The following is a 70,947-nucleotide window of genomic DNA, read 5'->3' as shown; positions in this document are numbered from 1 at the left end:
AGATGTCTGGACTCCAAGTGCCAGTTCCTTCCCAGTGTTCAGCCACTATGTTGATCCTCCACAGGGGCCTGTCACATGCTGCTCTGGCGAGGCGTCCTTCTGGGTCAATTGCCTACCTGGCAGCACTCTTTGGATCTGCCTTATTCAGGCCGGTTGGAGTCCCCCACAGAGGTGCTCCACAGGGCAGGCCTAAGTCACCTAAGGGGATGCCTCGACAGTCCACCAATCACCTTGCTTCCCGGTCAGGGAACCAAGAAATGTAGCAGGACTAGCAGCAGACAAAACTCCTCAGACACTGGGTTAAAGAAGGAAGGAGCTTTATTCAGCTGGGAGCTTTGGCAGACTTGCATCTGAAAAGCCAAGTTCCCTGAGTGAGCAATTCCTGTCCCTTTTAAGGGCTTACAACTCTAAGGGGGTCTGTGTGAGAGGGTCGCGATAGATTGAGCAAGCAATCCCCCCAGACTGGACCAGGGAATCTCTCGGTTTTCTAGAGTATCCTATCTCCATTTACAAAGCTGAACAGTATTAAAGACCCTGCTGCCTTTGTTAGGCAGATTTGGAGGGGAGGCCCAACAGCAAGGGTAGAGAGGAAAAAGAGAGGGGAGCTTGTGGAATAGGAAGCCCCCCAGGGTCCATGCATGGCTCCCAGTTGTTGAGGATGCTGTGGATGGGGAAGTGCTGATGGTGTTCTGAGGCAGCCTAGCACCTCCATTGGGCCCAGAAGGTCTTGACTTTGGACCCTTACCCATGTTCCAGAAGTGTTTAAAAGCTGTTTTGTTGTTGTTGTTGTTGTTGTTATTTCCCTAAATAATTGTTATTTGGTAGTTATTAATCTTTCTTTGGGAGAGAGACAGGGCTTTAAAACTGAAGAACATAATGTTCATGAAAATATCAAAAATGGAAAAATGTTACTTTGTAAACAATTTGCTATACAAACCAAATGGCAGTTGTTGAGAATCTCAATAAAACGTTAAATGCATTTGCTGCTTTTAGAAGAAATAAAGAAAAAAATGCATTTGCTGGCAGTGGTACCATTTGCCTAAGGCTGGGTCGCTGTGTCATCATACTGTGGTGGGGAGTATACTGTGGTGTATTTGTGTGAAACTTCTCATCTCAGGCTGGATCATAATCTTAGCTGCAGTTTTCCTTCCAAATAGGTTACAAAGTAGTAAAACATGGGCTTGGAAGTGACAAACCTAAGTGAATCATTCAGCTTTAAAAAAAAAAATCCAATAAAACTAACTTTTAATAATCCTGAGGTTGGTTTTTGAAACAATAGATACAATTATTTACTCTAAGCATCTGGTTATGATTTTGAATCAGTAATACATACTGTCTCCACCTTTTTTTTTAAGTGGAAACAGAGGTTTCATCCAGAAAACCCCAAACCCCAAAACAGTGAATTATTATTATTTTTGTTTTTTTAGACAGGTGTCACTCTGTCGCCCAGGCTGGAGTGGAGTGGTGGATCTCAGCTCACTGCAGCCTCAACCTCCCACCTCATGAGTAGCTTGGACCACAGGCACCACTGCGCCTGGCTAATTTATTGTATTTTTTGTACAGATGGGGTTTTGCCATGTCACCCAGGGTGGTCTCAAACTTCTAGGCTCAAGCAGTTCACCCACTTTAGCCTTCCACAGTGCTGTAACTCAGGCATGAGCCACTGTGTCTAGCCTGCAGTAACGTTTTAAAACATAAGTTCAAGCATCTCTTCTTTACTCCTTTAATTGGAGGTATGTCTTCTCTCATTGTCCTCATCTTTGGTGTTTCCCCAGAGTTCACTGCTGACTGGATGTACAACATATATTTCAAAGTCAAGGGTGGGTGCCGTGGCTCATGCCTATAATCCCAGTGCTTTGGGAGTCAGGTCAGGCAGATTGCTCAAGACCAGCCTGGGCAATGTGGCGAAACCCTGCTTGTATTAAAAATACAAGAAAGCCGGGCGCGGTGGCTCACGCCTGTAATCCCTGCACTTTGGGAGGCCGAGGCGGGCGGATCACGAGGTCAGGAGATCGAGACCATCCTGGCTAACAAGGTGAAACCCCGTCTCTACTAAAATACAAAAAAAAAAAAAAAATACAAGAAAATGAGTGTTTCTGGGAGCACTGCATGGAGTTGGTGTCGCTACTTTTGGCATGGTGGCCTTTTCCGACCTGGCTGGGCCAATCCTGTCACTGAACCTGCAGGAAGATGCCATGTTTCAAAAAGACATGGCACAGGTTCACAAGCAGATAACCTGGGAAAACAAACAAGAACAACTTATTCCTGGAGTAGTGTATGTGCACCACCTACCTAACCTACTGAACGAAACCCAGATCCTATTCTATTTCTCCCAGTGTGGCACTGTTACAAGGTTCAGACTATCCAGAAAGAAAAGGACTGGAAATAGCAAAGGCTATGCAAGTGTGGAGTGTGAGTCTGAAGATATTGCCAAGATAGTTGCTGAAATGATGAACAACTACCTGTTTGGTGAAAGACTCTCGGAGTGTCATTTTATGCCACCTGAGAAAGTCAGAAAGAACTCTTTAAAGACTGGGATATTCCATTTAAGCAGCCATCATATCCATCAGTGAAGCATATAATCAGAATCGGCACTTACACAAAAGCTGCAGATGGAGGGGCAATTTAAAAGAAAGAAAGATTACTCAGGAAGAACTAGCTTGAAAAGGAATTCATTATGATTTTCCTCCCTTGATTTTACAGAAAATGGAAAGTATTTCAAAAACAAATCGTCGGATGTCTACAAAAGGCCAGGTTTTATGTAAGAAGAAGAAGAAGTTTTAGGCACTCTTGACTCTCCTGAGAAGACTGCGGATACCCAGGGCCCCACACCAGTTTGCACATCAACATTTTTGGAGAGAGGAAAATCTGAAGTGGCTGTAATGAATAATGATGATGAAGATAATGAAATAGTTTTCAAAAAGCCCATATCCTGTGTAAAAGAAAAAATACAAGAGACTCAAACACCTATACATTCACAGAAAAAAAGATGAAGAAAAAGCATTCAGTGATTTTCAATGTATAATATGTAAGATTTCTTCTGAAAATATAATATTTTTATGAGGCAAATACAAAAAATTAGCTGGGTGTGGTGGCTCATGACTGTAGTCCCAAATACTTGGGAGGCTGAAGTGGGAGGATTACCTGAGCCCAAGAAGTTGAAGCTACAGTGAGCCGTGATTGCGCCACTGCACTCCAGCCAAGTAAAATTACATTTATCTTAGCCTATTCTGGCTGGCTTAAGAGGGATTTGTATTAAGAATACAATAGGCAATCTCACAGACGTCTAAATACAGAACTCAACATATGATCACACCATGGAAGGACTGGGCTGGGAGGTTATTTTTCTCTCCTGCATGCCTTTCTCTGGACCTGTGCTCCATGCTTGTGCTTTGCTCTGCCGATGGACGTTTGGCACGTGCTCCAGGCTCCTCCAGCCTCTCAGGCTTTGGCTTGCCCTGGCAGTAGCCCTGGTCCCAGTGTTACTGGACCTTTCCATACAGATGTTCCTCTGCAAAACATCTATCGAACACTCTCTGGGTCATTTCCAATGAGAGGATAGAGAATCTGATCTGCCTAGCAGTGGGGGTGGGAGTTCCATAGTTGTCCCTGGATGTGTAGTGCTGCCCTTTCCAGAGACTCGAGGAGGGGCTGGATATCCAAAAACAGGGTGTGGCGGGGGGGCATCAGTAATACAGTCTACTTCAACAAGAAAGTATGAAGTAGAGGCGGTGACTCATGCCTGTAATCCCAGCACTTTAGGAGGCCCAGGAAGGCTGATTACTTGAACTCAGGAGTTTGAGACCAGGGTGAGCAACACGGCAAAATCCCATCTCTACTAAAAATACAAAAAATTAGCTGGGTGTGGTGGCACATGCCTGTAGTCCTAGCTACTCAGGAGGCTGAGGGGGAAGCTTGCTTAAGCCCAGGAAGTCAAGGCTGCAGTGAGCTGAGATCATGATGCCACTGCACTCCGCCTGGGTGACAGAGTGAGACCCTGTCTCAAAAAAAAAAAAAAAAAAAAAAAAAGAAGTATAAAGTGGAAGCATCTGTATGCATGATTGAAGTCGTGTTTTCCATATATTTTTTCCACCTTGCCTTTTTCTCTCTGCAACACTGTATCTGAAGCTTTTCCCTATGTTATCGAGTACTCATAAGCATTATTTGAATGATTGCATCAGATCCATTATCTGGACTAATTGTCATTTATCCATCTGTGGTTGCTGGAGATACTGCGCTTTCTGCCACACTCAGTCACCCTTCTGACCTTGCTCTGTGTCCAGTTATCTACTAATACACATACTGGTCATCTAGGACTTAAAGTTAAGAATAAATAGTTATCACAGTTTCTAACACTTCACAGAGAATGTAGCTCCCTAAAAATAGAATGGCTTGGTGGTTATAATTTTAAAGTAAAATAGACAAATTGATATTGAATTTTTTTTTTCTTTTTTTGAGATGGAATCTCACTCTGTCGTTGAGGCTGGAGTGCAGTGGTGCGATCTCAGCTCACTGCAAGCTCCGCCTTCCGGGTTCACGCCATTCTCCTGCCTCAGCCTCCCAAGTAGCTGGGACTACAGGTGCCTGCCACCACACCCAGCTAACTTTTTGTATTTTTAGTAGAGTTGGGGTTTCACTGTGTTAGCCAGGAGGTCTCGATCTCCTGACCTCATGATCCACCCACCTCAGCCTCCCAAAGTGCTGGGATTACAGGCATAAGCCACCATGCCTGGCTGATATTGAAATTAACATTTTGCTTTCTTCTTTTATCTATTTTTCACTTCTCTGTCATTTTGATGGATAAAGTTTCATTTGGAAGGATTTTTATTTCAAAATAGAAATAGCATATGACATGAGAATGGGAACTCTGAAAGGTTCAACTTTCTAGTCATTAGTTTCCTAAGATTGTCACGAAAACTACATATGGTCAATCATGATTGCCCTGTATTAAAAGTGAGTTAACATTATGCACAACTTAAGCACAGTACTTTCCATCAGATATAGAAAAATAAGTGGTGTGTTTGGAGAAGTATTGGGCTAGGAGTCAGGAAGCTTGACTGTTAGTCCCAACCCTGCTTCTTCAGCTGAGCACCCATGGGCAATAATTCAGCAGCTATTTCTTAAATATCTAATGAGTTTCAGGCTTTGTAGTTGGGCTGGGAATATAGACATAGATATTGCATTCATGATTCTCCAAGTGTCCCCTCCTCACGTGGCTCACAGTGAGCTTTCTTATGCATTGTGTAAATCTGTCTCCTAACAGGCCTCAACTCTCTCCAACCTGCTTCCCAGGGCAGTTATGAGGATCAAATGAGAGAGAATATGTATGAAAGCAAATTCTAAATTATTTTAAAATGCAATAAAAATATTACCTATGCCGGGCGCAGTGGCTCAAGCCTGTAATCCCAGCACTTTGGGAGGCTGAGGCGGGTGGATCACGAGGTCAGGAGATCGAGACCATCCTGGCTAACATGGTGAAACCCCGTCTCTACTAAAAAAATACAAAAAAAAAACTAGCCGGGCGAGGTGGCGGGCGCCTTTAGTCCCAGCTACTGGGCAGGCTGAGGCAGGAGAATGGCATAAACCCAGGAGGCGGAGCTTGCAGTGAGCTGAGATCCGGTCACTGCACTCCAGCCTGGGCGACAGAGCGAGACTCCGCCTCTATATATATATATATATATATATATTACTTATGGAAAATTATTTAAAGATCCTTAGAATTTTAAATAAACAGTACATTAACCTGAGTTCTCTATGGTTTTTATTTTAAATAGATATGAAAGTTTTACAATGAATCACTGATATGGTTGAAAATCTTAGCTTGATTATTCTCCAAAAATGATACAGTGGTTTTTGTGATGAATTTTCTAAAATTGCCAGCCAAAAAAAACCAAAACCTTTTTTGAGTTGAGTGACTGGATCCGTCAAAGGAACATTGACTGTGTAATGGAGAAATGTTTTCTGTGTTCACTAACAACTTGCCTTTGCTTGATTCCAGCTGCAGCATATCATGAGTGATGAGATCTGTATACACTGATGTATACAGATCAGTGTATACAGATACACTGACCTTTACCTGGCAGAAAACAATAATGGGGCCACCGGAGGCCAGCCGAACACACAGAACTCAAGAAGCCTTCTGGAGTCAACGTATCCCGGAAAGCCGAGCAGCTAATGTCAGATGAGAAATGCTTTCAGGTGAGAGTTGCTCATGTAGTCAAAGACCTTGCTGGTGACAGTGTAAGTTGTTAGGATTCTCTGAATCAGAAGTTAAAGCCAGGATACTTTGACCCTGCGATTCTACTCCTGGAACTTTTTAGAGTTCCTAATGAGTTCAGCAGAAAAACACAAAGTGGAAGTAACCATCTTCCTGGACAGTCTACTTAGTTTCTTTCTTGCTTTAAATTAAAAAAAAAAAAAAAAAAATCTAGTTATATATGATTTTTACAATTTTGTATTCTTCTTTTTCTCTGAACATTTTTCATAGTATACTCTGTATATATAATTGTTAAAAAAAAAAGTTGGTACATGAAACCCATGGTCATGACCATTATAGAAAAGAAAATGTAGGCCTGGCACACGTGGCTCACACTTGTAATCCCAGCACTCTGGGAGGCCGAGGTGGGCAGATTGCTTGAGACCAGCTTGGGAAACATGGCAAAACTCCATCTTTGCAAAAAATACAAGAATACAAAAATTAGCCAGGGGTGGTGTCATGTGCCTGTAGTCCCAGCTACTCAGGAGACAGAAGTGGGAGGATCGCTTAAGCCTGGGGGGTCGAGGCTGCAGTGAGCCCTGATCACGCCACTGCCCTCCAGCCTGGGTGACAGAGTAAGAACCTATCTCAAAAAAAAAAAAAAAAAAAAAAAAGGGAGATAACCAAAAAAATGTCACCTTAGAATTCTTTCCTGAAATTACCGTTGATGACATTTCTAGACTTTTCTATGCTTGAGTATATATTTTCAAGGAGTTTATACTGGACAAATGGTCTTTCACTTTATTTATTTTGAGACAGGGTCATGCTCTGTTGCACAGGCTGGAATGCAGTGGCGTGATCTTGGCTCACTGCAACCTCTACCTCCTGGGTTCAAGCTATCATCATGCCTCAGCCACCCTAGTAGCTGGAATTACAGGCATGTGCCACCACACTGGCTAATTTTTGTATTTTTATGTGTGTCAGATCCCAGGGTCCAGGTCCAGCCTTTGCTGAAGTCTGAGGGGGTGGGTGGGTGAGCAGAAAGAACACTCCGGGGGGACATACACAGGTGAAAGATAGTTTTATTCAATGGCAACTCTCATTAACAGCTTCCTTACACTAGCTCTCTTATTAGCAGCTTACTCTTACATTGTTCACCTGTCTCAGCATCTTGAGCCAGCTGCCCCCACACACAGCTGCATAGCCGGCTCTCTCTTGCCTTCAGGGTCAGCAGCTTAACTCCTTCTCTCTCTGGGCACGAGCAAGCCCAGCTGTGTCCTGGCTCCCTCCCATCTGTCTGCAAAATGGACAGCTTTGGCTCTCTCTTTCTCTGGGTGCCAGTGCGCTCATCATGTCAAGCTATGTTGAGCCAAGCTGAGCCAAGCCCCAAAGAGCCATATCTCTTATGCACAACGTCAACAGGGTAGTTATGCCTTTGACAGACAATAGTGGCATAAAGCCAGGTATGAAGTTACACAAACAGGTTATATTACAAGTGGAGCTGTGTGCTTGCACACCAAACTCGAGCCATGCAGGCCTGGCTATCCACCTCGGCCTATTCCTTGACCAAAGCACATCCATGTACCTTACAATGTGGTTTTGCTGTGTTGGCCAGGCTGGTCTCCAACTCCTGGACTCAAGTGATCTGTCTGCCTCAGCCTCCAAGTGCTGGGATTACAGGCGTGAGCCACTGCATCTGACCTGAAATGGCGTATTTTTGCTCAGTTAGCAACACTTCTGGGTGTTCAATGTCTTTTCTATGGCTATTTGATATTCACTTTATAGAGAATTAAAGCCTGTATTGTTGGACATTTACGTTGTTTCCAAGTTTTCACCATTATAACTGTATTTGTGTGTATATATTATATTCTTGCCAGGCTGTAAGCTTTACTAGCAGAGAGGAATTTTTAAAGCTTTAAAAGAACACTGAGCTGGATCTAGCTTCTGGCTCTGTGTTTATTGACTAGTGGTGTGCCTTGAGAAACCAGAACTCTCTGAATTTCAGTTTTGTCTCTGTGTAAATGAAGAAGGTTGAAATAAAAAAATCTCAAATGTCCTTCCAGGCTCTGATCTTCTCCATGTGATTCTGATAGTTACCTCATCTGCAGAAAGCCCTTAGGGTAATGGCCCTGAGAATCTCAGGGTTCTAAAAGGGGAGATCCATGTGCCATCACCATTGATAGTTGATATTTGTTTTATGAAAAACATGGTTTGCTTGCCTCTATTGGTGTGTTGCTTTTAAGTATGGATTTTTTTTTAATTACCAGGGAGCCCCTGCAACATTTTTGGAAAAAACATCATTCTCCCAGAGCAGATTGTGCTTGTGACCTTGGGCCATGATGCAGCCATAGCCTGGTGTCAATGTGGGGCAGCAATGATGACACACTTCATCCTGCTATAAGGCCTTGTTGGGGACTCTTTGCCTAGTCTCCAGGCAAGGGACAGCTGCCCTTCTCTTAGCAAGGAAAGGGGGCTACTTCTTTTAGCCCAGAGCATTCTGTGGAAACTGGAGGTTCGAAGTTCTCAGATGTATCCACTTAAGTTTCCCCATACCAGATATCAGGATCCCATTCCTCTCCTCCCCTCCCCTCCTCTTTCTTTTCTTTTCTTTTCTCTTTCTTTTTCTGTCTTCCTTTCTCTCTTTTTGAGATGGGATCTTACTCTGTCGCCCAGGCTGGAGTGCAGTGAAGTGATCTCAGTTCACTGCAATCTCTGCCTCCTGGGCTCAGGCAATCCTCCCACCTCAGTCTCCTGGGTAGCTGGGACCACAGGCACGTGCTACCACATCTGGCTAATTTTTGTATTTTTTATAGAGATGGGTTTTCACCATATTGCCCAGGCTGGTCTCAAACTCCCGGGCTCAGGTGATCCTCCTGCCTCTGCCTCCCAAAGTGCTGGGATTACAGGTATGAGCCACTGCACTCAGGTCTCCTTTTCCTTAAGTAATTCTAAATAAAAAAAGACTAAATCATAAAATAAAATTTGTGTTTTTTGGGGAAATGATACAAAACTTCCATGACAGCTGACATTAAAATAGTTTATTTCTTGATTTTCTGCTGTGTGCACGTGTGTGTGTGCACACTGGTCGTTTGGTGCCCTATGTGTGTACTTTCTGTAGCTACTGGGTCAATCTGCACAATGTCTGACTCCACAATTTCCAGCAAACAAAAGCTCTACACAGCCTAATTTTCAAGCAGTCAAGACTGAAGCAGCAGTCTCCTTCCGGGTTTAATTAGAATTAAACTGCCAGGGTGTACTTGTGTGGGAAACTGATACTTTTCAGCAAGAAGTTTCCAGGTGAGGCCTGTCACTCTCCAGTGTAACTCTAGGGCCTGCTTGACAGGGGGACTGGCTTTGGCTGGAGGCTGGGTCCAGAGGGCTCTCCTGGCATGGCACATTCCCATCCGAGGGAGGGAGCTCTGTTGGGAGCATGAGATGGATGAAGAAGACCCATCCATTAGGAAAGTGGCCCTTGGTCCGTCCAGTTTTAATGGAGGAGGGTGCTTGGTGCAATAACCACTTCTCATGGGGAAACTAGTCGGAGACATGGGCATTCATTGTCTTTCCCATGTGTGCCCCACCAGGGCCCAAACTTGAGTGGTGAAAAGTTCCAAGAGACAGATCAAGAGTGGTGGGCATGCCATGACTGCCCAGGCTGTGCTCCTCCCACCACCCCCCGGTCCTGCCCTCTGAAACCCTGGGCAGGCTGGTGGAAGTCCTTTTTGTGGTCTGGGCTTCTGGTCAGGATGCCTATGGCTTCCTAACACCCATGTGGGGCAGCCTAGTGTAAAGATCCTTAAAGTGGGAGAACAGCAATTGATAAAGTGAACCCAAGATATGACTAAAACTATCTCTGATGGCAAAGCCTTTGATGCTGAAGAGTCTGGCCCATAGAACGATGGCCCTGAGCATGGCACCTCTGACCAAATACCTCACTCTGACCTACTGAGCATATGAGCCTAGCCTTGCTCACAGTCGGGGCTGGAGGAAGACCTCATGGAGTCCAGGTGATAACTGCATTTCCTGTGTGCCTGTCACAGCTGATTACACCCACACTGTCCTCTGCCCCAGTGAGCCCAACCCTGCCATGCCCTGACATTGTAGTCAGGACTCTTTGGGTATAAGTGACAGAAAATTCATTTCAGTTGGCTTAGGCAAGAAGGGAAGTTCATTGGTCAGTAAGTTAGTCACGCACAGGGCAGGGAACAGCTGGGCCTCAGGAATACCTGGACTCAGAGTCACCAGCGCTGTCAGGATTTGCAGGCTCCTTCCCTTGTCTCTGTCTCCACCTCAGTCTGCAGATCAGTTTTGTGCTCTCAGAGAAACTTTCTTCACAAGGTTGGAATGAGGCTGTTGGCAGCATGAGGCTTCCATCTTCCTGGCTTTGCCCCCAAGAAAGGATGGGGCTCCTCTGCATTCGTTCCTTTTCAGAGAATTCCAGAAGAAAGTTTCTGCTTGGTCTGGTCTGGATTGGCTGGGTAGCTGGGACACTAGAACTTCCAAGCCCTCTAGTGGTTGAAATAGGGTGGGGAGATGTATTAGTCAGTTCAGGATGCCATGCCAAAATACCACAGACTGGGTGGCTTAAACCACAAACATTTATTTCTCACAGTTCTGGAGGCTGGGAAATCCAAGACCAAAGTGCCAGCAAGGTAGGTTACATTCTGAAGCCTCTTCTCTTGTCCCATAGGTGGCTGCCATATTGTGTGGTCATGTGACTGCTTCTTTGTATTTGTGCAGACAGTGAGTGCACTCTCTAGTGTCTCATCTTAGACTAATCCTACTGAATCAGGGCCCCACCCTTAGGACCTCATTTAACTTTAATGACTTCCTGGGAGGCCTCATCTCCAAATGCAGCCACACAGAGGGTTAGGGTTTCAACATGAATTTGGAGGAGACAGAGACATTCAGTCCATGAAAACTATTCATGAAAAAAGGGGTGCAGTGGCCAGAAAAGGGGCAGACAAAACTACAACTGTCTCCCCACTTCCCCCAATACACAGTACACACACACACACACACACATGCATACACAACCCTGCTTTTGCCCCTTCCCCACAAGGCCACTCCCCACTCCATGATTATTTACCTCCTTCCTGTCCTACTCTCTGGAGCTGCCCCTTCCCCTAAGTTGTCCTGTGGCTCACTGAATGCTGCATGCAGGTAGGGGCATGTAAATGTAGCCCGGAACTGGGGGCCTCCTGGATCATGTGTGTCCTGAGCCCCAGCATGGGACTGGCAGGAAGTGGGTCTCACCCATGTCTATTCTCCTCAGGCAGAGCCTAGCCCTGGGACATGAGCTCAGTGGGTGCTGCAGCTTTGTTGGATTCACCTAGGGCACGTTTTCCCCACATCCACTTATAAGGTTCCCAGGGCCTTGACACCTCAGTCCTTGGAAGAAAAGAATGAGATTATCCAGCTCACATGAACCTGCTGGTGGCTTCCCACAATAGAAGGACATAATTTTTTAGTTCAAAAGAGTCTACCAATTGACCAGCATAGTGAATGAAGAAAGACCTACAACAAGGCACATCACTGGGAAATTCCAGAAAACCAAGGATAGAGAGAAAATCCTGAAATCTTATAGAGAGAAAAGAGGTCATATATAAAGAGCCAGCACTCCACACGACACCGACTTCTTCCCAACAACACTAGGAACTAGAAAATAATAGAGCAACATTTCCCAATGTGAGGAGAAGTTACATTTAAATTAGAGCATTATTTCCAGCCAAACTATTAATCAGGAGTTGGAGTAGAACAATGACATTTTAAAATATGTGGGGTCAGAAAGCTCGGCTTCCATTCACTCTTTCTCAGGAAGCCACTGGAAGATGTGCTGCAACAGATCTGGGGCCAAGGAACAGGAGATGCACACAGAAGAGGCAGCTGGAAATTCACACAATGGTGCAGAGACATGCCAGGATGCCAGACATGCCAGGATGCTAGCTGTGCCACAGGTTGACAGCCAGGTCCAGTTTGGAGCAGAAGGACGGAGGGCAAGGGAGAGAGAAAAGTATCCAGGAAAATAATGGGGCTGATAGAGTATCCAATGTATCTTAGTTTTTGGATAATTACCACTAGGCATTTGATAGAATGGTTGAAGCATCTGAAAAAATTGGTAGGTAATTGTTAAAAATAAATAAGTAAGCAAATGAGGGAAAAAAGTCTAAAGCAATTGTTAACTCTGGGGGAAATAAGGAAAGAAATGAAACAATTTCAGTGCAGAACTTGGGTTAGGGAACAATATTTAGATAGCTACAAGAATGTAAATGCTTTTGATTTCATAAGATTGTGATCCAGTCAAATTGGTGAAATGGAGGGAAGGAAATTGAGACCTCATAAGGAAGGTAAGCCCTATACTGTGCTATGCCAGGAATTGACAGATACTGAAGAAAACAGATCAAGAAATAGCAACATAAACATTCTTTAGAAATACGATGATAGTCCAGACATTGTGGCTCACACCTGTAATCCCAGCACTTTGGGAGGCCAAGGTGGGTGGATCACCTGAGGTCGGGAGTTCAAGATGAGCCTGACCAACATGGAGAAAACCCATCTCTATTAAAAATATAAAATTAGCCAGGCGTGGTGGTGCATGCCTGTAATCCCAGCTACTCGGGAGGCTGAGGCAGGAGAATCACTTGAACCCCAGAGGTGGACGTTGTGGTGAGCAGAGATCATGCCATCGCACTCCTGGGCAGCAAGAGCGAATCTCCATCTCAAAAAAAAAAAAAAAAAAAAGACAAATACCAGAGGAAGTAGCAAAATTGGTTTAAAGTGATGGCGTCTGGGAATTAGGACTCAAAGGCAAGAAAGGAAAGAGAAGAGTAAATGCTTTTTGATATAAGCCTTTTATTATCATTTTGTTCTTTTTTTCTTCTTTTCTTGTTTTACTGAGGATTTCTTGATCCAGATACCATTTTGTTCTTAACTCCGTGTATCTAGTACTTTGATCAGAATTAAATATAATGTTATAAGTTCTGGAGACCTGTTGTACAGCATGATGACTATAGTTAATGTATGCTTGAAAATTGCTAAGAAAGTAGATTTTTTGCGCTATTATTATTATTATTATTATTATTAGAAACGGAGTCTCGCTCTGTCACCCAGGCTATAGTGCAGTAGTACAACTTTGGCTCACTGCAACCTCTGCCTCCAGGGTTCAAGCAGTTCTCTGCCTCAGTCTCCCAAGTAGCTGGGATTACAGGCACCTACCAGAGGGCCTGACTAATTTTTGTATTTTTAGTAGAGACGGGGTTTCACCATGTTGACCAGGCTGGTCCTGAACTCCTGACATCATGATCCGCCTGCCTCAGCCTGCCAAAGTGCTGGGATTATAGGCGTGAGCCACTGCGCCCAGCTATTTTTATTTTATTTATTTATTTATTTATTTATTTATTTATTTATTTATTTTATTTTATTTTTTGAGATGGAGTCTCACTCTGTCACCCAGGCTGGAGTGCAGTGCCATGATCTCAGCTCACTGCAACATCTGCCTCCCGGGTTCAAGTGATTCTCCTGCCTCAGCCTCCTGAGTAGCTGGGACTACAGACCTGTGCCACCACGCTTGGCTAATTTTTTGTATTTTTAGTAGAGATGGGGTTTCACCATGTTAGCCGGGATGGTCTCCATCTCCTGACCTGGTGATCCACCCACGTCAGCCTCCCAAAGTGCTGGGATTACAGGAATGAGCCACTGTGCCTGGCTTGCTTTTATTATTTTTAATCAACACATAATTGTATATATTTACAGGGCACAGTATAATATTTTTATACATGTATGCAATGTGTAATGATCAAATCATAATTAGCATCTCTACCACCTCAAACGTTTATCATTTCTTTGTTCTGGTAGCATTCAAAATTCACTCTTCTAGTTATTTAAAACTATATAATAAATTGTCATTAATTATAGTCACTCTACAGTGCTAAAGACACTAGAACTATTCCTCCTATCTAGCTGTACTCTTTTTTTTTGTTTTTGTTTTTCCTCCAGACAGGGTCTCACTCTGTCTCCAAGGCTGGAATGCAGTGATGCAATCACAACTCACTGTAGCCTTAACCTCCCAGGCCCAAGCGATCCTTCCACCTCAGCTGCCCAAGTAGCTGGGACCACAGGCGTGCACCACCATGCCTGGCTAATTTTAAAATTTTTTGTAGAGATTGGATCTCCTTATGTTGCCCAGCCTGGTCTCAAACTCCTGGGCTCAAGTGAGCCTCCCAAAGTGCTAGGATTACAGACATGAGCCACTGCACTCAGCCATATACTCTTGTATCTGTTAACCTGTTAGCCAACCCTTGGTTACCCCCTCCCCCTTACCCTTCCTTACCTCTAGTAAACACTATTCTAAGCAAAGAGATCTTAAATGTTCTTACCACAAAAATAATAATAAGAGTATGTGAGTGGATTAAAATGTTAATTAACTTGATTTAATCATTTCACAATGTACGCATATATCAAAACATCACATTGAACACTGTAAATGTACACAATTTTTATTTGTCAGTTATACTTTAATAAAGGTGGGGGAGGAATTGAATATAATGTTAAAACAAAAACAATTGCAAAACCTAAAGAAAATTAATAATCTAGTTCAGACCAGCCCTTTTACAGATAAGGTCACTGAAGTCCAGAGAGGTGAACTGACTTGTCTGATCTTACACAGCAAGTCACCCGCAGAACATGACCTGAAATCCAAAGCCAAGTATTTTCTAATACCTTCAGGTCCTTCAGTCCAGCCCTCCCGGGGCTCTGCTTGGGGAATTGGTATTGGTGACAAAGGGAATAGAGAGGAACATGCATAGCGTTCTCCATTTAGATTAACATATTCACACAGTGCCAGGGCGTCGGCAAGAAACAATGCAATCTCCAAGAGTGTTCCCCTTGACCATTTTCCCCCTCCCCATCCTCTCTCATAACTAACTTCAGCTAAAAGGTCTGAGAAGGAAAGGGAATCTCAGATGACTCTCACTAGGGTGTAAATGACTCCCACCATGATTTTTATTTTATTTAGACATAACTCTAAAACAGTTTGATGGATAGGATGCCAGGCAGTAGAATGAAGACAGATAGGGAAGTTGCCTAGGGTCATGAAGAATGTGGAGGCACTGAGGTCCTGAGCAATTTTGTAAAGAACACCTTAGGAAATGTCCAGCACCATGGTTTCTTATCTTCACTCAGAACCCACAAGGCCCCACCTTCTGACAGATTTTGTTTATCAGACAAATTGCACTCAGTCATGCTTCATTCATTTTCCTTGGAGAGCTCCCAGATTACATAGAATTCAGATAATCTCCCCACTCCCCGTCACCCCTACGAAGACACTCCATGTTTCTGTTGCAATACAGTCTTGTGTGGATCAGTATTAGATTTTCATGGTGCTCTTTGTATTTTGTAACTATTGCTCAAGCTGGAGACCCAAAAAGAGCACTAGCTTTAGAGTCAAAGACCCCTGGGTTCCAGCCTCAGCTGAGAGACTGTGAGCATGTCACTAGCCCACTCTGATCCTGTATCCCAGTTGTATAACCACCTATTTCCCATCAATTGCAAGGCTGGAGAGAAAAGTGCCCACTCTGTGGCCAGTACAGAGTAGGAGCTTAGTATGCTTAAGTCCTCTTGCTTCCCCACTATCCTAATGTGTTAGGGGAAAGACAGAGATGTGGGGAATAGCACTGGGAGGCTCCAGCTGTATGCTTCATAATAGTACCAATGAAAAATCTGAAGTAGGCTTCAGTTTCCTGTCTACAAAATGAGACAGGACAGGAGTGGGTAGGAAGAGGAGGAGCTGGGCTTTGTTGGTTTAAGCTGGGCCCCTCAGATTTTGTAAAGTGGACTTCACTGTCGGGTCCAGCCCACTCCCGGGCCGGAGCTTCCAGTGCTCTGAATGTCTTTTGGCCAAGTCCAAGGCCGTCGGGGAAGGGGCCGGGAAGGCGGGGTAGTAGGTAGTGGGTTGGGGAGAAGCAATTGCCACACATAACCTGCAGGTGGCACCAGAGCAGCGCAGGAGCCAAGGGTTCCGCTCCAGCCTTCCTGGAGACCCGGGCAGGGCGAGGTAGGGCGAGGCAGAGGTGGTGCACACCGCTTGGCTGGGCAGCGGTACCAGCGCGGCTGCGGATCAATCCACACCGTTTGAAATCGACACATAGGTCTTCTGGCTAATTTCCTCTCTTTAATAGCGTGATCATATGCTTTATCATCCAAATTCAGACACTTCAGAGAGGGAAAGGGGGCACCATAATAATTGCACCGGGATAGCAGACATAACCTTAGCTGTACCTTGCAAACCAAACGAACATATGGTCACCCTACCCTCGGGTCACTTTTTCTTCCTTATTTCCATCTTTTATTTATTTTTTGTTTGTTTGTTTGTTTTTAAACCCACAGCATTCTCTTTCCCCGAGCACCATTGTCTTTGAAAATGCCCTTGCAATCAGGATATTTCCGACCATGCAACATAGGCTTTCGCATCCTGAGTCTGAAAGTTTCTCCGAACCCAACCCAAAGGCTGGTTTTAGCTTCCAGTCAGAAGACTCTGTTCCTGGCTTACCATCCCCATGACTCAGGAATTAAAGGTGTCAGACGGGGAACAGTGGGCCTTATCTCAACTTTGGTGCCTCTTTGCTAAATTTATTCCTGTTAATTTTTTTTTTTTTTTTTTTTTTTTTTCTGAGATGGAGTCTCGCTCTGTCGCCCAGGATCCAGTGCAGTGGCGCGATCTCGGCTCACTGTAACCTCCGCCTCCTGGGTTCGATTCTCCTCCCTCAGCCTCCCAAGTAGCTGGTACTATAGGCGCCCACCACCACGCGCAGCTAATTTTTGTAGTTTTAGTAGAGACAGGGTTTCACCACTTTGGCCAGGCTGGTCAGAAACTCCTGACCTCAGGTGATCCGCCCGCCTCAGCCTCCAAAAGCTCTGGGATTACAGGTGTGAGCCACTGCGCTTCGCCCTATTCCTGTTATTTTGTTCTGAGTGCTCATGTCCTTTGTCTCTTTGAATTTACATATATTGATTTATTGAATTGCAAGTAGACAAGCCCCATCAAGCAAGATTCTTATATTTCCAAGATCATCTCGTTACTCCATTCAACCCCAAATCAGCATGCCATTTATCCCCTTGTTTCTGAACCCTCTTCACTTAATAGTCTTGGAAACATCCATCCATTGCAAAACGGACTCAAACTTTTCTCACTTCCGTTTTCAGTTGATTTTTTGCTATCCAAGTAATGATTTGTCTGGGAGAGTCATTAGTAGAGAATTGTGCCCTTAAATGTATTTTTATAGTTGGATTCTGCTAGTTAATCTCTCTCTGTCATTCTCACATTGCAACAAATGACTATGGGTTTCTGTCTTAACCTAAAATCTAGGTTAGAAATTTGGTTTTATCTGAATAGGATATTAATAGATAATGTGAGAAAAAATTTTAATTTACTGAAACTTTTCTCAGCTAAGAATGACACTCATGGTCACAAATATGTATGTAAGCAAGCAGAAAATTGGGTTGTAAATATATAAAATCTTTTTTTTTTCTTTTCTTTCTTTTTTCTTTTTTCTTTTTTTTTTTAGATGGAGTCTCACTCTGTCACCCAGGCTGGAGTGCAGTGGCACGATCTTGGCTCACTGCAACCTTCACCTCCCAGGTTCAAGCAATTCTCCTGCCTCAGCCTCCCGAGTAGCTGGTGGCATCTGCCACCACACCTGGCTAATTTTTTTGTATTTTTAGTAGAGAGGGGGTTTCACCATGTTGGCCAGGCTGGTTTTGAACTCCTGACCTCAAGTTGTTCGCCCACCTTGGCCTCCCAAAGTGCTAGGATTACAGGCGTGAGCCACCACACTTGGCATAAACTCTTAAAATATTATATTTAGAGACAAGATTTTCCTTTTTTTTTTTTTTTCTTTTTTAGTAAAGTATATTTGCTACGGTTGGAATGATTGTGTCCCCTCCAAAATTCATGCTGGAACTTAAGACCCAATGTGATAATATTAAGAGGTGGAGTCTTTAGGAGATGACTAAGTCATGAAGTAGGAGCCCCCTCATGAATGGGATAGTGACCTTATAAAAGGGCTTGAGGGAGCTACCTAGCTCGGTTTTGTTCTTTTGCTTTTCTGTCCTTTCCACCATGTTAGGACACAGTGTTCCTCATCCCTGGAGGACTCAGCATTCAATGTGCCATCTTCAAAGCAGAGAGCAGCCCTCATTAGACTACAAACCTGCTGGCACCTTGATCTTGGACTTCCCAGCCACCAGAACTGTGAGAAATACATTTTTGTTTTTTACACATTACCTAGTCTCAGATATTTTGTTACAGCAGCACAAATGGACTGAGACAGTATCTTACATACAGTGAGGTGCATATACCTTAAGTTACAACTTCATACTATTTACATATGTGCACACTCATGTGACCACCATTCAGTTCAAGATACAGAATGCTTCCATCACCACAGAGGACTCCCTCCTGCCCCTTCTCAGTTGCTATTCTCCTCAAAGTTAACCACAATACTGACCTCTGTCATCATGGATTAATTTTGCCTGTTCTTGAAGTTCATATAAATGGAATCATACAGTATGTGCACGTTTGTGGCTGGCTTCTTTCATTCAACATAATCCTATGAGATTTAGCCATGTTTTGGGTACTGGTAGTTGTTTATTTTTCTGGTTGTGTAGTTTTCCATATTTTATTTATTACCCTTCTTTTTTTTTTTTTTTTTTTTTTTTTTTGAGATGGAGTCTCGCTCCGTCGCCCAGGCTGGAGTGCAGTGGCATGATCTCGGCTCACTGCAACCTCCACCTCCTGGGTTCAAGTGATTCTCCTGCCTCAGCCTCCTGAGTAGCTGGGATTACAGGCATGCGCCAGCATGCCCAGCTAATTTTTGTATTTTTAGTAGAGACAGGGTTTCACCATGTTGGCCAGGCTGGTCTCGAACTCCGGACCTCGTGATCTGCCCTTCCCAGCCTCCCAAAGTGCTGGGATTACAGGTATGAGCCACTGTACCCAGTTATTTATTATCCTTCTATTTCTATGTCTAACTCAGTGTCTTGTGGGGTCTATTGGTACTTTTTAGCTAGATTGATATTAAAAATATTCTTATCGATGGAGCTTAGAAAATTTTTAGAAGATGAAAGCCTAATAAACCCAAGTCCCCCAATCTTAAGCCATGTTTCTTTCTCATGCCTGCTTCAGTTGTTCTTCTTTATGTGGTATTTTTTTCCTCACAAAGCTGATAGAAAACCAAGGAACACAAAAGCTCTTCATCAGGTTATCAGCTTAGGGACACTTGCCATCTGAATAACAGGGTAGATATTTATAATCTGAAATGTTAAAATAACAGTAGCACACACTTACATACCACTAACTGCTGTTCAAATACTATTATAACCAATTTATTATTTTATTTATAATATAATAAATAATATATTACAAATATTATTTTCCTCAAAACAACTCTGTGAGATAGACACTATTATTGTCATCCCCACATTTTAGATGGGGAAATTGAGGGAGAGAGAGACCACGTAACTTTCTCAAGGTGGTAGAGCCAGGGCTTGAACCTGTGTTTTCTGGTTTTAGAGCCTACACACTTCACCAGCATACCATATTGTATAGCCTGATACTTCGTGGAGTTAAAATATTTTCTTCTATTAGCTTGGGAGTATTTTCTGAATAATACAAATCTTATAAATTTCCTTCAAAGAATACAAGTAAATTGAAATGGAAGATCTAATATAGAATGTCTGGCATTCGTGAATAAATTATGGGACTCTCCGATTTTAAATAATTATTTGCTTATCTTGTGACTTGTCACACAGGGCTGTAATGTGCTAGCCTCACTTTCCTTCTCTTCAATAGGAGAGGATGGACTCAGAGACAGGGACAATTTATCATAAATTCTCATCACACTTTCCCTCACCATCTGGAAGCTGGAGACAAGTCTGTGAAATCTTGGTTGAGAAATAGTTGAATGCCACTTGTAACAGAACGAGTTTAAGAAAGATGGTTTTACTTGCCAGTTCTGTTGCACAGGGTCCTGCAAGTTTTGGCAATTAACATATGTGACCAACAGTTTTCTCACAAAGATTATCAGGGTTCTAGAGGAAGTTATCTTCCATGTTTATTCTGCTGCTAAAGTGCTATATTTCCTTGGTTTTTTTGTTTGTTTGTTTGTTTGTTTGTTTTTTTGAGACGGCATCTTGCTCTGTCGCCAGGCTGGAGTGCAGTGGTGCAATCTTGGCTCACTGCAACCTCCACCTCTGGGTTCAAGTGATTCCCCTGCCTCAGCCTCCTGAGTAGCTGGGACTACAGGCATGCCACCACACCCAGCTAATATTTTGTATTTTAGTAGAGACGGGGTTTCACCACGTTGGCTAGGATGGTCTTGATCTCCTAACCTTGTGACCTGCTTCCCTCGGCCTCCCAAAGTGCTGGGATTACAAGCGTGAGCCACCACACCCGGCCAGTGCTATATTTCTTTATAAATGAACTAATTAATTATTGGTCACTTGTTTTTCATTAGACATTTCTCTGCCTCTTTATGCTGTGTTTTATGTCTCTTTATGCCCAGCCCCAGGTTTTTCCTTCTAACAGCAAGAAGATTATTGAAATTTTCTCTCTCTCTCAAACTCCCGGGCTCAAGTGATCCTCCCCCGTCCGCCTCCAGTGTAGCTGGCATTACAAGTGTGCACCACTAAGCCCTGCTGATTTTCTCTTTGACCTTCCTGCTGAGCATGTGTACACACACACACAAACATGAATATAGATACCCAGACATCCATATGTATACACACACACACAGAGACATACACATATCTACACATACTTATTAGACATACATTTACAAACAGAAACATACATGTGCACACACATATGTACATACCTTCCTTCCATCTTCTGCTCAGGACTCAGGGTTCTCAGAGAGTGGAAAGAGTATTGTACCATGAGTCAAGGATCACCTGTGCAACTTTGCTCAAGTGTCTTTCCTTTTGACATCTTGTTTCTAATAATAAACATCCTTACCCACCAATTAGGGTTATTTTGAAGATATAACAGAAAGGAAGGTTAACAGAATGATGGCAAGTTGTATAGTTAAAAAAAAAATTAATCTTGACCCAAAAGAGGTCTGGCCTTTGTCCTCGACTCCTGGGAGGTAATCTCCAACATGCAATGCCTGGCAGGAATATCTTTGCCTGGGGATCTTGGGTCATGATGGATAGTCTAGTAGTAAGATTTAGGGTGGGGACTAGCCAGGCCAGGAAAACCAGCTATGTGATTTAGAGTCCAGGCTTTAGGTCACCCCTGGAAGGATGGGAGACTCGAAACTGAGAGCAACCACGTGGACAATCAAGCATGCCTCTGTGATCCGTGATGAAGTTCCAGTGAAAACCCTGAACACTGAGGCTTGAGGGAGCCTCACTGGCTGGGAATACTCCATGCGTACTGGCACATATCAAAGTCGGGAGGGTAATGCACTTTGACTGCATGGGGAAGGGATAATGGATACTCCATGTCTGGTGCCCTCCTGGACTCAGCCGCATGCCTTTCTTCCCCTGGCTGATTTCAGTCTGTATCCTTTCCCTGTAATCAAACCATAACTGTAAGTATAACAGCTTTCTGTGAGTTCTAGCCAGTTCTTAGAGGTAAGAAACCAGAGCTCATCTACTGCCTGCTGAAAAAACTATTTTAAAATCCCTAACCCAAAGGCCAGAGCTCTCAGGAATCTGACCCAACAGATTTTGAAGTCAAAGCTGAGGGCCTTTGAAGCCAAAGCCATGCCAGACAGAGATGAGGCTCCTGGGATGGAACAGGTGCAGTCCTGCTCAAGCTGCAGTGTCCCTGGGCTACAGCTGGACAAGGGCTCTCTCTGGGTCACAGCCTCTAGGGACAGAGTTTGGAGCAGTTTGACTGTCTGATGTGTAGGACTCTGGTTATGAGCTCAGCTGGGAAACTGTGTGGTAATGGGAAGAGAATGGTTTTGCTTTTCCAAATCATCCACCCCCTAAGTGTTTTGATCCATATTGGAACTCAGTGTGCAAACAGTGCCTTTGAACAGCCCAAGCCTAAGCTCTGGGCTGTGTGTCCAGTTTCCTGGCCTCCAGCTTTGTTCACTCCTTATTCCTACCCATCACTGATGCCAGATTCATCCTCCCAAATATCCTTTCATCATGTTACCCTCCCCACTACCTCATGGCACCTTCTACACAACAGGAAATGTCTCCAACCTCAGCCTGGCATTCAAGATTCTTTCTGATGTGGCCCACCTCTCACCACCCCACCATATCTCCCTGTGGGCCCTGCCAAATTGGATCATTTTTTTTCTGTCCATGAGCTGAACTTTCCCACCTCCAAACTATTGCTTATACTGTGTCCTTCCTCTGAATGTTCTCTTCCTCCCTCTCCCAAAATGCTATAGACTGAATTGGGTTTTCCCAAAAATTCATACATTGGAGCTCTTATCCGCTATGTGATTGTATTTGGAAATAGGGCTCTTAGGAGATAATTAAAGTTAGGTGAGGGAGGAGGAGCAGATCAAGATGGCTAAAGAGCAGCCTCCACCAATGATTCTCCTTGCAGGAAAATCAAATTTAACAACTGTCTACAGCAAAAAAGCATCTTCATAAGAACCAAAAATCAGGGAAGGACTCACAGTACCTGGCTTTAACTTCATATCGCTGAAAGAGGCACTGAGGAGGTACGAAAGAGTCTTGAAACACTGATGTCACCCCTCCCCCATCCCTCAACAGTGGCTGCTGTGGTGCTGAGAGAGAATCTGTGCACTTGGGGGAGAGAGAATGCAGCAACTGTGGGACTTTGCACTGAACTCAGTGCTGCCCTGTCACAGCAGAATGCAAAGCCAGGTGGAACTCAGGTGACACCTAGCCATGGAGGGAGCATTTAGACCAGTGCTACCCGGATGAGTTCACCCATCCCAGTAGTTAGAAGGCTTGAGGCTTGTGTTTTGACAAGCCTTGGCATGGCAGGCTATCATGCTCTGGGGCCCTAAATACACTTGCAAGCCAGTCTAGACCATAAGGACTTCAACTCCTAGGCAATTCCTAATGCCATGCTGGGCTCAGAGCCAGTGGACTCGGGGCACATGACCTAGTGAAACACCAGCCAGGGGAGCCAAGGGAGTGTTTGCGCCACCCCTCCCCCAACCCCAGGCAACGCAGCTTGCAGCAGCAAAAGTGACTTCTTCCTTTTGCTTGAGGAGAGGAGGGGGAAGAGTAAAGAGGGCTTTGTCTTACATCTTGGATATCAGCTCAGCCACAGTAGGATAGAGCACTAGTCAGAGTCGAGAGGCCCCCATTCCAAGATGTAGCTCCTGAATTACATTTTTAGATTTACCCTGGGCCAGAAGGGAACCTGCTGCCTTGAATGAAAGAACCCAGTCCTGGTAGGATTCATCACCTGCTGACTCAAGAGCCCTTTTGTCCTGGATAACCTGCAGTGGTACCCAGGTTACTGCTATGGGCCTGGAGTAAGACTCTGAGACATGCTGGCTTCAGGTGGGACCCAGCACATTCCCAGCTATGGTGGCTGTGGTGAGAGACTTCTTCTGCTTGAGAAAAGCAAGGAGAAATGTAAAAGGGACTGTCTTGCAGCTTAGATACCTGCCTAGCCACAATAGGGTAGAGCATCAAATAGGCTCTTGTGGTCATTGATTCTAGGCCTTGGCTCTTAGACAGCATTTCTGGACCTGCTTTGACCTCACCCTGAAGGGTGAGTCCTGGGCCTGGAAGCATTCACCACAAGTGACTGAAGAGCCCTTGAGCCCTAAGTGAACATCGGCAGTAGCTTGGCAGTACTCCCTGTGGGCCTGTGTGGGTGGAAGGGGAAGGAAGAATGGGAAGGACTTTTTCACATGGTTTCAGTGCCAGTTCAGCCGCCACAGAATAAAGCACCAGGTACATTTCTGAGGTTTTTGACTCCAGTCCCTGGCTCCCAGACAGCATCTCTCGACCTGCCAGGGCCTGAGGGAACTCATTGCCCTGAAGAGAAAGACACAGCATGTCTGGCTTTGCCACCTGCTGACTGTAGAGCCCTAGGGCCTTGAGTGAACATAGGAGATAGCCAGGTAGTGTTTACAGCAGGCCTTCAGTGAGACCCAGTGCTTTGCTGGCTTTAGGTCTGGCCCATTGCCGTCCCAGTGGTGGTGGCCATAGGGATGTCGTGTCAGCCCACCCCCAGCTCCAAGTGGCTCAGCAGAGAGAGAGACAGAGAGAGAGAGAGAGAGACTGAGATTGTTTAGAGGATAAGAGTCTCTGCCTGGCAGTCCAGAGAATTCTTCTAGATCTTATCAAAGACCACCAAGGCAGTACTTCTATGAGTCTGCAAAAACCATAGCATTACTGGGCTTGGCATGTCCCCTAATACAGATACAGTTTAGATCACGAGGCCCACATCCTTCAAATACCTGGAGAGTCTTCCCAAGGATGTGTACAAACGAGCCCAGACTGAGAAGACTACAATAAATACCTAAATCTTCAATGCTCAGGCACTGACAAACAACTGCAAGCATCAAGACCATCCAGGAAAACATGACCTCACCAAACAAACTAGAGGGGCCAATCCTAGAGAAGCAGAGATATGTGACCATCCAGACAGATAATTTAAAATAGCAGTTGTGGGAAAACTCAGAGAAAGTAAAGATAACACAGAAAGAATTCAGAATTCTATAAGATAAATTTAACAATAAGACTGAAATAAAAAGAATCAAGCAGAAATTCTGGATGCATCAGAGTCTCTTCCTTGTGGAATTGATCAAGCAGAAGAAAAAATTAGTGAGCTTGAAGACGAGCTATTTGAAAATATACAGTTAGAGAAGACAAAAAAAAATTAAAAAGAATGAAGCATGCCCACGAAATCTAGAAAACAGCCTCAAAAGGGCAAAGCCAAGAGTTATCGGCCTTAAAGAGGAAATAGAGAAATAGACAGAGATAGAAAGTTTATTCAAAGGGATAATAACAGAGAACTCTCCAAACCTAGAGAAAGCTATAAATATTCAAGTACAAGAAGATTATAGAATACCAAGCAGATTTAACCCAAAGAAGACTACCTGAAGACATGTAATACTCAAACTCCCAAAGGTCAAGGATAAAGAAAGGATCCTAAAGCAGCAAGAGAAAAGAAACAAATAATATACAATGGGGCTCCAATACGTCTGGCAGCAGACTTTCTGTGAAAACTTTACACACCAGGAGAGAGTAGCATGACATATTTTAAGTGCTGAAGGAAAAATACTTTTACCCTAGAATAACATATGCAGTGAAAATATCTTTCGAACATGAAGGAGAAATAAAGATTTTCCCAGACAAACAAAAGCTGAAGGATTTCATCAACACCAGATCTATCCTACAGGAAATGCTAAAGGGAGGTCTTCAATCAGAAACAAAAGGACATTAATGAGCAATAAGACATCATCTGAAGTTACAAAAGTCACTGATAATAGTAAGTACACAGAAAAACACAGAGTATTATAACACTGTAATTGTGCAAACAACTCTTACGTAGAACAACTAAATGAACCAAACAAAAATAATAATAACTACAACGTTTCAAGACATAGAGAGTACAATAAGATGTAAGTAGAAACAACAAAAAGTTAAAAAGCAGAAGGACAAATTAAAATAGAGTTTTTATTAGTTTTCTTTTTATTTGTTTTATTGTTTACTTGTTTGTTCCTTTGTGCAAGCAGTGTAAAGTTGTCATCAGTTTGAATAATGGGTTATAAGATGGTATTTCCAAGCCTCATCGTAATCTCTAATTAAAAAATATGCAACAAATACACAAAACACAAAAAGTAAGAAATTAAATCATACTACCAGAGAAAATCACCTTCACAAAAAGGAAGACAGGAAGAAAGACAAGAAGAAAGAGAAGACCACAACAATTGAAAACAAATAACAAAATGGCAAAGAATAAGTCAATAATAACATTGAATGTTAATGGACTAAACTCTCCCGTCAAAACTGTTATGGAAAGAACCATTATGGAGCAGTTCTCCCTGTTCCCACCCACATCATTTTTCATCAACTCTAGATGAGCTAAGGGTTCCCAAATGCCTTAGGCTGAGCATTCCTTGGGGTGAGGATCCGATCCTTCTTGCTCAGAGCCTAAAGACAAGTAGTGATACTGTTTCTGCCTGTCCAGTGTTTCCTAATAGGCCTTCAGTCTCCAGAATGGAGAATCTGCCTTTGTGGGGGGTATTAGTAAGAAAAGCTAAGAGCCAGATCTAATCCTCTCTCACCTTGCTGCATCCAGGGAATGTGCATGTGACTTAGACTCAACCAACCGAATGTTCTTTCCTTGCACAGGAAAATTTGTATGAGAAAGGTGGGGAAACAGAGGTGGCTGTAGTACCAGAGGTCATGGGATGGGAAAGCTGAACTGTTTCTGCTCAGAGACTGTTATTGTGGTTCTTGGGGCCTTCCTCTTTGTTTCTTGGCTCCTAACTGTTCTCAAGCCTGCTTCGTCAGCTCCCTTCTACTCTGTCAGTTCCCTGACAGTCTTTCAATAAGTCCCTTTTACTTAAGTTAGCCAGATTAGTTCTTAAGCTTTTAACCAAAAATCCTTCCTGGTGGAATAGAGCCTCTCTCACCCTTGTGGTTTGGCCAATGGAGAAAGGAATCTCTTGGGGGAGCAACCTTGAACTTGGCTGTGTTTCCAGGCTTGCTTCGATGTAGCAGGCTGGTCTTAGGGTACTGGCTTGGCTACCAGGGCCCTTCTCAGTAGGATCACTATGCCAAGAGTTGGTCTTAAATGTGACTTTCTGTCTGTCTCATGTAGGAGAGTTGACACCGGCAAGGACCAGCTTCCCAGAATCAGACACAGAGGAGACGGCTTCTCTAGGACTCTCAGTGACAAGCTAGTGCCAGTTCTGCGGTCAAGGGTTGACATGGGTTAGGAACAGAGGTAAATAAACTCTTGGGCTGCTGGAAAGTTCCATCTGTGCATCTCCAGCCTCCCCTGCATCTTTTCCTTTTTGTGTAAATTTCCATTCCTGGTAAGGAGGGACACATGGAGAAACCCATTTTTTTAATACAATGTCATCCCAAAAAAATCACCTGGAGGAGTGGTGACCCGGAATTCTGCATCCAGGGGCTTAGTGCAGACTTCTCAGGCTGGCCTGGAGGTGGTGCTGTTTGCAAGTGGTCAATCTGGGATACTAAAGATGCTACCAGGGTATTGGATAAGATTCACTAGCTGAACTTCACTTTGCATCTCTGTATTTGGATTCAAGAGGTTAATTAGTGAAAAACAGGTGAATTTCACATAATCTTTGGAGTGGTGCAGAGGACTTTCTAACACAATACTCAGAGACTATAAAAAGACAAGATTAACAAATTTGCAAAAAAAAAAATTCAAATTTCTATATTTAATAAACCAGCAGAAAACAAACAGCAAACTGAGAAAAAGTAGAAACTGCTGTGACAAAGAGATAATTTTCTTAATATACAAAGAGCTCTTACAAATAAATCCAATTTAAAAATGGGAAAAGTACCCGGCACGTGGCTCATGCCTGTAATCCCAGCACTTTTGGAGGCCAGGGTGGCTGGATCACCTGAGGTCAGGAATTCAAGACCAGTCTGATCAACATAGTGAAATCCCTGTCTCCACTAAAAATACACAAAATTAGCCGGGTGTGGTGGCGCATGCCTGTAATCCCACCTACTCTGGAGGCTGAGGCAGGAGAATCACCTGAACCTGGCAGGGGAAGATGCAGTGAGCCGATATCTTGTGAGTGCACTCCAGCCTGGGCGACAGAGAAAAAAAAAAAAGCAGTCATTTCATTGCAGGTGCCTCCGGTAATTGCTCTGTTCAAACATACACAACGATTCTATCACAGACCATTAAGGGTGTCTCTCTCCATTTTTAGATTTTCCACTTGAGTTTCCAGGTAGTTTCTCACCTGTTTTCAAGCAGGGTTGGGGCAGCCATTTCTTCAGCAGCGCTAGGGGTAGGAACACAAAGATGGAGGCCAAACTGCCACTCCCGGGAACCCTCCCTTCCCCCATACTGAGATTGATAAGTAAGCAACCCAGTGATCAGTACTAAAATGGAGACGTCAGCCGGGTGCAGTGGCTCACACCTGTAATTCCAGCATTTTGGGAGGCTGAGGAGGAAGGACTGCTTGAGCCCAGGGGTTCGAGGCCAGCCTGGGCAACATATGGAGACCCTGTCTCTATGAAATGTAGATCCTGTCTCTCTGTGTGTGTATAAAAATATATATACATAAATATATATTTTTTAAAAATAAAATGGGGACGTCCAACAGGTGTACTAGGGGCGGTATCTCTGCCTGGGGAGGTGGTGATGACAAGGCAGGTTTCACCCAGGAGAAGCTGGAAGAATGGGAGTTCCGCGGCAGAGGAGGCGGGGCAGGACGTTCCTCCAAACACAGGAATACCACGTGCGAAAACAGAGGGGTGTGCGAAGACCGAGTGCCTGTGTACAGCTGCAAACTGGGGGAAAGGCGCCAGGCTTGGGCGATGAGGATTTGTTCCCCCATGGCCTCCCTTCCTGCCCAGGGTCTGCTCTCGCCGGTCGAGGGTGCCTGACAATACTCCTTGCCACAGGGTTCGCAGCTGAAAAGGTCCTTCAAGTCCGGTCATCCAACTTTCACTTTTTATAGACAAATATACAGAGGCCTTAGATAAGTGAAACGGCTTGTCTCGGGTTACAGCTCTGGCCAACACAGGGGTTCTGACGGTCAGTCCACGGATTTTCCTGCCTCTGACCCGCGGGCACTGCCCAGGCTATCAGCCCCAAACCCTGCTGCGGAGACCGCGGTCAGATTCGCCTCCGGGCGGACTACATCTCCCACAATGCCTTGGGCCCAGCCTCCCTCCCGCCTCCCGGCTGGGTGCCGTCTCCACCAATAGAAAGGCAGAATTTCCAGGGCCGTTCTCGGCAGCCAATGAGCGGGGCGATGGGCGGGCCTCTCCCGTCCATTGTTCTCGGTGCCCCACGGGCTTGAGCCGGGGTGAATCCGGAGGGGCCGGGCCGAGCCCAGGGGCGCTTTTGCGCGCGAAGCAGCCGCTAGAGCAGGACCTGGTCTCCCGAGAGGTGAGCCGGAGAGGCAGGCCTGGAGCTGCGCGGACCCCGGGCAGTAGCCCGAGGTGAGGGAATAGCGGGCCTGGAGCCAGCTGCCGGCAGCTCTGCTGGGGGAGGGGCGTCGGGGTCGCGCTCAGTGTCCTGCGGGCCCTGCAGCCCAGAGCGCCGGCTCCGCTCCGCGAACCGTCCTGGAGGCGTCTCGCTGGCGGAGAGCTCCTTGCGTCTCCTACCGGGAAGCGCAGGCTTTGGACGGGAAGGGGCATTCGACGACATCCCGCGCAGCGTACACGCTTTACAGATGGGGAAACTGAGGTTCAGGGGGGCGTGTCGTGCCCCGAGTCAGACGGCAAATTAGCTGACCGGGCACACTTTTCCCAGGCTCCCAAGTAGGAAGAGTTCTCTTATACCATATGCCAATGTTTCTTCTAGTCATTTGAGTAAATACACGTTGAGAGCGTGGGTTTTCCCACTAGCTTTTATTTTCTTTTTGTCCTTTTTTTTTTTTTTTTTGCCTTTGTCAACCTTTCTCCCCTTTTCATTGAGCGGGGGGGAGTGTTTTTTGAGTCCTTATGATGTAGTAAGGATTTTTAAAAAATTTTTTTATTTTTGAAGAGACTGGGTCTCACTCTGTTGCCCAGGTTGGTCATGAACTCCCGGCCTCAAGCCATCTTCCCTCCTCGGCCTCCCAAAGGGCTGGAATTACAGGCGTGAGCTGCAGCTCCTGGGCTAACAATAATTTTGTATTGCTTTTATAATGTTCATTTTAAGTCGTTTGCAATTCCACTGCTCTCAGTATTTTGTAGCTGCCGTCCCGTTCTTTTTTCCTGTGAGTTCATTTATCTTTTATTTTATTTATTTATTTATTTTTTGAGACGGAGTCTCGCTCTGTCGCCCAGGCTGGAGTGCAGTGGCGCCATCTCGGCTCACTGCAAGCTCCGCCTCCCGGGTTCACGCCATTCTCCTGCCTCAGCCTCCCGAGTAGCTGGGATTACGGGCATGCGTCACTATGCCCGGCGAATTTTGTGTTTTTGGTAGAGACGCGGTTTCTCCATGTTGGTAAGGCTGCTCTCGAACTCCCGACCTCAGGTAATCCGCCCACCTCAACCTCCCAAAGTGCTGGGATTACAGGCGGGAGCCACTGCGCCCAGCCGTGAGTTTATTTTTAAAGGGAATTCAGGACTTACTATGTCTATGGTTTTTCTGCCCTGCTGATTTTGTGTTTATCCATTATTTTCATATCAGAAGGATTATCTTAAATCATTAATGATTAATCTTTGTCAGTGTAATTTTTAAAATATTAAAAACATACAGCGTAATGCACAGATCTTAAATTTCATGTTTGCTGTTGTGCCGCCATTGCCAAATGAAGATATTGAAAATTTCCATCATCCCAGAAGGCTCCTTTGAGCCCTTTTTCTATCATTACCACCCAAACGTAGCCATATATTATAGCACAGTTTCTTTTTTTTTCTTTTCTTTTTATTTATTTGGTTTTTTGAGACAGAGCCTCGTTCTTTTGCCCAGGCTGGAGTGCAGTGGCACGATCTCGGCTCACTGCAACCTCCTCCTCCCAGGTTCAGGCAGTTCTCCTGCCTCAGCCTCCTGAGTAGCTGGGATTACAGGTGCCCACCACCATGCCTAGCTAATTTTTATATTTTTGGTAGAGATGGGGTTTCACTATATTGACCAGGCTGGGCTTGAACTCCTGACCTCAAGTGATCCGCCTGCCGAGGCCTCCCAAAGAGCTGGGATTACAGGCAACCGCGCCCGGCCTATAGCACAGTTTCTAATACATGCTACTATATGGATGTGTCATAGTTTATTAGCCATTCCCTGCTGCTGGATTTTTAAGGACTCAAGTTTTTGGTTATTTTTTTAAGATAAAGTACTGAGGGGCTGAGGCTGGATTGGAGAGTATGGGTATGTTTTAAACTTCATACTTACAGTATGGTAATAATGCAGTTGAGATACTGCCTTTCTTCCAATGAAGCTCAAAGTGCTTTGACATCTGATCCATTGCTAATCCTTAAGATGCCCCCATAAAAACAGAAACATGAATGTTACTATCTCTATTTATTAGGTGGTCACAGAGTTTGGTGACTAAGTTGTTTGTTAGGTCAGGGTCTCACACACACACTCCTGTGTTGCAGGAGGATGGCCCTGAGTCAGCCCTTTCCCCAGAGTGCTGGCAAGGGCAACCGCCAGGAGGAGGTGACCAGGGGACCACAGGGTGCACTCGGCCACCTCTGAGAGCTCTGTCAGCGCTGGCTGAGGCCAGAGGTACACACCAAGGAGCAGATAGATGTTAACCATGCTACCAAAGGAAATTCAGGCTTGACTGCAAGTCAAGTCAAGGTCCAAGTCAGAACTGATTTATGAGAGTCCTCAGTATTTCAGTCATGGGTTTTTCCCAGGGACTTTGCATTTCTGATACTCATTCTTTGGTGTTTTGGAAGGAACAATGCTGTATTTTTTGTGCTTGGGATACTTTTTTTGTTTTTGTTTTTGTTTTTGAGATGGAGTCTCACTCTGTTGCCCGGGCTGTAGCGCAGTGGCGAAATCTGTGCTCACTGCAACCTCCGCCTCCTGGGTTCAAGAGATTCTCCTGCCTCAGCCTTCCAAGTAGCAGGGACTACAGGCCCCTGCCACCACACCCGGCTAATTTTTGTATTTTTAATAGAAACGGAGTTTCGCCATATCTCAGGTGATCTGCCCACCTCGGCCTCCCAAAGTGCTGGGATTACAGGCGTGTGACACCCACCGCCTTCTCTTACCACAGATGTTTTCAGGAATAAGCCATTTTTTCTTTAAGAGGAACAGGAAACGTCTGTTGGTTTGCATATGTGAGGACCACTTGGTGGTCTGACCTGGGCTTTTGTGAGTTAGATTGCTTTGAGACAGTCTACCTATAGATTATGGTTCTCTTTTTTGTTTCTCAGCGGGACTACTTGTTGATATCTGAGGAGGGAAGTATCTTACCTGAGAGCCTGGCTGGAGAAGACTGGGGTTCAAGGCTTGAAGCCTAAGTGATTGCCCCAGGACCGTGGATGATGGCTGCGGAGATCCCGAGAGTGACCACTCCGCTGAGCCCCTTGGTCCAGGTGCCTCAAGTGGAAGATAGACAGAAGGAGGGGGTCACCACCATGATCCTGGAGGATGACTCCTGGGTGCAGGAAGCTGTGTTGCAGGAGGATGGCCCTGAGTCTGAGCCCTTTCCCCAGAGTGCTGGCAAGGGCAGCTCCCAGGAGGAGGTGACCAGGGGACCACAGGGTGCACTCAGCCGCCTCCGAGAGCTCTGTCGGCGCTGGCTGAGGCCAGAGGTACACACCAAGGAGCAGATGTTAACTATGCTACCAAAGGAAATTCAGGCTTGGCTGCAAGAGCATCGGCCTGAAAGCAGTGAGGAGGCAGCGGCCCTGGTGGAAGACTTGACCCAGACCCTTCGGGACAGTGGTGAGACGCGGAACCTCATAGGGAGAGGGCGGGAGCACCCTTCCAAGGTGGAGGAGTGCGTTGTGTCGGAGGAGGAGAAGGTGGTGTCCAAGACAGAGTAGGGGGCTAGCGCCATCCCTCTGCTCTGTCTGCAGGCAGTCAGCATGTTCATCAGCCTTTTAGTGTCCTCACTGTGTGCAATGTCAGCTCCAGAACTGCGGTGTGGGAGGGGCTTAGAGCTACCTTTGCATTGTAAGCACAGTTTTTACTTCTATGTTTATTTGGAGTGGTTGGGAAGGTGGTGGAAGTTACACAGGGAGGAGATGGAGACCCCTGGCACCTTCACTTGGTTGTACAAGAAACATCCAAATAGTTCTTGCAATTAGAGAAAACAATCTGATATTTTCAACTTTTTTTTTTTTTTTGAAACAGAGTCTCACTCTGTCGCCCAGGCTGGGGTGCAGTGGCACGATCTTGGCTTGCTGCATCCTCCGCCTTCTGGGTTCAAGCAGTTCTCCTGCCTCAGCCTCCTGAGTAGCTGGAATTACAGGCACGCGCCACCATGCCTGGCTAAGTTTGTACTTTTAGTAGAGACAGGGTTTCACCATGTTAGCCAGACTGGTCTCAAACTCCTAACCTCGTGATCCGCCCACTTTGGCCTCCTAAAGTGCTGGGATTACAGGTGTGAGCCACCCATGCTTAGCCTCAAAGTGATTATTTTTGTGAAACCAAGAGAAATGACAAGTAAACCAGCTAATAACTAGGGACTTTCTGTGGTATAAAGTAATCATAGGCTCTTAAAATCGTAATTTCAAGCGAGCTCTTTGCAATAGTTACTCTATTTTTTTCCGGTGTTACTAATAAGTATTGGGATCCTGTCTTGCCATTTAACTGCTCTGTCTCCCTCCTGGTTTTCTGTTGTAAACTGGACTCACTTGATGACCAAATATTTACTTCAGATGTACCTGTGCCTTTAGGGCTGTCTCAGAGGTCATAGGATATGGCTGCCTTTGTGCTAATGAGAACTACGGAAGTTCAGAGAAGGGAGCATGGAGAGGAGAGGTCAGGTCAGAGAAGGCTTCCTGGAGGAGGTGACACCTAAGCAGGAGGTTGTAGAAGGGATTAGGGTGTGGCAGCTGAGAGGAGCTGTGCTGAGCAGAGGCTTGGAAGGGCAGAGCCAAGGTAGTTTATACCTTTGGGTAACAGCAGAACTGGCTGATGGGAGTGGCAAGTGTGTTTTTAGGAAGTGGTAGGAAGTAGAGTTTGGGGGAAGGGTGAGTGAGGGCCTGGACTGAATGTCATTGGCCTTAGCAGGTTCTTGAACTAGGACCCCAGGGGGCATGGGAGGAAGTGGAGTTTGGCAACAGGATGTAGGTTTGATTAGGGTAGTGAGAGGCTAGGGGCAGGAGAGCAGCCAGGAAGCTCCCTTGTCATCGGGTGTGCAGTGATGGGGGTTGGCCCCAGATGGGGCACATGTGAGAAAGAACTGATAGTCACCATGGCTAGCACTTCCCAAGCTCTTTCTGCAAGGCAGGACATATGCTTAGCATCTAATATGGAAAACTCATGTAATCTTCACCACCCTGGAAGATAAGCAGGATTATCATCACCAGAGATCCCTTAAGATCATATGCCTTTGTACCAGGCAGAACCAAGATTTGAACTTACATGTCTGAGGACATGGCCCATGTTTTTAAGCGCTGTCACATGTATGATTCTAAGAGACACTTCCTAGTGGGTGTTGGAAGTTGGGGATGCAGATGGAATTAAGACAGTGACTAACTCCAGAGCATCTGGCCTGGAGGATTCAGAGGACTGGAAAGAGAAGAGAAGGAAACTGAAGGGGTTTGGGGCAGACTATCACAACCTCCAGGGACTGGGAGAATGAGTAGAGCTGTCCTGTGGAGAAAGGGCCTGATGCTGAAGGTCTGCAGTGACCCAACCCTGCCCTGGGCACCTTCATGTCTGTCTCACTAAGAATCCTGTGAGTGGCTGGTGTTGTCATTTCACAGACAGGAAAATGCAAGTTCAGGAAGCTCACTCACATGCCTGTTAAATGGTGGAGCCAGGATTCAAACCCAGACCTGTCTCTTTCTGCATAGAGATCTCAGTTTTACTTGAAGCAAAGTGCTTGATTTTCTTTGGCCCTGAAAAAATAACTTTGAATTTTATTCCTCCTATTAAAATAAACAAACCTGTCTTCCTACTTTACAGCTGTCTTTGCTTGCCTTCTGGTGGAGGTGACCAGTTTGAACTTTGGATCTGCAGTCAGATACTGTGGAGGAGAGAGTGGCGGAGGGCTGAGGAGAGGCCTCAGGTTGTTATTTGGTTAGGGAGGCACAGAGCAGAGGTTCAGGTCTCAGCAGGTGTCAGAGGTGATTACAGCCCTTCCCATCCAGCTTGCGGCAGGGCCTCTGCCTTTCATCTTTCAGTGGGCACCTGAGATGGGAACCAGTGGGGACCATCCCAGACGTGTGAGTTTGTCTGTCCCCTTCTTCTGCCTCTGAGATTGTCTTTGTTGGTCTTTGTTTAACAAATGCGCCTGCTTCCTCATGATTGCTCACAGGAGTCCCTGCATTTGTCTTCATCCCTTCTCAAACATTTACTCGACATAAGGCCGCGTGACCTCTATTCTGTTTGTCCTGCTTGGGACCTTTGGACACATTCACCCAGCACAGGACATTTCCAGGCCTGGTTAGTCAGTGGTGGTTTAATGTTTTTCTAACAGGAACCTCTGGGCACTCATGATTCAAGTACCTTCTAATTCTAATGAAGATCGGACCTATGTTAATAGATTAAGAGGCAGAGCTTGTGTCTCTCTGTGACTGTTTCCTGAGGACATTTTACTCTCTATACCCAGCCCTAATCCAGATGCATGGAGTTTCTCACCTGAATTCTTGGAGCAGCTGCCAAACTGAACCTGTCTTCAGCTTCTGCCACTTAATCGCAGCTCTTCCACTCCTACCAGAGTGATGGGGACTCCTGCTTAAAAACCTTCATGAGCTTCCCAGTATCTACCAAATCAAGCATGACCTCCGTGTTCTGCTTGGAATCCATGACTCTGTGGGACCTGGCCCAGACCCCCGCTGCAGTCTGCTCCCACCCCTGACCCTCCATGCTCTACCCCCACTCCATTCAGATCTTGCTCTTTCTTGAACACAGCCTGTGCTTTTTTTCTTTTTGAGACAGGGTCTTGCTCCGTCCCCCAGGCTGGAGTGCAGTGGTGCCATCTGGGCTCACCGCAACCTACGCCTCCTGGGTTCAAGTGATTCTCCTGCCTCAGCCTCCCGAGTAACTGGGATTACAGGTGCCCACTACCATGCCTGGCTAATTTTTGTGTTTTTAGTAGAGACAGGGTTTCACCACATTGGCCAGACTGGTCTCGAACTCCTGACCTCAGGTGATCTGCCCACCTTGGCTTCCCAAAGTGCTGGGATTACAGGCGTGAGCCACCGCGCCTGGCCCTTGCTCCTAGATTTTTGGCTTGGAATAGCCTTGTCCCATCTCTGTGTGATAAAATCCCAGTTATTCTTTGAGTGCCCACCCATGGAGACCCTCTTCATTAAAGCTGTTCTTAAACCCTGTCCCTTTTCCCTATCCCCAGTTCCACACACCTAGGAGCACCTCTAATCACCTCTGCTAGAAGTCATCTCCCCCAGAACATTCAGATTCTCTCTCTTGGCTTTTTATCATAGCTCACCTTGTTTTCTGTTTATATGAATATTTGTCTTATTTCTTCTAGGAACCTATAAAATCCTAGAAGACAAGGAACCTGTCTTTTTAAAATTTAATTTAATTTTATTTTTTGAGATGTCGCTCGTCACCCAGGCTGTAGTGCAGTGGCATGATCTTGGCTCACTACAAGCTCCGCCTCCCAGGTTAAGGCCATTCTCCTGCCTCAGCCTGCTGAGTAGCTGGGACTGCAGGTGCCTGCCACCATGCCCAGCTAATTTTTTGTATTTTTTTTTTTTTAGTAGAGACGGGGTTTCACCGTGTTAGCCAGGGTGGTTTCGATTTCCTGACCTCGTGATCCGCCCACCTGGGACTTCCAAAGTGCTGGGATTACAGGCGTGAGACACCGCTCCCAGCCAGAATCTGTCTTTTTCCTTTCTCTTTAATTCCCCCTCTTCCCTCTCTTCCACCCTACTTCCTCTTCCTTTCCCTCTCCCTTCAATATCATGAACCTCTGAGCCCCACCCTAGAACTCCTGAATCAGACACTTTGAGGGTGGCCGGGCCCGATGGCTCATGGCTGTAATCCCATGTCTTTGTGAGGCCAAGGCGGGTGGATCACTCAAGGCCAGGAGTTTGAGACCAGCCTGGCCAACAAAGTGAAGCACCATCTCTACTAAAAATACAAAAAAATCAGCCAGGCGGTGGTGTTTGCCTGTAATCCCAGCTACTTGGGAGGCTGAGGCAGGAGGATCGCTTGAACCTGGGAGGTGGAGGTTGTAGTGAGCTGAGATCGCGCCATTGCACTCCAGCCTGGGTGACAGCAAGATTCTGTCTCAAAAAAAAAAAAAAAAGGAAACTTTAAGGGTGATGCCCAGCACCCCTCTAAGTGATCCCGATTCAGACTCCAGTTTGAGAACCTCTGCACTAGACCTCTGGTTCTCAAACTCAGCCGCACATTAGAATTACTGGGGGACTGGAGCCTACTCTAGGGATTCTAATTTTCTGATTTAATTGGTAATGGGTATGGCCTAGGCAAGGGAGTTTTGAAAGTGCCCCATGTGGTTCTATTATGCAGCAAAGTGTAAAGACCACTGCCATAGAGCTTTGTTCCTCAGGGGGTGGTCAGTGGGCCAGCAGCATCAGCTCACCTGGGAGTTTGTTAGACATAAGGACTGTCAATCTCACCTAGCCCTGCTGAAGCAAATTTGCATTTGACATGATCTCCAGGTGATACCTATGCTCTTTAAAGTTTGAAAAGCATTAATGACCCAGGAGAGGAATAGAGGTTGTTAACTTCAAGCCTTCTCTTGTCCAACAATTGAGTGAAAGAGTCACAGCTGACCTCTCCAGCCATCCTCAGCATCATCTGGCTTTCAGCCATCAGAGGCAACAGGTGATTTGTTTTGAGCTTGCTGCCCCAGCGAAATGCTCCCTTAATGACCACAAATGAACACACACATTCATTTGTCTCAGCCAGAAAGGGAGTGGAGAGTGTTAGAGCTTATGTCTTTCTAAAGCTACAATTTTTAGTTTCAAAACAAAATTACTTTAATATATGTATGAGAGAGACAAAGTCTTACTCTGTCAACCCAGGCTGGAGTGCACTGGTGTGATCATAGCTCACTATAACCTTGAACTCTTGACCTCAAGTGATACTCCTATTTCAGCCACCCAAAGCACTGCGATTACAGGAATGAGCCACTGTGCCCAGCCCAAAAATTACTTTTAATTTACTCAAATATTTGAAAAGTATACCAGACAGAACTCTTAGGGAGAAGTAACGTTATAACTATGAAATGTTTGGCATTCATTTATTTCACCAGATAACAGTCCATTGGTGTTTTTATCAGCAGTTAGTCTTTCAAGCAGCCAGAGTTCAGGGGGAACAATGCTCCCAGTCCCTCAGGGACGTTCAGGTTTCCGCTGGGCTTGCCAGGGCAGGGCTCTAATGCAGAGAGCCCCATTGAGAATGGAGCTAGGCATACCCTATGTCGGAACCACTTCTCTCTTTTAGACCAGTGTCTGAGACACAGGGGTAGGTCACAATCAGGCAGGAAGGGGCTGGAGAAGAATTTTGAGCCAAACACAAACCAGAGCACCAAAGATTGTGACCAGTTTATTTCGTTGTTATAAATAAACTACAGCAAATTCAGGTCCATCCCCTATTGACGTGAGTCTTCCCCATGTTCATGCTGGTATGCTCTCTGGTGGGGGAGAGAAAGAGGAGGCCTGTGGCCAGGCGAGGACACGCAGGGCTCTGTGAATGGCCATGGGAATTTGTGCTTTGCATGTGAGGCCAGAGCACACGTGGCAAGTGCAAGAAATACAAGGACCATTGGATTAGATCGAGCTACGGTGGCGGCTTTTGTCCAGTGACAGATAAGGGGAGAGGTCCTGTGGCCCTTCAGGAACTGTTCCAGTGAATGATTTTTGGACAGTGGTCAAATCATTTTGAAAAAACTAAAATTGGATACCTACTTCGCAGCTTACAAAGAAATAGATCCCTCCTTTGCAAGTTACACAAAAATAGATCCCAGATGGATTATAGATCTGTACTAGAGAGGATCTGAAATGGCATGTAAGAGAATATTTTTGTAATCTTAGCATGCGGGAAGGACTTCCATGTTGGTTTGACAGGAACCTCTAGGCACTCACAATTCAAGTATGAAGTGTGAATAAGCAGTACAGAAATACAGAAATCATCAAAGCTGGATTAGAGAAGTCTTTTTTTTTTTTTTTTTTTTTTTGAGATGGAGTCTCACCCTGTTGCCCAGGCTGGAGTGCAGTGGCGCCATCTCGGCTCACTGCAAGCTCTGCCTCCCGGGTTCAAGTGATTCTCCTGCCTCAGACTCCTGAGTAGCCAGGACTACAGACGCCCACCACCTCTCCTGGCTAATTTTTGTATTTTTAGTGGAGATGGGGTTTCACCATGTTGGTCATGCTGGTCTTGATCTCTTGAACTCAGGTGATCCGCCCGCCTCTGCCTCCCAAAGTGCAGGAATTACAGGGAGTGAGCCACTGCACCCAGCCAAAACAGAAGTGTTTCATATAAAACATGATACTGCGAATCAAGTTAAAAGACAGCATACACATTAGGAGGAAATATTTGCATCCGACTCTGTAATGTAGCAGATCGTGAGTCAAAATCCTTGCTCTACAAGAGCCTCTGCAAATTAAGTCAACCGAGTAGAATAAAAGGTAAAAGATGTAAAGAAGCAATTTAGAAATAAAGAATTAAGAATTATGAAAATATGTTCTGGCCGGGCACAGTGGCTCACACCTGTTATCCCAGCACTTTGGGAGGCCAAGGTGGGCAGATCACGAGGTCAGGAGTTTGAGACTAGCCTGATGATCATGGTGAAATCCCGTCTCTACTAAAAATACAGAAATTAGCTGGGCGTGGTGGCGGGCGCCTGTAATCCCAGCTACTCAGGAGGCTGAGGCAGGAGAATCGCTTGAACCCAGGAGGCAGAGGTTGTAGTTAGCGGAGATCGTACCACTACACTTCAGCCTGGGCGACAGAGCGAGACTCCGTCTCAAAAAAAAAAAAAAAAGAAAAGAAAATATGCTGTGTCTTATGAATTATCAGGGAAAATACCTATTACAGCAAGATACTATTAGATACTATTATTGTACCTAGCAGACCATCAGATTTAAGAGTGTTTCTAGGCCAGGCATGATGGCTCACGCCTGCAATCATAGCACTTTGGGAGGCCAAGGGCGGTGGATCACCTGATGTCAGGAGTTCAAGACTAGCCTGATGATCATGGTGAAACCCCATCTCTACTAAAAATACAAAAATTAGCTGGGCATGGTGGCATGTGCCTGTAGTCCCAGTTACTCAGGAGGCTGAGGCAGAGAATCTGTTGACCTGGGAGGCGGAGGTTGCAGTGAGCAGAGGTCACACCACTGCACTCCATCCTGGGCAACACAGTGAGACTCTGCCTCAAAAAAAAAAAAAAAGTTGGGGTCTCACTCTGTTGCTCAAGCCGGTCTTAAATTCCTGGCCTCTGCCTCGGCCTCCCAAAGTGCTGGGATCACAGGCATGAGCCAACAGGTTTAACCCATATATTATATTTTATTATTTTAACCATTTTTAGAATACAGGTCAGTAGCGTTAAGTACATTCACATTGTTGTGCAATCATCACTGGTATCCATCTACAGAACTTTTTCCTCTCAAGCTGAAACTCTGTGTCCATTAAACAATATTCTCTTTTCCCCCCTCCCCCCAACCCCTGGCAATGACTAGTCCACTTTCTCTGTGACTTTGATGACTCTAGATACCTCGTATAAGAGGTGTGTTCTTTTGTGTCTGGCTTTTTTCACCTAGTATAATGTCCTCAAGGTTGAGGCCAACCCATGTTGGAGCATGGGTCAGAATTTCATTCCTTTTCAAAGCTGAATAATATTTCACTGTATGTATATACTGTATTTATTCACCTGTTGATGGACATTTGGGTTGTTTCCACCTTTTGGCTGTTGTGAATAATTCCTGAACATGATACACAAATATCTGTTCTAGTCTGGGCTTTCAGTTTTGGGGGGTTATATATCTAGAATTAAAATTCCTGGATTAGGCCAGGTATGGTAGCTCACGCCTGTAATCCCAGCACTTTGGGAGGCCAAGGTGCAGGGATCACCTGAGGTCAGGAGTTCGAGACCCGCCTAGCCAACATGGTGAAACCCTGTCTGCTAAAAACACAAAAATTAGGCGGGCTTGGTAGGAGGTGCCTGTAATCCCAGCTACTCCAGAGGCTGAGGGAGGAGAATCGCTTGAACCTGGGGAGGCGGAGGTTGCAGTGAGCCAAGATTGTGCCACTGCACTCCAGCCTGGGTGACAAAGCGAGATCTTGTCTCAAAAAAAAATAAAAAAAGAAAGCAAGACTGTTCTTACCTATATCTTTAATGCCTAACTGATTTCTGAGTTTTGGAAGGTTGAGGTAGGAGGTAAGAGGATTGCTTGAGCCTGGGAGTTCAAGGCAAGCCTGGGTGACATAGTCAGACCCCATCTCTCTTTTTTTTTTTTTTTTTTGAGACAGAGTCTCGCTCTGTCGCCCAGGCTGGAGTGCAGTAGCCAGATCTCAGCTCACTGCAAGCTCCGCCTCCCAGGTTTACGCCATTCTCCTGCCTCAGCCTCCCGAGTAGCTGGGACTACAGGCACCCGCCACCTCGCCTGGCTAGTTTTTAGTAGAGACAGAGTTTCACCGGGTTAGGCAGGATGGTCTCGATCTCCTGACCTCGTGATCCTCCCGTCTCGGCCTCCCAAAGTGCTGGGATTACAGGCTTGAGCCACCACGCCCGGCTGAGACCCCATCTCTTAAGAAAAATTTAGCCAGGTGCAGTGGCTCACACCTGTAATCCCAACACTTTGGGAGGCAGAGGTGGGCAGATCACAAGGTCAGGAGTTTGAGACCAGTCTGGCCAACATGGTGAAACCCCGTCTCTACTAAAAATACAAAAAAAAAAATTACTCAGGCTTGTGGTAGTGTCCACCTGTAATCCCAGCTACTGGGGAGGCTAAGTTAGGAGAATCGCTTGAACCCAGGAGACAGAGATCACGCCACTGCACTCCAGCCTGGGCGACAGAGCAAGACTCCATCTCAAAAAAAAAAAAAAAATTTTTTTTTAAATTAGCCAGGCATGGTGGCACACATCTATAGTCCCAACTACTTGGGGGCTGAGGTGGGAGGATCACTTGAGCCTGGGAGGTCAAGACTTAAGTAAGCCGAGATCCCACCACACTCCAGCCTGGGAAACAGTGAGATACTGTCTCAAAAAACAATAACAGGCCAGTTGTGGTGGCTTATACTGTCATCCCAGCACTTTGGGAGACTGAGGCGGGCAGATCACCTGAGGTCAGGAGTTCAAGACCAACCTGGCCAACACGATGAAACCCCATCTCTACTAAAGATACAAAAATTAGCTGGGAGTGATGGTGGGTGCCTGTAATCCCAGCTACTCAGGAGGCCGAGGCAGGAGAATCGCTTGAACCTCGGAGGCGGAGGTTGCTAAGATCGTGCCACTACACTCCAGCCTAGGTGACAGAGCGATACTCTGTCTCAAAAAACACAAAACAAAACAGAAAACAACAACAAAAAAGTGGATGTCTGGGCCATCCAGCCTCTTACTCGCAAGCCTGCTTCCTCAGAAGCCGCCTCCCTGCATCGAGTCATATCCACAGAATGTGCTCCTCTTGGTATCCTAGAGTAGCCAAAGCCATTTCTACCAGTAAAATTTTTTTAAAAAAATTCCCAGCTGCCACCATCTCCTCTCATCTCCATTCACAACATGGTAAGAATATCATTTTTGTATCTGACCAAAACCAGTTTCTGAGTTTTCATTTTCTTAATTGGCCACCAATAAACAAAGGAGGGACTCACCTGCCCTTGAACGTGCTCTGCTGTGTGCTCTGCATCTCATAGGGGCCAGCCTTTCTCAGGGAGCCTGGAGGGGGCCAGGGATCCCTTATTCTTCCCAGCTCAGTGACTTTTTCCCATTTTGGAGGCCCTTGTCAGGCAGATCACCTGAAGGGCCACTCTTTTCTGTCCTGTAGAATGGCTCCTGTGTCTCTCTTGTTCTCAGAGGGCAACTTGCGAAGAACTGCCAACCCTCCTTTGGTCTTTGCTGGATAGCAGCAGTCTTTGTAAAGATAGGACTCGTCTTTGAGCAGTCCAGTGAAGAGGTTATTGGGCCTGGATTCTACTTAGAGTGACCTCTGTAGTGAGGTTTATCATATTTATGTTATACAGCAGCATCGAAACGACATTCTAAGGACCAGGCGCAGTGGCTCATGCCTGTAATCCCAGCACTTTCGGAGGCCGAGGCAGGTTTATCACAAGGTCAGGAGATTGAGACCATCCTGGCTAACACGGTGAAACCCCGTCTCTACTAAAAATACAAAAAATCAGCTGGACTTGGTGGCGGGCGCTTGTGGTCCCAGCTGCTCGGGAGGCGGAGGCAGGAGAACGGCCTGAACCCCGAAGGCGGAGCTTGCAGTGAGCCGAGATCGTGCCGCTGTACTCTAGCCTGGGCGACAGAGTGAGACTCCATCTCAAAAAAAAAAAAAAAGTAATGACATTCTAATCAAAATTGGGGTTGGGAGGAATAAGGTGGTTTTATAGGATATGTTCTTTGATCGTCTTGTTTGTAATACCTGGGAGTTCAAAGACTTGACATTTAAAACAAGATAGCCCCACAAATTAAGTATCATACTTAAAGGCTGCCAGATTTTAAAGAAATTTTTTCGTATGTTCATCTAATAGTTTGATGCTGCTATTTGGGTTTTTTGTTTTTTGTTTTAACATTTAAGTCTTAGATCCATTTGGGATTTGTCCATTTCTAGGTCGAGCTTGAATTTTTCCATTTGAATTGAATTTTTCCAGTTTTCCCTAACTAGTTCTTCCAGCATCATTTATTGTATGTTGTATATTTTCTCCATGGATTTAAGAGGCCAACTGTATTGTATGCTAAATTTTCATAGTCATTATACAGATTCTCTTTTCTGTTCTCCTGTTCTGCCTATTCATGTGCCACTTGTATTAAATTCTGAATTTACATATCTATTGAATCGATTTCTGGAGCTTTTATTTTGTTTATTTGGTCTGATTGTTTATTAATGTTTTAATTATTGAGATTTCATAATGTTTTTGTTTTTGTTTTTGAGACGGAGTCTTGCTCTATTGCCCAGGCTGAAATGCAGTGGCACGATGTCAGCTCACTGCAACATCTGCCTCCAGGGTTCAAGCGATTCTTCTGCCTCAGCCTCCCGAGTAGGTGGGATTACAGGCGCCTACCACCACACCCAGCTAATTTTTGTATGGTGTTTCACCGTGTTGGCCAGGGTAGTCTAGAACTCCTGACCTCAGGTGATTCAGCTTCCGAAAGTGCTGGGATTACAGGCGTGAGCCACTGCACCTGGCAGAGATTTTGTAATGTTTTAACATCTGACAGAGATAATCCCTCTCCCCTCCAATTTTAGTCAATAATCTTATTTTTTTTTTTTTTTTTTGAGATAGAGTCTCGCTCTGTCACCCAGGCTGGAGTGCAGTGGCACGATCTCTGCTCACTGCAGCCTCCACCTCCTGGGTTCAACGATTCAATGATTCTCCTGCCTTAGCCTCCCAGGTTGCTAGGATTACAGGCGTGTGCCACCGTGCCCAGCTCATTTTTGTATTTTTAGTAGAGATGGGGTTTTACCATGATGTTGGCCAGGCTGGTCTCAAACTCCTGACCTTGTGATCTGCCCACCTTTGCCTCCCAAAGTGCTGAGATTACGGGTGTGAGCCACTGCTCCCGGCCTCTTTTTTTTTTTTTTTCCCAGAGACAGAGTCTCACTCTGTCACCCAGGCTGGAGTGCAGTGGCGTGATCATAGCTTACTGTAACCTCAAACTCCTGGCCTCAAGCAATCCTCCCACCTCAGGCTCCTGAGTAGCTGGGACTATAGGCATGTGCCAGCACACCTGGCTAATTTTGTTATTTTTTGTAGAGATGAAGTCTTGCTGTGTTGCTCAGGCTGGTCTTGAACTCCTGGCCTCAAGCAGTCCTCTCACCTCAGCCACCCAAAGTGCTGGGGTTGTAGGCAATAATCTTATCTTTCTTAATGTTTATTTTTGCAAAACTCTACTTCAGCTGCATGCTTTACCAATTTTAAATGTGAATTCTTTGAATTCCCAGGTTATTACAGATGAGGCAATCAACGAACATATCCTATAAACCACCTTATTTCTCCCAACCCCAGTTTTGGTTAGAATGTCATTTCTACACTGCTGTATAACATTTACAAGCTCTGTAATCACCCTAATTGCCATTGTAGTTTTAGTCTTCATTCTAAAGTTAAATTCATTAGGTGTTCACCCCCCTAACAGTCCATGAATTTGTGTATGTTCAAAGCTGTTTGCCTATAGGTTTATACTTGAAGGACAGTTTTGTTGAATATAGAGAAATCTTTTTTTTTTTTTTCCTGAGATAGAGTTGCCCAGGCTGGAGTGCAGTGGTGTGATCTCAGTTCACTACAACCTCCTGGGTTCAAGCAATTCTCCTGCCTCAGCCTCTCAAGTAGCTGGGATTACAGGCACGTGCCACCACACTCAACCTGAATATAGAGAAATCTGAAACCAGCTGATTTTCTTTCCCCTTGTAAGTGATTTGATCCTTTTGCTGTTGTCCGCCGGTCTCACTGTTAGCCACCCCGCGTTAGTTTTTGTTGGCCCATGGTATAGCTTTCACGGGTTCTTATATCCTTATAGGTTATATCTTTAAATATTAGTCCTTTTTTTTTTTTTTTTTTTTTGAGATGGAGTCTCGCTTTGTCACCCAGGCTGGAGTGCAGTGCTGCGATCTCAGCTCACTGCAACCTCCGCCTCCCGGGTTCAAGTGATTCTCCTGCCTCAGCCTCCTGGGTAGCTGGGACTACAAGTGTCTGCCACCACACCCAGCCAATTTTTGAATTTTTTTTGTAGAGACGGGATTTCACCATATTGGCCAGGCTGGTCGCAAACTCCTGACCTTGTGATCTGCCCGCCTCAGCCTCCCAAAGTCCTGGGATTACAGGCGTGAGCCACCACGCCTGGCCTTTAAGTATTAGTTCTATTGAGTTTTCTTTTTTGAGAACTCCAGTTGTTTACTGATTCTCCTTTTGCCTAACTTCTCTTTCTATCTTTTTGTTTAAGATAGGGTCTCACTGTGTCACCTAGGCTGGAGTCCAGTGGTGCAAACATGGCTCACTGCAGCCTCTGCCTCCTGGCCTCAAGCAATAGTCCTGCCTTGGCCTCTTAAGTAGCTGGGTCTACAAGTGTGTGCAGCCACACCTGGCTAATTTTTGTATTTTTTGTAGAGATGGGGTTTTGCCGTGTTTCCCAAGCTGTCCCAAACTGCTAGGCTCAAGTGATCCACCTGTCTTGGCCTCCCAAAGTGCTGGGATTACAGACCTGAGCCAACACGCCTGGCCCTCTATCATTCTTTTTAATCCTTTTAACCTATTCCTTTGTTTCCATTTCCTGTCATTGCTTTCTCATTTTGGTCCTCTTTTTCCCATTCTCTGCTTTCCAAGATGCCTATTCCCATTGTGCTCCTTTTCCTGTTGTCTTCATTTCTCTGTGTGATTTTCCCTCCTTTCCTGAGTTCTTCTAGTGTACATTTCATGTCTTTCTGTTGTCTCACCATCCCTTCTTCAAGCTCTACTCTGTGGTATTCCTTTATAAAGGCAGTTGCCTCATTTAATTATTTTTATGGATGGAAATGGTCACTTTTCTCAGTAATAGTAATTCCTCGGGCCAGGCGCAGTGGCTCAAGCCTGTAATCCCAACACTTTGGGAGGCCAAGTCAGTTGGATCACTTGAGGTCAGGAGTTTGAGACCAGCCTGGCCAACATGGCAAAATTCCATCTGTATTAAAAATACAAAAACAATGAGCCGGGGGCGGGGGGTGGTGGTGGTGTGCACCTGTAATTCTAGCTACTCAGGAGGCTGAGGCAGGAGAATCGCTTGAACCTGGGAGGCAGAGGTTGCAGTAAGCTGAGATTGTGCCACTGTACTCCAGCCTGGGCGACAGAGTGAGACTTCATCTTAAATAAATAAATAAATAAATAAATAAATAAATAAATACTGTGGATTAATGTGTGTGGGTCAAAGGCTCTTTCCTTCTCTGCTTTCCAGAAACAGCTTCCTGCATACATGGCTGCCCTGTGTGATTCCGGTTGCAGCCTCACCTCCTTTGCCTCTCTGAACCAAAGAAGGCTGCCCTACTTACCCCAGTTCCCAAACACAGGAAGTGATTTTCTGCCTGAGCTTTCTGAAATCTGCTCCCTCCCAACCCAGGGCTTTCCATGCTTATTCATTGCACTTCCTTCCTCATTGCTTCTACCCAGTCTGCTGTTTTGGGAAGCCCTGACATGTATTTTGGTGTCTGCAAATTTTATCTTCTGATCTCACTGAAAATAAAATTGGAGTTTTACTTGTTTTCCTTGTTGCTTCCGAGATCATTCGAGAGCTCACCAGTTCTGATTTTAAAACAGCAAAAACAGCCTTATTAGCTAATGTTACCTATTCAATTAGTAAAATCACCCAAAAAAAATGTTTTTGGGCATGTTAGTTTGCTAAAAATAAATCAGGGCCTTGGCCTGCAGGTTCTTCTAGAGGAGAGATGATAGCAGGGCTCTATGCTCAAAACTTGCCAAAAAACTGTCTTCGGGCCAGACATGGTGGCTCACACCTATAATCCTAGCACTCTGGGAGGCCGAGGCGGGCGAATCACCTGAGGTGGGAGTTCAAGACCTGCCTGACCAACATGGAGAAACCCTGTCTCTACTAAAAATACAAAATTAGCCAGGCGTGATGGCACATGCCTGTAATCCCAGCTACTTGGGAGGCTAAAGCAGGAGGATCACTTGAACTAGGGAAGCAGAGGTTGCAGTGAGCCGAGATCGCACCCCTGCACTCCAGCCTGGGCAACAAGAGCAAAACTGTCTCAAAAAAAAAAAACACAAACAAACAAATGAAAAAAAACAAATAAAAAAACTATCTTCCATGACCAGGCGCAATGGCTCATGCCTGTAATCCCAGCACTTTGGGAGGCTGAGGCGGGCAGATCACTTGAGGTCAGGAGTTTGAGACCAGCCTGGCCAACATGGTGAAACCCCATCTCTACTGAAAATACAAAAATTAGCCAGAAACAATGTGTTGGCATGCGCCTGGAGTCCCAGCTACACTACTAAGGAGGCTGAGGCAGGAGAATTGCTTGAACCTAGGAGGTGGAGCTTGGGCTGAGCCAGGATTGCGCCACTGCACTCCAGCCTGGGTGACCAAGTGAGACTCCATCTCAGAAAAAAAAAAAAAAACTGTCTTGCAGGAAGTTGAGGAAGCACAGAATTCCTGGTCCTGCCAAGTCAGAGTATACCTTGTGCGCCTTGCGCCTGTATCTGTCCTCTAGTGATATGAGGGGTGTGGCTAGAGGGCAATTCTATGAACCCACAGATTAGCAGCAGCATGTGTGTCAGTGTAAGCTTAGAGTGTAATTATATGCCTGTTTTCAATTTTAAACGTGATCTTATGGCCAGGCGTGGTGGCTCATGCCTGTCATCCCAGCACTTTGGGAGGCCAAAGCAGGAGGATCACTTAAGCCCAGCAGTTTGAGACTATCCTGGGCAACATGGCAAAACCCCATCTCTACAAAAATACGAAAAAATTAGCTGGGTGTGGTGGCATACACCTGTGTAATCCCAGCTACCTGCAAGGCTAAGGTGGGAGGGTCACCTGAGCTCAGGAAGTCAAAGCTACAGTGAGCTGCGATCTCGCCAGTGTCCTACCGCCTCAGTGACAGACTGAGACCTTGTCTCAAAAAAATAAAAAATAAAAATAAATGTGATCTTAAATTGACTGAAGGCAAGAGTGGAGCCCAGGTCCTGCCTGAGAGGGGCATGTCCAATTTTATCATGTTTGTATGTGAGGGTTTACATTAACTTACAGAAAATTAATTGAGCATCTAACCTTAAATAAAGTTTATTAGCTTTAATAATAGAAATGTCACTGAGAGTTCGAGTGCAATGGCTCACGCCTGTAATCCCAGCCCTTTAGGAGGCCCAGGCGGGCAGATCACCTGAGGTCAGGAGTTCGAGACCAGCCTGGCCAACATAGTGAAACCCCATCTCTACTAAAAATACAAAAATTAGCCAGGCATGGTGGCAGGTGCCTATAGTCCCAGCTACTCTGGAGGCTGAGGCAGGAGAGTCGCTTGAACCCAGGAGGCTGAGGTTGCAGTGAGCCAAGATCTCGCCATTGCAGTCCAGGCTGGGTGACCAAGTAAGACTCTGTCTCAAAAAACAGAAAAAAAGTGCAGCTTTTTTTAGGATTGAGGTCAAGAGGGAAATTTCCTCCTCAGGCTCATCAAGAGGACATTGTATGGTATAAACAATGTCATCAACAACTTCCTGGCAGCATTAATGTTCTCGACAGCCATTAATTTCTTTTCTTTCTTTTTTTTTTTTTTTTTTTTGAGATGGAGTCTTGGCTCTGTTGCCCAGGCTGGAGTGCAGTGGCGTGATCTCGGCTTACCAAAACATCTGCCTCCCAGGTTCTAGCAATTCTCCTGCCTCAGCCTCCCAAGTAGCTGGGATTAAAGGTGCCCGCCACCATGCCCAGCTAATTTTTTTGTATTTTTAGTAGAGATAGGGTTTCACCGTGTTGGTCAGGCTGGTCTCAGACTCCTGACCTCAGATAATCCACCCGCCTTGGCCTCCCAAAGTGCTGGGATCACAGGCGTGAGCCACAATGCCTGGTGACAGCCATTAATTTCTAATGACACTTCTTAGAGTGTCAGCCAGGGCTATGAAGCCAACACACTCTTCAGTAAACATGGTTCTGTTGGGGGTCAGAACAGTGTGATCCAGGCTCAGCTCTCTTCTTTGGCCTCATCCTCGGGTAGATTTTACAGTCCCTCATCTAAGGAAGGGGCTGTGTTCTAGCAGTCCTCCCTATTGATTTCTTTTACTCAAATATTTGGGCAGTGGAAGGTTTAACAAGTTCCCAGAAAATATTTTGTATTACCAATTAAAGATCTGTTCATAAGGTCCCACTGCAGACAAATTTGAGGGCTCTTTTAACAATCCAGTTAACTTGCTTCTAGTCATTGATATAGACACCTAGGGTCCTGATTGCAGGGGCTCTGTCATCTTTCCTGTGTCTTAAATACAAAGTAATGAGGTCATAAACACCAGGTACATGTTATACAAGAAATTATTATGTAAGCTCCTTTTGAAAGGAGACCAAGCTTTAGGGAAATGTCTGTGGTACCAATAAAAAACTCATTGATTCACTCATTACATTGAATCAAGCATCAGGCATTATGGTGAGTATCGGGGTAATTGGGTAGGTACCCTGTTGATGTCCTTTAAAATTCCCACCTGATCTCATTTTCAGATGAAGACATGGTACATGGAACCCAAATCTTTAAGGCTTTGAAATTCTGGGTGATTGCCACAAAGATTATGAGGCCTGACAACCAGTCAGAATGAAATAAGCCTGTTTTTTTTTTCCCCTTCAACTTTTAAGTTCAGGGGTAAGTGTGCAGGATGTGCAGGTTTGCTACAAAGGTAAATGCGTGCCATGGTGGTTTGCTGCACAGATCATTCCACCACCTAGGTATTAAGCCCAGCATCCATTAGCTATTCTTCCTGATGCTCTCCCTCCCCCTCCCCCACAGGCCCCAGTGTGTGTTATTCCCCTCCATGTGCTCGTGTGTTCTCTTCATTCAGCTCCTACTTATAAGACAGAACATGCAGTGTTTGGTTTTCTGTTCCTGTGTTAGTTTGCTGAGGATAATGGCTTCCAATCCATTCATGTCCCTGCAAAAGACATAATCTCCTTCCTTTTTATGGCTGCATAGTATTCCACAGTGTGTATGTACTACATTTTCTTCATCCAGTGTATCATTGATGGGCATTTGGGTTGATTCTATGTCTTTGCTATTGTGAATAGTGTAGCATTGAACATATGTGTGCATGTGTCTTTATAACAGAATGATTTATATTCCTTTGGGTATATTAAACCTGATTATTAAAGGCTTTGAGGATTTCCTAGCCTCTTTGTGTTCACTGGAAGTTTAATTTTTATAAATTTCCCCCTTAGTTTCCTTTTGTCATCATGACAGGGAGTTGAGTAGACATTGTGTGTTTTTCTTCATTGTTTCAGATTTTGAGATACAGAGTGAAAATGGGGAGAACTGTAATCAAGACATGTTTGAGAATGAATCACGTGAGATATTCTCTGAAATGCCTGAAGGTGAAAGTGCTCAGCACTCCGATAGGGAAAGTGACTTTGAGAGAGATGATGGCGTCCAGAGGGCCCAGGGACACACCCCAGGTGAGGACCACAGGGAGGTGCTCTCTCAGGACAGGGAAGTTGGCCAGCTCATAGGCCTGCAGGGCACCTACTTGGGGGAGAAGCCCTACGAATGTCCCCAGTGTGGAAAGACCTTCAGCCGGAAATCCCACCTCATCACACACAAGAGGACCCACACAGGAGAGAAATACTACAAATGTGATGAATGTGGAAAAAGCTTTAGTGATGGTTCAAACTTTAGTAGACACCAAACCACTCACACTGGGGAGAAGCCCTACAAATGCAGAGACTGTGGGAAGAGCTTTAGCCGGAGTGCCAACCTCATAACCCACCAGAGGATCCACACGGGGGAGAAGCCGTTCCAGTGTGCCGAGTGTGGCAAGAGCTTCAGCAGGAGTCCCAACCTCATCGCACATCAGCGCACCCACACGGGAGAGAAACCCTACTCGTGCCCTGAGTGTGGAAAGAGCTTTGGCAACCGATCCAGCCTTAACACCCATCAGGGGATCCACACTGGAGAAAAGCCTTACGAATGTAAAGAATGCGGCGAAAGCTTTAGTTACAACTCCAACCTAATCAGACACCAGAGAATCCACACAGGAGAGAAACCCTATAAATGTACTGACTGTGGGCAGAGGTTCAGCCAGAGCTCAGCCCTCATCACCCACCGGAGAACCCACACAGGAGAGAAACCCTACCAGTGCAGTGAGTGTGGGAAAAGCTTCAGCCGCAGCTCCAACCTGGCCACGCACCGGAGAACCCACATGGTGGAGAAGCCCTATAAGTGTGGGGTGTGCGGGAAGAGCTTCAGCCAGAGCTCCAGTCTGATCGCACACCAGGGTATGCACACAGGGGAGAAACCCTACGAGTGCCTGACATGTGGGGAGAGCTTCAGCTGGAGCTCCAACCTCCTCAAGCACCAGAGGATCCACACAGGAGAGAAGCCCTACAAATGCAGCGAGTGTGGGAAATGCTTCAGCCAGCGCTCCCAGCTCGTAGTGCACCAACGGACCCACACAGGCGAGAAGCCCTACAAATGCCTCATGTGCGGCAAGAGCTTCAGCCGGGGCTCCATTCTGGTCATGCACCAGAGAGCCCATTTGGGAGACAAGCCCTACAGGTGCCCTGAGTGTGGGAAAGGCTTTAGTTGGAACTCGGTCCTCATTATACATCAGCGAATCCACACTGGGGAGAAGCCCTACAAATGCCCCGAGTGTGGCAAAGGCTTCAGCAACAGCTCTAACTTTATCACACATCAGAGAACTCACATGAAAGAGAAACTTTATTGAAGTGGCAAAGAGCGAAAGTGAGGGACTGGCCTGGAGTGGGAGTTGCCACACTGCCCCAGCAGTGATTCCCTTTCAAAGAGCCGGGCTTCCTAAACATTCTGTAGGGTTTTGCCAGAATCTTCCCCTTGCTCATCCTCATTTCCAGGACACTGTCATTTTAGTGGTCTGAGTCAAGTCCCATATACATTCAAGAACAGGGCATAGGAGTGGAAAGTCTGGAAAGTCTGGAAATTTGGGTCTTTTTCCCTTACATTGGGTGACTTGATTGGCCCCCTCTCTCGTGATTCCTCTGTGCCTCAGTTTCCTCTTTGGTAAAATGAGGGGGGGAAATGTTTCTCCACGTGGAATGGAAGACAGCATGGCTCACAATGTGGGCCAAGTCCTCAGAGAAATACTGGAAATCTTTGGTGTGGTTCTGGTTGTTTTGTTGTTTTGCTGCTACATTGTTGGGCTAAGGTGCCTTCACCCCAAGCTGTTAGTGTTCCAGAGCTCCCTGCCCATGCTAGAATCTGCTCTTCTGGCTTTGGTGCCTTGGGCTTTGATTTTAGGTCAAGATGGAGGGGCTTCTCCAGTTCTGAGTCACCCACATGAAGATAAAGCCCCTTTCTATTTCCAGAAAGTGTCAGGAGCACAGAAACATGAGGAAGTACAGCCTGGAGCCAGTGTCCCAGTGTCCTTTCCATTGGTAAGAGTTGGACAGGGCCTGCAGGAAAGGGGTAAACTGAGGATATTTCAGTGTTTGCTTTTGTCTCTGCCTACTGTCCTTTGGTAGCTAGGTCAGCTACCATGGGAACACATTTGTTCTCGTGGGGTTTTGTCCTGGAGAGTGTAGTGAAGTCTGAGAGCCCCAGCTGCCATCCCATGGTGGATGGTAACTTCTGTCTCATCAAGAGTAAAACAGTCCTGCACGCAGCAGGGTGGGTTTGTGCCTTTGGCCCAACAGATACATAGCCCCATAATTTCTGAATTATTCTATGCACTTGTTTCCCTCTTCTTTTATTTTTTATTTGATATATGCAGACCTAGAATCCTGTCAGGTAGCTTTTGTATACTAAGAACATTATTTTTAAAGAAGTGCTAACTTTGAGGACATATCTGTTCCCTGGAGATATTTGGGCTTGAATCAGGAGTTTGTCCTACAGGTGTCCCCCTTGATCTTGGGATGCTACCAGGGCTTTGTTCCGGGGATCCTCGCACCTGGAGAGAGTGAAGATGGGCATGATGGCAGGTGAAGGGGTTTGCTGTGAAGTAAGAGGAGATAAGGCATTTCCAGGAAATGGGAAACTGCCTCCTCCTACACATGGGGCCTGTGCTCAGAATGGGCTTAGTTCTTATAGGATGGATGCTCAGTATTGCCTAATAAAGTAGAGTTCCATTCTTTTCCTGAGTCTGTCTTTTACTATGTTAAAAACCTGAACTAGGCTGGGCACAGTGGCTCACACCTGTAATCCCAACACTTTGGGAGGCCGAGGCAAGTGGATCACGAGGTCAGGAGATCGAGACCATCCTGACTAACATGGTGAAACCCCGTCTCTACTAAAAATACAAAAAATTAGCCGGGCGTGGTGGCGGGCACCTGTAGTCCCAGCTACTTGGGTGAGGTAGGAGAATGGCGTGAACCCGGGAGGCGGAGCTTGCAGTGAGCCGAGATCACACCACTGCACTCCAGCCTGGGTGACAGAGCGCGACTCTGTCTCAAAAACAAAAACTAGAACAAAAACAAACCTGAACTGTTAGCATACTCACCCCTCACTTCCCCACCCCACTTGCCTCCTGCCCCAGGCTGAGAGTGCCCCAGGCCTACATGGAGTAAAAGTCCGTTGCTTGGAAGAGTATACCTTTGGGTGAACCTAGACCTGCATGTGCTTGACCAGGGCACACAGCTTCCCACTACCTTTTGCAAACCCTGCTTGGAATCTGTCCTCCAAGACTTGGAGCCGTGGCTTTGCCTAAGGATCCAGGTGACATCCTGAGGAGGCCATTGGCAGTCATCTCTGTCCAAAATCCACTTAGACATGAGGAGGAAGTTCTAGGCAGTGATGTTTGTTAAAACCAAAAGAAAAGAAAAAAAAATCAAGTATGCTGTGAAATCCCCATCATTAGTACCATTCCTTCACTAACTTGGCCAGCAGTCATTGAGGACTTAGGTACCATCGCTGTGCTAGGTGCTAGGGAGAGGTTGTGAAGTCCCATCATTTGTCCAATAGAAGGAAGATTCTCATCTGTCTGAGAAAATACAGGAGCCGCCCTAGCAGTAAGGGAGAACAGATGGGATAGTTTCCCACCTGACATTAAGTTCTGGAATTTGACTAGTAAAAGGAACTTGGGTTGTAGAAGATATTGGATTTTTTTTTTTTTTTTTTTTTTTTTGGAGACAGAGCCTTGCTCTGTAGCCCAGGCTGGAGTGCAGTGGCGCGATCTCGGCTCACTGCAAGCTCCGCCTCCCGGGTTCCCGCCATTCTCCTGCCTCAGTCTCCTAAGTAGCTGGGACTACAGGTGCCCGCCACCGCGCCCGGCTAATTTTTTTTTTTGTATTTTTAGTGGAGATGGGGTTTCACCGTAGTCTCGATCTCCTGACTTTGTGATCCGCCCGCCTTGGCCTCCCAAAGTGCTGGGATTACAGGCGTGAGCCACCGCACCCGGCCTGATATTGGATCTTTTTTTAAGTCTCAAGAGTTTATATTAAGCTTTTTGAAACTTTTTTTTTAAACTCCTCCTTACCTAGTAGAAACACAAAATATTCTAGAGAAAAAAAAAAAAAAAGGGAAACCAGATTAGCTGGAATTGCAGAATTAAGCTGGAACCAGGTCATTGATGGGGAAATGATAAATTAACAGTTCACAAAAGGTTGAGAGTTGTCTGAGGTTGTTGCTTTGCAAATTAAAAGTAAATAAAGATTGTGAGCCCATCACTTCAGGTCCTGCCACGTCTCCATGGGTCCACAGAGGCAAAGGGGGCAGGATACAGTAGCCTTTGTGTAGCTGTGTGTTGGCTGGAAGGATGTGTCTTTGCCCCTAAAACATTTCAAGAAGTCCAATCGTTTTGGGAGCTCTACCTCTGCCACATCTTTGCTTGCAACTCAATTACACCTATGTCTCTGTAACAGGATATTTCTCCTTAAGGGTACATGTCTTTAGAGATCTAGCTTTTGTCATTTAGTCTGTTTCTAAAATCATGATAGCGGCCTTGGGACCATTAAAAATTGACAATAAAGCCAGGTGCCATGGTGTGCACCTAAAATCTCAGCTACTCGGAAGGCTAAGGCAGGAGGATCACTTGAGTCTGGGAGTTAGGGAGACAAGCCTCAAAAATCTACAATAAGACTGCGTGCAGTGGCTTGCGCCTATAATCCCAACACTTTGGGAGGCTGAGGCAGGTGGATCACTTGAGGTCAGGAGCTCGAGACCAGCCCGGCCCACATGGCAAAACCCCATCTCTACTAAAAATACAAAAATTAGACGTGGTGGCGGGCGCCTGTAGTCCCAGCTACTCGGGAGGCTAAGGCAGGAGAATCGCTTGAACCCAGGTGGTAGAGGTTGTATTGTGCCAAGATCATGCCCCACTGCACTCCAGCCTGGGTGACAGAGCAAGACTCCATCTCAAAAAAAAAAAAAAAGTCTACAATAAATGGTAAAAAGAGCTGGGCACAGTGGCTCACACCTGCAATCCCAACACTTTGGGAGGCTGAGGTGGGTGGATTGCCTGAGCTCAGGAGTTCGAGACCTCCCTGGGCAACATGGCAAAACCCTGCCTCTACAAAAAATACAAAAAGTAGCTGGGCATAGTGGCGGGCGCCTGTAGTTCCAGCTACTTGGGAGGCTGAGGCAGAAGAATCGCTTGAACCCGGGAGGCAGAGATTGCAGTGAGCCCAGGTCGCCCCACTGCACTCCAACCTGGGTGACAGAGCAAGACTCTGTCTTCAAAAGGAAAAAGAAAAAAAAAAAAAAAAAGCAAAAGATAACCAAAACCACAATCGCTTCACCCTCAGCGTGGCCCTCAGGAGTCCACGTCAGCAAGTCTTTTACCTGACTTTGGTCACTTCCTTTTCCCAGTCCCCACAATGGCTGTGTACCCTTTGGCCATTCTCAGAATGTCAGCTCCCAGGCTCAGCTCACATCTGGGAACCTTCCACCCATCAGGTGTGAACTCCCTCTGTTTCCCACCTCCAGGCTAACAAACCTCTCTGCGCTCCCTCAGTCCTCACCCCCACCCTCAGCCTGGAGCTGTGCTTTCAGCTTCATAGTAACCTCCACCCGGGGCTTCCCCTCCACTACTCCATGATCAGGACCTTGCCCCATCAGCTTTTTCCTGTGTTGATTTCAAGTCTCTCTTCTTCCTGCCACCTATTCACCCACTGAAGTTGTTCCTGGAATCTCAAACTCAGCATGTCCCCTGACTGCCTCTTATTGCCTTTCCTCTTTGTGAGTAGCACTGCCACCCATCCTGCCTCACTCAATCCCAAAACCTGGGATCATCCAAGACGCCTTCCTCCCTCAGAGCCATTCATTCGGGAGTCACAGTGTGCACATTCTGCCGCCCTACTCAGCATTCCCAGCCTCAAAGCCCCTGGCGGAGTTCAGACCTTTGCCTGGCAGCTGCCACAGCCCTTCCTGGTTGCTTCCTGGCAATTTTACTTCCATTTCCTGCCTCAGCCTCTCGAGTAGCTGGGATTACAGGCATGCGCCACCACTACTTCCTTCCTGGTTGCTTTCCAGCAATTCTACTTCTATTTCCCCTATGGCTGTGGGATATTTTATCAAGAGGATGAAAAAGGAAAAAGGACAAAAGTGAAATTTTGTCCAAAGATCTGAAATTGCTTAACAGGGCCAGGGAGCAGGGAGGCTAGAACGGCCCTCCATTTGACAATCTCCAAGGCCGTCTGTGAGAGACTATGGATACAGCAAGCCCAGGACATGGGATCTTTGCTGAACTTTCTGGTTATGAGACAGGACCCCCTTCAGGGATAAAGGGCCAGGAAGGACGATAACAAGTCACACGCAAGGAATGACCAATTACAGTTGTGGATGGTCCTGATACTAGCTAGAGAGAAGCCTAAACATTTTAGCTAATATACTTTCTTTTTTTTTTTTGAGACAGAGTCTTTGCTCTGTCGCCCAGGCTGGAGTGTAATGGCACCATCTCAGGTCACTGCAAACTCTACCTCTCGGGTTCAAGCGATCCTCCTGTCTTTCAGCTTCATAGAAACCTCCACCTCCCTGTGCCTGCCTCTCCACGTTGCAGCCAGAGTGAGCATTCTTTCACAGCAGAACTGAGCCAGCCACCACCTAGCTTAAGCCCTGAGGGGCTCCCCATCAGCTACAGAAAGGTCACACTCCTCAACAGCAGATGAGGCCTTCCCATGGGGAACCTCTGTGGAACCTCATCACATTCATTCCTTACCTTGCCCTGGTCATCACACCTCTGTGCCCTTGACCATCCTCATCCCGAGGCAGCTCCCCATCACTATGTACAGCTGAGCCTTGCTTCAGTGCCCCTGCTCACCCTGCTCCCTTTTCTGGAATGCCGGGCCTCCATGTTTGCCAGTGCCCACCTGCCCATTTTTGAAGATGCAGCTTGGGCATCACCTCCTCCAGGAGGCCTCCTCCCTGCACTTCTCTGGCAGACCTGACCCTGCCTGTGGGTCCCTGCACTCTCCAGCTCAGTGCCGTGACTCTCGTTACATTGATCTGTTACACGTCCTCCCTACTTCATCCTGCCCCCTCCCTCCCTTCCATTTTTTATGTTCATACCCATCCTGAGGTTCCCAGCTCCAGGAACCTCCAGCTCTAGTACCCAGCTCAGTGCTTGTGATGGGAACTGAGGAAATATTTGCCAATTGGTTCTCTTCATAGAAAGAAATGCAAGAAGCAGGCTGGGCGTGGTGGCTCACGACTGTAATCCCAGCACTTTGGGAGGCCAAAGTGGGCAGATTACCTGAGGTTGGGAGTTCAAGACCAGCCTGGCTAACATGGCGACACCCTGTCTCTACTAAAAGTACAAAATTAGCCAGGCATGGTGGCGCATGCCTGTAATCCCAGCTACTCGAGAGGCTGAGGCAGGAGAATTGCTTGAACCCAGGAGGCAGAGACTGCGGTGAGCCAAGATCACGCCGCCATTGCACTCCAGCCTGGGCAACAAGAGCAAAACTCCATCTAAAAAAAAAAGAAAAAAGAAATGCAAGAGACTGATGGAGCCCATGATTCTGGCCTGGATAGTGGATTAGGTTTCCTACGCTTTCCTTTGGTCAGATGAGAAATGTTAGTTTTTCTTTCAGTGCCCTCTCAGTATTTACCTATGTAAGCTATGCACACAGACAAAGACATTTGTAAACACCAACCCACCAATATTCTAATGAAACAACTTATAGTTTTGAAATGTCACAGATAATCAAAAGCCCATGGAAAACCCTGCATATTGCAGCCGAATCTGTAGTACACAATTTTTTTTTTTTTTTTAATAGAGACAGGATCTCACTATGTTGCCCAGGCTGGTCTTGAACTCCTGGGCTCAAGCAATCCACCACTTGCCTCAGCCTCCCAAAGTGCTGAGATTACAGGTTTGAGCCGCTGCACCCAGTCTTTTTTTTTTTTTTTTTTTTTTAATAGAGACAGGGTCTCTCGCTATGTTGCCCAGGCTGGTTTCAAACTTCTGGACTCAAGCGATCCTCCCACCTTGGCTTCCCAAAGTGCTGGGATAACAGGCATGAGCAACCACTCTCAGCTCAAAATCTTTTTTTTTTCTGTTTGGACAAGCAGTGAACCCTCAGAGACTTTATCTTACTCTTATCCTTTAATACAGTGAATCCATATAACTATATCCAGAGACAGTTCCCTTTGTTTTAAATTGTTATTGGGCCGGGCACGGTGGGCTCACTCCTGTAATCTCAGAATTTGGGAGGCCGAAGTGGGCGGATCACTTGAGGTGAGGAATTCGAGAGCAGCCTGACCAACATGGGGAAACCCCATCTCTACTAAAAATACAAAAAAATAGCTGAGCATGGTGGCGTGCACCTGTTACTCCCAGCTACTCAGGAGGCTGAGGCAGGAGGATCGCTTGAACTTGGGAGGCAGAGGTTGTAGTGACTTGAGATGGTGTCACTGCACTCCAGCCCAAGCGACAGAGCAAAGACTCCACCTCAAAAAAAGAAAAAAAAAAAAAGATATATTAGCTACAATGTTTAGTCTTCTCTCTAGCTAGTATCAGGACAATCCACAACTGTAATTGGTCATTCCTTGTGTGTGACTTGTTATCGTCTTTCCTGGGCCTTTATCCCTGAAGGGGGTCCTGTCTCATAACCAGAAAGTTCAGCAGTGACCCCATGTCCTGGGCTTGCTGTATCCATAGTCTCTCACAGACGGCCTTGGAGATTGTCAAATGGAGGGCCGTTCTAGCCTCCCTGCTCCCTGGCCCTGTTAAGCTATTTCAGATCTTTGGACAAAATACTCACTTTTGTACTTTTACTTTTTTCACCCTCTTGATAAAATATCCCACAGCCATAGGGGAAATGGAAGTAGAATTGTGTGGGTGATGATGAGATTTTTGAAAGCAGAAGGTTTTAGAGCCTGGTGGAGAGGAAGGGCCTGTGGTTAATTTCCTTTGACTTTCCACCCCTTTGTTGGTGCCGTTGAGCTCATGCTTCTGGTTTCTGAGCAAGTGGTTCCATGGCCCATTTGCCTCTTGACCCCCTCCTGCTCACTCTTCCTGGTGACGAAACTCTGAGACTTTTCCATTCATTCACAGGCCCAGAGGCAGCTGTGGGGGAATTGCTGGGAGGAGGATCTCATGCCAATGAAATACTTTGCCCGGGTCCCTCATAGCTCACAGGTGATGTAAAACGTGTAAAAGCAGAGCTGCCCTGGTGACTGGAAGGTGGGAACCCAAGGCCCTCTCCTTTGCCCCTTATCCCCAGTCCCTGACATAGCTCTGGAATTTCTAGACTGGTCCAGGGGATGGTTTGAAAGGTAGATGTGGGCCCGGCGTGATGGCTTACACCTGTAATCCCAGTACTTTGGGAGGCTGAGATGGGCAGATCACGAGGTTGAGACTACCTTGGCCAACATGGTGAAACCTCATCTCTACTAAAAATACAAAAATTAGCCAGGTGTGATGGTGCGTGCCTGTAATCCCGGCTACACGGGAGGCTGAGGCAGGAGAATCACTTGAACCCAGGAGGCGAAGGTTGTGGTGAGCTGAGACTGCACCACTGCACTCCAGCCAGGGTGACAGAGTAAGACTCCATCTCAAAAAAAAAAAAAAAAAAGGCAGATGTCTGTGCAGGCCAAGAGTGCTGGCCTGAGTTTCCACGTTAGCCTTCTCAGAATTCCTGTTCCTAGTCTAAACCAAAAATAAAATTTGAAGCCCCCCAACCGATTGATGGACCCCCTCTCATCAGCTAAGGGCATTCCAAAGTTAATCCGAAAAGCTAGTTCAGGCCATGATGGGAAGAGAGGTCGGACATGCCTCATCATACCCCTCTCCCTGCTGTAATTCAGGCACAGCTGACCAGCATTCACATTAAAACAGATCTTAAGACTGACAAGGTAGATTCTTTGTAGCAATAAGACACCAAATTCCAGGCTGACTCTGGTATAACAGCACATGACAGATAGCAGGCCCTGAAAGAAATTGAAGAATTTTACTCCAAATTAGATTTCCGTGACTGCCAGGCATGGTGGCTCACACCTGTAATTCCAGCACTTTGAGAGATCGAAGCGGGCAGATCACCTGAGGTCAGGAGTTTGAGACCAGCCTGACCAACATGGGGAAACCCTGTTTCTACTAAAAATACAAAAAAAAAAAAATTAGCCCACATGGTGGCATGCACCTGTAACCCCAGTTACTAGGGAGGCTGAGGCAGGAGAATTGCTTGAACCCAGGAGGCAGAGGTTACAGTAATCTGAGATTGCACCACTGCACTCCAGACTGGGTGACAGAGCAAGACTCTGTCTCAAAACAAAACAAAACAAAAAATTAGATTTCCTTGACACATTTTTAAATGCCTCTGCAAAGCTGTCCCTTGTGGGGAAAATCTACATTCTGTAGAGAATCCCCATTCCTTTCCAATTATCTTCCCTGATCCAGGAGAGAAATAACTTAAGAGTCTGGCACCTATTTTTGGTCTGATAAGACCTCTGAAGCCTGCTACTTGGCCTTCACAACCCCTTATCTTAATCCAGACATTCCTTTTTAATGATTCCAGGTCCTTTTTTTTTTTTTGGAGATGGAGTCTCGCTTTGTCGCCCAGGCTGGAGTGCAGTGGTGCAATCTCGGCTTACTGCAACCTCTGCCTCTCGGGTTCAAATGATTTTCCTGCCTCAGCCTCCCGGAGTTGCTGGAATTACACGCATGCATCACCAAGCCCAGCTATTTTTTTTTGTATTTTTAGTAGAGACGGGGTTTCACCATATTTGTCAGGCTGGTCTCAAACTCCTGACCTCAGGTGATCTGCCTGCCTCAGCTTCCCAAAGTGCTGGGATTACAGGTGTAAGCCACCACGCCTGGCCTTTTTTTTCTTTTTAATGATTCCAGGTCTTTAAATAACTCAATCAATTGCTAATCAGAAAATCTTTGACTCTATGACCTGAAAGCCCTGGCTTCCAGTTGTCCTGCCTTTCCAGACTGAACCAATGTACATCTTACACGTATTGACTGATGTCTTTTTTTCCTTTTTTTTTTGTTTTCTTTTCTTTAAGAGATGGAGTTTCACCATGTTGGCCAGGCTGGTCTCAAATGCCTGAACTCAAGCAATCCACTTGCCTTGGCCTCCCAAAGTGCTAGGATTACAGGCATGAGCCATCATGCCCAGCCACTGATTAATATCTTATTTTGTCTCCCTAAAATGTTTAAAACCAAGTTGGAGCCCTACCACCTCAGGCACATGCTCTCAAGATCTACTGATGCTGTCTTGGGTCATTGGTCACTCATATTTGGCTCAGAATAAATCTCTTGAAATATTTTACAGAGTTTGATTCTTCATTGACAATAATTTGACAACTGAACACACGAGGCCTCAGAGAGAACCCAGAACCCTGAAGGAGTTGCCTGAACTTGGAGCTAAGGTACCAACAGGGGTCCTTGAAAGCCCTCCCTGCAGATCACTTGAGCCCAGGAGTTCAAGACCAGCCTTGGCAACATGGGAAAACCTCATCTCTACAAAAATACAAAAATTAGCCTGGCGTGGTGGTGGGGGCCTATAGTCCCAGCTCTTCGGAGGTTGGGGCAGGAAGATTGCCTGAGTCCAGGGAAGCCAGGGCTGCAGTGAGCGATGATCAGGCCACTGTCCTCCAGCCTGGGCAACAGAGAGAGACCCTGTCTCATAAACAAATAAATAAATAAATGCCTCACCAACTTTCAGCTTCTCCTCCTAGTAAGTCCTCCTGAGCCCTGGACCTCTCGTTTGGTTGATGGTCCTTGGTTTATTGTGAGCTGTTGCTTTTTTTTTTCTCCTAGGAAGATGTTTAGGATCCTAATTGTAGTTCGGAGGTTCATTCTAAATGTTCTTCTCAATTCCCTTTTTCTAAAGACAAGGAGAACGACCCCCTTGCAGGCACCCCATTTGGTATGTAGTTCGGAAGTACATTCTAAATGATCTTCTCCATGGCTTTTTCTCCCAAATTAAGCTCAGTGGGTTTGTCTGCACTGAGACTTTTTGTTGACGCTAAGTTAAGAGGGATAGAAGGAATTTCCATGGCCCAGCTTTGCAACTGATTTTCTGGAAAGCCCTTCCTGTCATCCTAACCTTCCCTCACCTAACCACAGGCTGCTCCTACTGTGAGGACAAGCACCCACCTTCACTCAATTTGGACTTTTCATCTGTTAAACAGGAAGTGAAACCTACAATGCAGGGTTCCAGGATTCCTTCTCAGAACCAAACCCAATAAAATGTGTAAAGTAGGTCCTTTCCCTGAGGCTGCACCATTCTGGGCTCTCCCAGCCCTTCCTTGTTTTTTTGTTTTTTTTTTTTTGTTGTTGTTGTTGTTGTTTTCTTTTTTCTTTTTTTTGAAACAGTCTCCCTCTGTCACCCAGGCTGGAGTGCAGTGGCATGATTTCAGCTCACTGCAATCTCTGCCTCCCCGGTTCAAGCGGTTCTCCTGCTTCAGCCTCCTGAGTAGCTGGGATTATAGGCGCCCACCACTACACCAGGCTAATTTTTTTGTATTTTTACTAGATTTGGGGTTTCACCATGTTGGCCAGGCTGGTCTCAAACTCCTGACCTCAAGTGACCCGCCCGCCTTGGCCTCCCAAAGTGCCCGGATTACAGGCATGAGCCACTGCACCTGGTGCGTCCTTGGTATTTCTATCAAGTCATTTCCTTTGAACACACCTCCATTTAGCACGTAGCATTTAGCGAAGCATTTGTTAATAGCACTGCATTGGAGTTATTTGGGTTGCACATAACTCGGTGGCAGCGTTTTAGAAAATGCACCCACCGCTGGATTGCATTCCTTAAGAGGAAGGAGTGTCTCCCTTTTTTTTCTCCCACCACAGCACACTCACGGCCTGGTGCTTTGCCCAAATTGTTCCCCACCTGTTGAATGAGAGTCAATGGTATGAATCTTGAATAACCCAGGACCGTGCAAGCAGGAGATGAGGAATTGTGTGTGTGGTAGGTGATGGGGAGGAACAGAGTGGTAAAGCATTACCACAGCTACCAACCATGCCAGAGAAAAGCGCTTTAAGTGGCAGAAAACCTTAACTGGAGTCCCAGCTTCATAGGAGCATCCTCAGTCCCAAGCTGTCTCGATTTATTCAGCCGTATAGTAGGGATAAATATGGACTAACGTGGTTAAACAGCTGCCCTCGGCCCTAAGTGAAAATACTTTATAAACCGGCGTGGCAGCTCATGCCTATAATCCCAGCACTTTGGGAGGCCCAGGAGTTCAAAACCAGCCTGGGCAACATAGACCTCGTCTCCATTAAAAACAAAAGAAGGGCCGGGCGCGGGGTCTCACGCCTGTAATTCCAGCACTTTGGGAGGCCAAGGCGGGTGGGTCACGAGGTCAGGAGCTCAAGACCAGCCCGGCCAAAACAGTGCAACCCCATCTCTACTAAAAACACAAAAGCCGGGAGTGGTGGCGGGCGCCTTGTAATCCCAGCTACTCAAGAGGCTGAAGCAGAGAATTGCTTGAACCCGGGAAGCGGAGGTTGCAGTGAGCCGAGATCGCGCCACTGCACTCTAGCCTGCGCGACAGAGCCAGACTCCGTCTCAAAAAATAAAAACAAAACAAAACAAAACAAAACAAAAAACTTTGTAAAGACCCTCTCGCTCATTACCACCAGGGCCGCGCAGGGCGAGAGGGCTCCACTTCCCCTGGAAGGCAGGACCCAGACCCTCCCCAGGTGCCCGAGTTGTGGCTGCGGTTCGCGACTCCGCCCCACTTATCCGGCTTGTTAGAAAAGTCCCACCTGTCATCAATGATTCGTCTGAAACGAATAGGCGCCTGAGGTATCCTCACATTTTATTGGTTAATGCTGCTGTTTGTCTTCGGGCGGCGGCCTCTGAGAAATGTAGTTCCGGAGAACACGGAGTCTTTCCGCTTCCGCTGCTCAGTGGTTATCCCAATATCCGTGTTTAGGGCCTTAGTGTCGTGTGGGAACGTTGCGTCCCCGCGGAGAACATGTCACGGGGGCCGAGTCGTCCGTATTCTTAGGGCCTCGGCGGGCGGGAGTAGCTCTCATCTCGGGCCTGGGCCTCGAGCCAGGGTCCGGCGGCCTCCAGCCCTGGCCCCGAGTCCCCGCGATCTGACCCGGAGGCAGGATACGCCCCTTGTGCTGGTGGCGCCCTATTCCCGCTGCCCGCTGAGCCTGGAGGGACGACGCTGGCCCTGTAGCCGCCGAGGCGCCCCTGGTCGCGGGGCCCGCGTTTGCCCCGTAAAGATTGCAGAGAAAGTCGCCCGCGGAGCAGAGTAACCTTCCAGTGTAAGTCACCCAGTCTGCAGTCGAAGGATTGAGCCACTGTTCATTTTCCTGCCTTAAACCAGCTACGTGACCTTGAACAAGTCCCTTGAGGTCTCTAAGCCATGATTGCCTCAGCTCTTAAGGGAGTTCAAGCCAGAGTATCTCTTAACTCTCCAACTGTACTATCCCGTGAGTCTATGTTTATTATCCTTTCTCTTAAAGCTTGCAACCTTAACCAGGGTAAATGTCCCAGTCTGGGCTAGAATTAGGATGTCAGCGCTGAGAAATCCTGAACGGTGCGCCCAAGGCTGAGAATCCAGCCAGAGGCGAGGGTAGTTGAGCGGTTGGAGTATTTGAATCGCTGACATTTAGAGACGGCTCCACCCCGAAGCTGCTCTTCAAGGTGCGACTACCTGTGTGAGTCTGACTGGTACTAGACATTTGCTATGCAACACCCTGTAGTTCTGAAGACCAGTGGCTTGGGAAGGTGGGCAGTGTATTGTCGCATATATAATCTCCGTCAGCCCACCCACATTCGTCAGTGGATAATTGGCGTTTTCTCAGCTTTAAATTAATTGCTATGCAAACACAGCTTCAAGCTCCTCTACTTTTCAACCAGATCACTAGCCCTTGACTCCTCTTATCAAACTTGGGGAACTGCCACCCCACCAGTGACTCCACAGGCACCAGGGCATGCAGCAGGGCGGGGACAGGAAGGCTCTCTTCTTCACCTCAAGCCGGCTGGGCTAACACTTGAGATTTTTACTAGAGTTCACTTTGTAATGTATGTCTCTTGACTCTAGAATTTCAAGAGAAGTTCCATTTAGTGGCTTCTAAGTGGGAGTTCTGAGATGGTTTCCCAGTGAGGTGATAGAAGATGTTTGAGCTTCAGAGTGCAGTTGCAAGGCTCTTCTCTGACCTGAACAATGGCTGTAGCTGTGGACCAACAAATCCAGACTCCTTCAGTACAAGATCTCCAAACAGTTAAACTGGAAGAAGATTCTCACTGGGAGCAGGAAATTTCCCTTCAAGGGAATTACTCTGGACCGGAGACATCCTGCCAGAGCTTTTGGCATTTCCATTACCAAGAAGCATCAGGACCCCGAGAGGCCCTCCTCCAGCTCCGGAAGCTCTGTTGTCAGTGGCTAAGGCTAGAGAAGTACAAAAGAGCAGATCCTGGAGTTGCTGGTCCTAGAACAGTTGCTGACTGTCCTTCCCCAGGAGATCCAGGTCTGGGTCCCACAGCAGCATCCAGAGAGTGGAGAGGAGGCAGTGGCCCTGGTGAAAGACTTGCAGAAAGAACCTGGAAGACAGAGGCTGGAGGTGAAATATAAAAACATAGTTCTGAGCAGTTAAAATAGAGGTATGTGAGAGGCAGAGCTGCCTTGGGTTGCTAGCAGTGTGGGCGATGTGTAGTACTTCACTATTTGTGTTAAACTGGAATTTGCTTATTTCGTGGTCATGGTAGCTGCAACTTTCCTTCCAAGTTGAGGCTGACTCTTCAGAGAATGCACAACACTGGCTGCTCTGAGTGTCCGTCCCTGCCATTAAATAAGAAAATTGCTTAAAATGGCATGAGCCTCACTCTGATCAGGGAGGAGCACATATGACAGGGATCTCTTTTTGGAGAACAGCTCTCATTCTGCAGCAGCCAGCTAGAGGCAAGCGGCTTCAGTGGCCTTTATCGACATTATTGAGCCTATTGCAAAACACCTGAATTATCCTATGTTTTTTTGCCTAGGGGTTGGCAAGGCAGGTAGGAGCAGTCCCCAGAGAGCTGGGTGGCCAGGATGCGGTGGTCCATGGCTTTATCTCCATAAAGCCTTCCACATGTTCACCCTCTTTACTGCTGTTGCAGGTTTTTGCATAAGACTGGCTTTTTCCTCTGCTTTTTTTTTTTTTTTTTTTTTTTTGGAGATGGAGTCTGGCTCTGTCACCCAGGCTGGAGTGCAGTGGTGTGATCTCGGGTCACTGCAACCTCCACCTCCTGGGTTCACACCATTCTCCTGCCACAGCCTCCCAAGTAGTTGGGACTACAGGCGCCCACCACCACGCCCGGCTAATTTTTGTATTTTTGTAGAGACAGAGTTTCACCATATTGGCCAGGCTGGCCTCAAACTCCTTGTGATCCACCCGCTTTGGCCTCCCAAAGTGTTGGGATTACAGGCATGAGCCACTACGCCCAGCCTTTCCTCTGCTTTTTTATGTTTGGGATGTTTAAGTTTTAGTCCCTACAGAATTTTGACCACTTCCACCCCTTGAGGAGGGACAGGATGTGCTCTCAAAGGAGAAGGAGCCCTCAGGATCAGTACTGAGTTCTCTAAACATCCGTCCGAAGCAAGCACAGACAGAACTGCCTGTTTCAGGCAATAGTGAAGAAGTTCATAGCCAGAACCAGAGGAAGAGTTGAAGCACAGCCCCAAAGTAGAACTCCAGCCTGTCCACAAGGGTGGTAAGAAAGTAGCAGTGTTGGCCCACGTGCGCCGCACGCCCTGATCGCAGCGGGGCCCTGGTGTGTACGTGCAGAATGCGTGGAGCGAGCTGCGCTTGCTTGCCCTGCACTCCTCCACAGCCTGGGCCGGACCGCCTGGGACGCTGAGGTGGCCGAGGGGACCGGTCTTGCGCACCCCAGGCCCGCGCGCCCAAGCCCAGGTTGCGGTTCGCCGCGCAGGCCGCGTTCTCTCAACCCACGGTGGCGATGAGGCGCTGAGGCCGCCGCCGGCGCTGCGCGGGAGCCTAGGACTCGGAAGCGGCTGGGCCGAGGGCGCTGGGTGCCGGCCTCCCTGAGCCAAGGGTAGCAGGTACATGGCGCAGTAACGGCCCCTATCTCTCTCCCCGCTCCCCAGCCTCGGACGAGGCCGTCGGGCCGCCACCTCTCCTGCTCAGCTGCCTTCGCCATGGCCAATGACAGCTGCGGGCCCGCGAGCCGAACGAGACTGGCGGTACTGCGAGCTGTGGGGGAAGATGGAGAACCTGCTGCTCTACAGCCGCCCTTCCTACTGCTGCAAGGAGCACCAGCCTCAGGACTGGAAGAAGTACAAGTTAGTGTGCCAGGGCAGCGAGGGTGTCCTCGGTCACGGAGGCAAAGCCTAGTTTGCTAACATTGAACCCAACTTTGATAGACTGCTGTTTTTCTGGTCTGACCGTCGCAACCCTCATGAAGTACAACAAGGTACGCAATAACTGGTATTTTGATGCACATGAGAAAGCACGAGCTAAAGTAAAATATCTTAACAGGTGAAAAGGTGTGAGGGTTGAACTCAATAAACCTTCAGATTCAGTCAGTAAAGACGTCTTATAGAGCCTTTGATCCAGCAATACCCCACTTCACCTACAATAATTGTTGACGCTATTTGTTAATTTGTGAATACGAATAAATGGGATAAAGAAAAATAGACAACCAGTTCGCATTTTAATAAGGAAACAAACAACTTTGTGTGTTGCATCAAACAGAAGGTTTTGACTGCTGTGTCTTTGTACTGCATGATCAACTTAGAATCTGTGATTGCTTACAGGAAGAAGATAGGCTACCAATTGAAAATGTTTTTACCTCTGGATATGAAATAAGTGCCCTGCGTACAATTTTTTTCATTCTTATATTTTGCCAGATCTGTTACCTAGCTGAGTTAATTTCATCTCTCCTTTTTTTTTTTATATCAAGTTCGAATTGGGATCATTTTTCTATGATTAGGTATAATTTATCAAAACTGAATTGAGAAAAAAATTACATTATTCCTCAAAATAACATCGATCTATTTTTGTAAACCTCTTTGTACTATTAAATTTTGCCCTAAAAGACCTCTTAATAATGATTGTTGCCAGTGACTGATTATTAATTTTATTTTACTTAAAATAAGAAAAGGAGCACTTTAATTACAACTGAAAAATCAGATTGTTTTGTAGTCCTTTCTATCTTACACTAATTTGAACTCTTAAAGATTACTGCTTGTTTTTTTTTTTGAGACAGAGTCTTGCTCTGTCGCCCAGGCTAGAGTGCAGTGGCGGGATCTCAGCTCACTGCAAACTCCGCCTCCCCGGTTTACGCCATTCTCCTGCCTCAGCCTCCCGAGTAGCTGGGACTACAGGCGCCCGCCACCTCGCCCGGCTACTTTTTTGTATTTTTTTTTCAGTAGAGACAGGGGTTTCACCGTTTTAGCCAGGATGGTCTGGATCTCCTGACCTCGTGATCCGCCCGTCTCGGCCTCTCAAAGTGCTGGGATTACAGGCTTGAGCCACCGCGCTTGGCCTACTGCTTGTTTTGACTTTGTCAGTAATGAAACCCAATTGTAAAACGGTCACCATTTACTACCAATAACTTTTAGTTAATGTCTTACAAGGAAAAAGACACAATAAGAAGAGGTAATTTTTTTTTTTTTTTTTTTTTTTTCAGAGTCTTGCTCTGTTACCCAGGCTGGAGTGCAGTGGTGCATTCTTGGCTCACTACAACCCCTGCCTCCCAGGTTCAAGCAATCCTCCCACCTCAACCTCACAACTAGCTGGGACTGTAGGCACACACCACCATGCCTGGCTAATTTTTGTATTTTTAGTAGAGATTGGGTTTCGCCATGTTGCCTAGGCTGGGGTTTAAGTTAAATTTTTTTAAAAACTAAAGTGACTGGCACTAAGTGAACTTGAGATTATCCTCAGCTTCAGGTTCCTAAGATAAGGGCTTTCTTAAGCTTTCAGATAATGTATCCTCTAGGTGTAGACAATAATGCCCCATTACTAAGTCTTTTCCTTTGCTTCTCCTTAAATTGATTATACTTCCAAATTTGCTGTTATGTTTTTTCCTAATACTGTGATTTATTTGATCTACAGACAAGAACCTCGTCTCTACTGAAGAGCATCAAGGGGAGATTATGTACGCATTGAAACCGAAGTGTGTTGTTACCAACTTAATGTGCAGTAACTCCTCAGGTATCTGTTAAGGCATTTCCCAGATGTGATGCCAGCCTTCTTACCTGTACTGAAAGATGTTTAGCTTTGGCCGGGCGCGGTGGCTCAAGCCTGTAATCCCAGCACTTTGGGAGGCCGAGGCGGGTGGATCACGAGGTCAGGAGATCGAGACTATCCTGGCTAACATGGTGAAACCCCGTCTCTACTAAAAATACAAAAAACTAGCCGGGCGTGGTGGTGGGCGCCTGTAGTCTCAGCTACTTGGGAGGCTGAGGCGGGAGAATGGCGTGAACCCGGGAGGCGGAGCTTGCAGTGAGCCGAGATCACGCCACTGCACTCCAGCCTGGGAGCACAGCGAGACTCCGTCTCAAAAAAACAAAAAGAAAAAAGATGTTTAGCTTAGAAGAAAAAAAAAGTCCAAAATCAGATTAAAAAAAAAAAAGAAGTAGTAGCAGCGTGGGGAAGAAGGAAGTACCCTTCCGTGGGGAGGGCATAGAAGTACTCTCTGAGTGCAGAAAGTGGGGTAGAAGGTACAGCTCCCTTCTACTTGGAAGATTGGTATGTGGAGCTCAGGCTGACTGCATGAATCTCTGAGATCCTAAATGGGCACCTCCAAAGTGAAGAAGGACCTCAGTTGGCATGTTTTGTAAAACAACATAGGGGAGCCTGTGGCACATTTCCT

General features: G+C 46.3%; 2 protein-coding genes and 1 pseudogene across 6 annotated transcripts; all 3 read left to right on the top strand.

The window, feature by feature from the left end:
- Positions 1–2,135: 2,135 nt before the first annotated feature.
- On the top strand, positions 2,136–2,993 carry LOC112628797 (annotated as a pseudogene).
- Positions 2,994–29,128: 26,135 nt separating this feature from the next.
- Positions 29,129–53,541, top strand: ZSCAN2 (zinc finger and SCAN domain containing 2). Of its 5 annotated transcripts, XM_025392020.1 has the most exons (4): positions 29,129–29,255; positions 30,330–30,393; positions 32,183–32,696; positions 51,034–53,541. In XM_025392020.1, exons 3-4 carry the CDS (start codon positions 32,291–32,293, stop codon positions 52,470–52,472), a joined length of 1,845 nt encoding a protein of 614 aa, XP_025247805.1. In that variant the 5' UTR covers positions 29,129–29,255; positions 30,330–30,393; positions 32,183–32,290; the 3' UTR covers positions 52,473–53,541. The 5 variants fall into 5 exon arrangements, with proteins under 5 accessions (XP_025247805.1, XP_025247806.1, XP_025247803.1 ...); XM_025392021.1 differs by lacking the exon at positions 30,330–30,393 and having other exon boundaries at positions 29,135–29,255; positions 32,183–32,693; XM_025392018.1 differs by lacking the exon at positions 30,330–30,393 and having other exon boundaries at positions 29,135–29,255.
- Positions 53,542–65,962: 12,421 nt separating this feature from the next.
- Positions 65,963–66,890, top strand: LOC112628981 (putative SCAN domain-containing protein SCAND2P). The gene is given in 2 exon segments (XM_025392364.1): positions 65,963–66,528; positions 66,530–66,890. Coding segments are annotated over 2 exon segments (429 nt in total). The 5' UTR covers positions 65,963–66,295; the 3' UTR covers positions 66,726–66,890.
- Positions 66,891–70,947: the final 4,057 nt, after the last annotated feature.

The sequence above is a fragment of the Theropithecus gelada genome, chromosome 7b, assembly GCF_003255815.1.
Source record: "Theropithecus gelada isolate Dixy chromosome 7b, Tgel_1.0, whole genome shotgun sequence".
Classification (NCBI taxonomy): Eukaryota; Metazoa; Chordata; class Mammalia; order Primates; family Cercopithecidae; genus Theropithecus; species Theropithecus gelada.
The sequence above is the reverse complement of the archived record's forward strand: the minus strand, read 5'-3'. Positions and strand labels throughout refer to the sequence as shown.

What these genes read in the sequence shown, in the direction of transcription:
- ZSCAN2 (XM_025392020.1), top strand. Translation starts at nt 32,291, where the DNA reads ATGATGGCTGCGGAGATCCCGAGAGTGACCACTCCGCTGAGCCCCTTG. An exon ending in CCAGACCCTTCGGGACAGTG is followed by an intron (nt 32,697 to 51,033) that starts GTGAGACGCGGA and finishes TCATTGTTTCAG; the next exon opens with ATTTTGAGATACAGAGTGAA.